Here is a 72089-nt window from a genome sequence, read left to right as displayed (position 1 = left end):
TTTTTCTTACAGTTTTGCGTTGCAAAAACTAATGAGTCATAACGTCAAACTCTGTAATAATCACAATACTATAACCGTGATTTATAGAAACTTCTCTTTTAATAACGTCCATGGAAAGAGGGCAATCAGATATGCAAATTGAAATTAAACAACGTGGAAATCTGTTGCTAGCAGCACAATCGCGGGTCTGTAGTTTAAACACATTTTTTATTCATTTGTTTGTCAAGTCTATTTATGTCTTGGAAATGTCTTTGGGATAACCTAACCCTACATGTGAATGATGTGGTAGGTCAGGTGGTCAGAACATATGTACTTCAAAAGGCACTAAAAATCTTTTGTGGAAAATGTACTAATAGGGCCAAAGAGGTCACATCATATATATCACTGTGAATAGCTTGCTGGTGGGCTAGTAACACCACACAAGTAGGACTTATGAATCTAGAATGAAATGGATGTGAAGTGACACTCACCGAAAGTCAAGAGGAGAAGAAGCAGGATGACGCGAATGTTGAACAATGCACCAGCTAGAGGGAGAGAGAAAAAGGCTAATGTCAACAAACAAACAAGTAATGCTAACAAATGATCTACAGGAGAGAGATAATGCGAATTGTTAAGTATACATTACTCGATTAAACACATGCACGCACGCACGCAAACACACACACACACACATGCACAGACACACATACACACACACGACCAACGTGCGCATACACACCGCAACGCAACACATCTGCATACACACCACAACATGCACATGCACACTGCAATAAACACGCATGCACGTACACACACACACATACACACACACACACGCACACACAAACAATGGGATCAACGTTTGCGGAAGTGTTTGTGAAATGGTTTGCGGAAGCAAGATTTTGTGCTAATTGTAAGATTGTTGGTAAAAACAGACATTGTACATTTGTTTAATTATTATAATTTTTAAAAATATATTTTGGGTGTATTCAGCAATGGCATGTTCAGGTCAGAAAGAGGCATACAAATTAAAAAAGATCCATCCATCCATCCATCCATCATTTACCATAAGAGCAGATCACATCCATTGTGCCCCTCTGTGTTGCTGCCTGGGATGAGGCCAAGCCTGGCCAAGGAAGTACAAAAAACTGAGGGCCAATGTCCTGTGTACGAATACTCATACTGCCTACCATTAAGTAGGCATTTTGTGTATGCAGGAATAAGAAAGTTCTGAAAGTATGCAAAATTCAGTCTAAACTAATTTAACTGAGGTCACTGTACTTACCACCGCTGTCACTGTACTTACCACAGCTGTACTTACCACAGCTGGCAGTGGTAGTCCTGACACCTCTGGGTACCATCACAGTGCTACTCTGGCTTTGGGCTCGGTGGCGTGACTGACTGGAGAGGCCCTCACTGGACGTGTGCAGGCTTGGGGGAGGAATACTCACCCTGGGGGGCACGGCTGGGGCCAGACTCACCCTGGGGGGCACGGCCGGGGCTGGGGCCAGAACAGTAGCAGGTGCTGGGGAAGCTGCCTTATGCGCACCTGTTCTCCTCTTATTGGATCTAAAGAGAGAGAGAGAGAGAGAGAGAGAGAGAGGGAGAGAGAGAGTGGATGGGGGGACAGAGAACATTAGTACACAAGGATTTGCATACCGTGCTAATGCTAATGCCTCTACATCAAGTGTAACACACACACACACACACACACACACACACACACCTCCAAGGGCTCTCTTTGTACGAGATCTTGCTGACGTTACCGTCCTCGTCGTTCAAGCGAGGACTACGGCGTAACATGACTGAGAGAGGGAGAGAGAGATTTGTGTTATCGCATGGCTTGCCCCTTCCATGTAGTCAAGCAGAATTTTGCACCAAGAGACGACCAAAATGGTTCACTCCCAACTCAATACTTCAAATAAGATAATTTCATTTGCAGTTATAGTACAGTTATAGTACATAGTACATGTATAGCAGTTATAGTACAGTTATAGTATGAAGTATCTAGTTATAGTATCCTACATATTGATAACAACATTATAAAGGATAATATGCATGATGTGGTTAATAGCTTTAATATTTTTTTTGGAAGTGTTGGACCAAACCTGGCAGAAAAAAGTCCTGATCCATTGTCATCTGAGGATAGGGATGACAACCTTATAGATAGGAATCCTAGCTCAATGTTCCTTACACCAGTAGAAGAAAAGGAAATAATAGATATTGTTAATAAATGTAAATACAAAACATCTAGTGATTGCAATGAAATTGATATGAAAATTGTGAAAACGGTAATTGAGGGGATTTCAGAACCACTGACATATATCTGTAACTTCCACGTTCTGGACCATAAATCACTCCACACTCTCTACTGCTCACTGCTTTTACCATATTTAAATTATTGTGCAGAGGTTTGGGGCAACACTTATAAATGTAGACTACAATCACTATTAATATTGCAAAAAAAGAGCCATAAGGTTAATTCATAATTCCGGTTATAGAGATCACACAAATTAATTATTCTTAAAATCAAAAACATTAAAATTCACGGATCTGGTCCACCTTCTAACAGCACAAATAATGTATAAAGCAAATACCAACCTACTCCCTAGGAATATTTAAAAAAAAAATTTTGATAGAGATGGGAGTTTGAGGGGGGAGTTAAATTTAAAACATATTTATGTACGTACAACGTTAAAACGTTTTTGTATTTCTATATGTGGAGTGAAGCTGTGGACCGGATTGAGTGTGGAGCTAAAGCGGTGTCCAAGCATGACCCAGTTCAAAAAGCGGTATAAAAACATGGTTTTCACCATGGTACGAGGAGGAAGAAGGGCTTTGATAGTCACCAGTTGTTTTCACAGATTATTTGTTTATTTACATTATCTGTTTTCTATTGTTGGTAAATATGTAAATATGATGATTCCAGGAACATCACTGAAGATGTGTCCAGAGGCATCAGTAGATGTATGTACACAGTAAATAGTGTTTTTTGTTTTGTTTTGTTTTTTCTTGTTTTTGTTTTGTTTTTTCTTGTTTTTGTTTTGTTTTTTCTTGTTTTTGTTTTGTTTTTTCTTGTTATAACTCTTTCTTTTTTCACATGTTCGAAATAAAGCTTTCATTCATTCATTCATTCATTCATACATTTATAGTACATAGTACATTTATAGTAGTTATAGTACATTTATAGTACAGTTATAGTACATGGACGTGTAGACAAACTGTTTCCAGGAAGTAGTGGTGGGCCTGGATGAGGGAACAGGCTCTATTTAACAGATGCCCTCCTGTATAATCTATAATCATGCTAATCTCCACCCCGTCTCCACCCCAACCTCACCCTCCCGAGACTGTCCAGTTGCTTAGCTACCCACACGACAAGCAAGCTTAGCTACCCACACGACCAACAAGACCCTCCGTTTCTCACATGTCATCAAGGCTCGAACACAATACACAGACTGCTTACTGTAGGCAGCGTTGACCTTCCTTATGGGAGCTCAGCTCCCATTGGCTCCCACATAACTCGAACCCTGAGTACAGTACAGTCAATATTGCTGCAGGTAAGATAAGAGAATCAAATTAAATCGGGTACAGTATTCAATGATTATGATTTTTTTCTTAAATCAAAAAGAAGTTGCAAAAATGTATGTAAAATAAATAAATAGACCCTTACCTATTTCTACGCTAAGCTTGCTATTGAACAGCTTGGCAAGGTTAATTGTCATGAGTCTGTTCTTCATCAGCAGTGAAGAACATGTGTCTTATGAACGCATGACCAACGCATTCTTGGTTTTTATAGAATAGAATTCTACTGTGACGTAATAGATGATTCATGACAATCACAATGGCTGGGTTCTAAAATTCGCTCTAAAATTCGAGTTTGCCTTTATGCTATGTATAAACAAACTATAACGTGTTGCATTTATGAAATCAATGAACGACTGCAGAGAAAACGAAATTACATTTCTGCATGCAACAAAAACATTTTGAACTCCGAAAAAAAGACGTTGGGTTGAAGGTTACTTTCAAGTAAAATACTCAATGTCTATTTGAGTCCTTCTTGTATTGATGAACTTAAATTATCCACCGGCAGCAAACCAAAAACTCCGTCCTCTCTCTGTGTGCCGTCATCCTTTTGCGTGCAGTCCGCTGTCAACCTGAATAATAAAAGGACGATTTCACTGAACAATGAAAAAATATGAATATATGCAAAATAGTAGGCAATTAAAATATTTATCTTACTTGGTTAATGTGATTTCTGCTCCTGAACCTCAGCGCACAGCGTCTGCACATCAGGGCTGTAGGCCGTCACCTTCATCTTGGATCGTAAGCTGTCATCTGTGTGTTACGATGAGTAGAACAGAGTAGACGGAAGCAGGAGTATAATTCAATAATAAAGGTACTCTTTATTTTGAGTAAACGGGAACAAATAATAACCGCACAGTAAACGAATAAACAAAAGAGGAGAAATCAAGTCTCCGACAAACGTTTAAATAATAATAGGAACAAAACAACAAAACAAAAGGGGAGGTGGCTTTAGTCTCCCACAAAAACGCCGTCAATGGAACAAGGCAGAGCAATGTACTTACAAAAGGCAACGATACTTATTTCCTAAACCGGCGAGGAACGATAAGGCTACGAAGACCCGTATACACATAACGAACACAACATATAGTGAACAACCGACAACCAGAGGGGAAACAGAGGGATATAAATAGCCACAGCCAAACAAAACACACCAGGTACAAATCAGTAATTAGGACAGACAAAAATGCAACATAAACACCAGAGGGCGCCAAAGGGTCGCTCCACAATAAGATTGCTTCCCCAAACCTTACACTGTGAGGCGTGCGCGATGTTTGCTTTTAATAAAGTTCATGTTGGAGAACACCTGCTCACATACATATGTGGATCCAAAGATCGACAGGACTCCAAGTGCTTACTTTTTCATGTTCACATAAACGGGGATAGCATTCCAAGTTTCGAACACAAGTTTGTCCGGTTTGGGGAGGTTTTCAATATCACGCCATTTGTGATTCTGAGCAAGAACGGCCTTCTGACGGGCAACATTTTCAAGGTCTGCTGTCAAGCGTTTAAACTTGGACACCCATATGTCTTTGTCGGCTATGTCGGCCAGTTCCATCTCAAGATCAGGTTGACTCACACCTGCAATTGCAGTCGTATTCAGCAGGGATGGATCGAGGCTTAGGGGAGTGACAGGGAAGGATAATGTGTTTTTTTCCTCTCTGAACTCACAGAATCAAGGCTCCATCTTGGGACCAACGTTGTTCTCAATCTACATCAATGATGTAGCAAAAGATGCTGGCAAATCCCAGATCCATCTTTATGCTGACGACACCATCTTGTATTGTGCAGGCCCTTCACTCCACTCTGCGGCTTCCACTCTACAACTCAGCCTCACCTCCATTGAGCAGTCTTTTCATCGCCTCCATCTTCTCCTCAACACCAAAAAAACAAAGTGCATTCTTTTCGACCGGAGACCTCGTGTCAGCAGCCCCCCTAAGATCTTCTGTGTTGACAGTTCCGAGCTGGAGTTTGTCTCTTGTTACAAATACCTTGGCCTTTGGCTGGACTCATCCCTTTCCTTCACCACCCACATAAAGCACCTGCAGACAAAAGTCAAAGCTCGCCTAAGCTTTGTATACCGGAACAAGGCCTCCTTCACCCGTGCAGCCAAACATACCCTTGTCAAGATGACCATCCTGCCCATATTTGACTATGGCGATACCATCTATAGGATGGCATCTCAGTCTGCCCTCAGGAAACTCGACACACTCCATCACTCCGCCATTCGTTTTGCCACTAGTGCGCCTTTCACAACTCACCACTGTGTTCTGTACACCCTTGTAGACTGGACATCTCTTCACAGCAGACGGCTCTGTCACTGGCTTCATATTATCTACAAATCCATACTTTGCAAAACACCTTTCTACCTCTCATCCCTTCTGCACCTCTCTCACCGCCCCGTCATCGTTCTAAGATCCAGTGATCTTGTCCGACTCACCATCCCCAAAGCCCGTACCGTAGTCGGGCGCAGCGCTTTCCGGTTCGCTGCAGCACACGACTGGAACACCTTACAAAACACCCTCAAACTCACCGCACTCACCTCACTCACTGCTTTCAAACAAATCCTGCAGCGAACCATAGTCGATCAATGCACCTGTTGATCACCGTCTCTCACCCATCCCATAACCCATCACTGCCTCATTTTAGGTACCCCTGCTCCACTACCCCCGCTATCCCTCACCTCCGCTCTTCCTCACCCCTACTCGTCTCTCTCCCCTCTCTCTGACTGTTAGTATTTTAATGCATCTGTATTTGCCAGTGTTTTATTGTTTTATAGTTTTATTGTTTGATTGTTTTATTGTTTATTGTATTACTTAACCTTGTTTTTTTTCTACCTAAGAATTTGTTCTTACATGTTTGCCTGGTTAAATAAAGGTTAAATAAAAAATAAAGAATCGTTTCCCAAACGATGTTTGCATTGCGATGATTGCAGAATGTAAATACTCCGAATTTATCATGTGAGCTTCTTTGAACTCTCTCAAATTGGGGAAGTGTGACAGTGTACCTCTCTGTAAATCTCTGGCAAGCACTGTCAACTTGCGCTCGAATGCCAAAACCTCCTCCAACATGTGCAGGGCTGTGCGTCCTTTCCCCTGAAGAGCTGTGTTCAGCGTGTTCAGGTGCGCTGTCATGTCTACCATGAAGTGTAGCTTTTCCAGCCACTCTGGCTGTTCCAGCTCAGGAAATGTGAGCCCTTTGCTGCCCAGGAAAGTTTTCACTTCTTCCAGACACGCGGAAAAGTATTTCAGCACCTCCCCTCTGGACAGCCACCGGACTTTGTTGTGCAGCTGGAGATCAGAATATGTGCTTGCCAGTTCGTCCAGTAACGAACGGAACTGACTGTGATTTAAACCTTTTGCCATTATTTTATTGACAATCTGAATGACAACATTCATTACTTCTGTGCATTCCGGAGGAAATGTTTGAGCACACAGTGCCTCTTGGTGCAGGATGCAGTGAAAGGTCAGCAGCTTTCTGTCCAGCGACTTCTGCAGTAAAGCCACAAAGCCCTTCTTTGCGCTCCTGTCATACTTGGTGCCCCATCAGTAGCCACTGACACCAGGTGGGTGGTGTTTATTCCCTTGGCTCTTAAACAATTCAAGACAGCCTCACAGATGTCCTCCCCCCGTGTTTGGCCTTTTAGTGGTATTAACTCAATAATTTCTTCCTGTGGCCCAGCAGAGTTTACATACCGGCAGAACAGCGCTATTTGTTCAATATCACCGTTGTCTTTAGATTCATCACAGGCAATTGAGTAGGCCACAGCTGAATTTATGTCTTTAATTTGCTGTCTGGTGATTTTTTGCATTTTTATGGTTCTGTCTTTGACAGTCTTTGCAGAGAGGGGCATATGCCGCATATCCCTGATTTTCTGCACAATTTCACTCTTGTTTTTAAAGTCCGTGAATAGATGTTCTGAAATCTTAATGAAAGATTATTTTAGATATTCTCCATCTGTGAACGGCTTCCCGTGCCTGACTATTTCCTGAGCGGCTACAAAACTAGCATAATGAATTTGCAGACTTCATCCACTTCTTGAAGTGATTTTTGCTCAGATCAACCTTCCGCATCAGTTCCGAAACGGCTTTTTTTCTCTCATCTCCATCCGGATATTTTTGAGCAAAGGCTGCGTGTTTATTCTGGAAATATCTTGCGACATTTGACTTTTTGTTGTTTCCTAGTTTCTCATTACATATTAAGCATACTGGTAAACCAGTCTCGTCAGCAGTGAAAGCAAATTAATCTGCCCACGTGAATGTAGCAGTATAGAAATATATATTTCTATGTGCTGGTAGCCAATCACTGAGGCGAGCTAGGGTATAAGAGGCACTCCTCTCCCTTGGCTCGGTCTCTGTGCTTTCACCTGATCCTTCCGCTTCCGGGGCGGTGGTGACGTCTTTGGCAGAGTGACTGCGGGTTCCTGGCGCCTCTCGTTCGGTGCGAGTGCTCCGAGTCGTATGTTGCTCCGGAGGAGGCATTCTTCTCGCGGAGGCAGCATGAGGGGGAAACTCTTCAGGAGTTCTCCCTGGCTTTGATGGGTCTCGTAACTGTAGCGGTGCCTCTTCCATCCTCCCTAGATGTGTCCGTTCGCTGCTAACTGGTTGTGTTGTTAGCCGGTCAAGCCTCCCCCGCTACAAGCAAGCAACTTCCTGCTCCACGACGCGGAGCCCTGCCGCTTTGTCTCACCGCATCTCGCATTTTAGCTCTGTACATTACTTGTTTGGAAACACACTGGTCACAGCACACACATTGTATATTAAAACATGGTCTGAAATTTGAGTTTTATGTCTGGAATCTTATACCTTATACCTTATATCATTTTCATTCATTCGGTAGTATTGTGAACTCCCGATCAATCTACTCTCCACTTACATTACGTCTGCATCCAAGATGTGGCATGTATATGTTATTCATCTGTGTAAATGTAGGTTGTATAAAAATAATAAACATTATGATAATTGTTGAAATGCCTCTTGCCTCTTGATGTTTCTAAGATGATAAATAATATCACAGCACTGTTAATTGTGTGTGTGTGTAGTTGTATTCTGTTTGTTGTCTCTCATCATTTGGTGATGTCAGGAATAGAGAGGACATTAGAAAAAATGTTATTATGGAAATTACAGCAGGACTTGTGTAACATGAACTTTTCATCATATCAGTTAGTAGGAAAAACGGTTTAAAGATCATGAGCTGGAATGTCAGAGGCCTTCATAATGCAGTCAAGAAAAATAAAGTATTAACTTTTATTAAAGCCAAGAAATGTGACATAGTATTTATGCAGGAGACCCACCTACTAGTACAAGAATCTCGGAGACTTTGTTGTGACTGGGTGGGCTATGTGGGGGCGGCTTGTGGCAGTAGTAACAGCAGAGGGGTGGCAATATTAATTAATAAGCAACTACAATTCAAATGTCTAAGAGAGAGTACGGATGAGGTAGGGAGAATTCTACTGATGCTATGTGAGATTCGGGGTAACTATATTATACTAGCAAATGTGTACGGCCCAAATATAGATGACCCTGCATTTTTTGGACTACTTGAAAATAAATTGAATGACATGGGAGACTATCCCATTATTATGGGTGGCGATTTTAATGAAGTAATGGACCCGGTGTTGGATCGTAGCTCTTCATTAACCCGCACTTCTAGAGCGCATATGGTGCTCAAAGATTTGTCCAGGGCGTCTGGTCTGGTGGACGTCTGGCGGCTACAAAACCCGTCTTCAAGGGATTATACATTCTTCTCTTCCCCCCACAGTTCTTTCTCTAGGATAGACTTCTTTCTGGTTTCTCAGTCATTGTTGTCCACTGTAGCATCGAGTGTGTTGACATGAGTGTGCTCTCCAGTCATCCCTATCCCAGTGTGAGTGGGGCATAATTGGTTGATTGACACCAGCTGTGTGACATGAATGATTGAGCCAGCTGATCCTATATATGTGACCATTCCCACAATAAACGTTGCTTCCTTGATAACATGAACCCTGTCTGACAGCGTATGATTCCTCCGTTCAGTGTGTAGTCCGATCGTTATGGTCTTAGCCAATACGCAATAACCAACGTTTAACAGGTTATGGGCCCAGAGTGCTACCATGGCGAGACAATCGGAAAGAAGTTCGCGTTGGTCTCGACTATCGTTTGACGGAGATGAGGAAAGGTACGAACTGTGGGAAACAAAGTTCATGGGCCATCTCCGGCTACAGAAACTGAAAGACACTCTCAGAACAGACCTTCCCTTAACAGCTTCGGCTCAGGAGTTGAGAGAAGATGAGGAGAAAAATGCAGAGATGTATGCAGAGCTCATTCAGTTTCTAGATGACAAAAGTTTGTCGCTCATAATGCGAGACGCACCAGATGACGGACGGAAAGCCCTAGAGATATTGCGCAATTATTATGCGGGTTCAGGGAAGCCAAGGGTTATAAGTCTCTATACAGAGTTAACCACACTGCAAAAGTCTAACAGTGAAACAGTGACCGACTATATCATTCGTGCAGAAAGGGCAATAACTGCACTGAGGAATGCAGATGAGACTTTGAGTGATAGCCTACTTGTGGCTATGGTATTGAAAGGACTGCCCGAGTCATTTAAACCCTTTGCGATACATGTCACACAGAGTGACGAGACCATGCCTTTTTCTGTGTTTAAAACTAAGCTCAGGAGTTTTGAGGACACTGAGAAAATGCGCGTAACGGCGTCGGAGGACAATGTTATGCGAGCCCAAGCCCTGTCTGACCGGGGTGCCCAGAACGCCCAAAGCGCACGTAGCCAGAGCGCACTGCGAACAGACATTGTGTGCTACAAATGTGGCCAAAAGGGACATATCAAAAGGACCTGTCGACGCAAGGTGTGGTGTAACCACTGTAGGAGCTCCACACATCAAGGAGCCGCCTGCAAAAGGAGACCGGACCAGGACGACGCGCGAGGGGTGTCCGAGCAAGTGAGTGGTCATGACAACACTTATGCGTTTCTGGCTAAGGACAAGCCAGGACGCAGTGTTACGAGGGGCCTGATGGTGGACACCGGTGCGACTGCGCATATTATCACCGACCTGGCCAGGTTCAAGGTGTTCGATGACGGTTTCCAGGCCGAGACGCACTGCGTGGAGCTGGCGGACGGCACGAGGAGCAAAGGGGTCGCAGAGCGCAGAGGAGATGCGGAGGTGTGCTTGATGGACAGCCGAGGGAGGCGACTGACTACAACGCTGCGAGGGGCGCTGTACATCCCCTCATTCCCCCAGGACATCTTCTCGGTGAGAGCAGCCACAGACACTGGGGCAACTGTGATCTTCAGAACAGGAGAAGACATCCTACAGCACAGAGACGGTACTGCATTTCACATCCATGAGCATAATAGACTATATTATTTGCCCACAGTGGATGACCAATGTGATCAAAGTAAGAGCTGTTTTGATCTAAAGACATGGCATGAAATTCTAGGACATTGTAATTTTGAGGATGTTCTGAAACTCCAGAATGTTGTTGATGGTATGTCAATTAAGGGAAAAATTGATAAGTCTAACCTGAACTGTGAAGTGTGCACTCGGGGAAAGTTTGTACAGAGCTTCAACAGGAAGCCTGATAGAAGGGCCAAAAATGCTCTAGAGTTGGTGCACACAGACCTAGCGGGTCCAATTGACCCAGTGTCCATAGATGGACATAGATTTGCACTTTCGTTCACAGATGACTATACTAGTACTGTGTTTTTCTACTTTCTTAAGCACAAGAGTGATACTGTACAGGCGACAGAGCAGTTCATAGCTGACAACGCCCCGTATGGTAGGATCAGACGTATCAGGTCAGATAATGGTACTGAATTTACAGGGAAAGAGTACCAAGGGCTACTGAGAAAAAATGGTATCAGACATGAGACATCATCTCCATATTCGCCACATCAGAATGGCACTGCAGAACGCCAGTTTAGGACTCTCTTTGACATGGCTCGATGCATGTTATTAGAGAGCAAGCTACCCAAGGTGTTATGGCCTTATGCAGTACAGACTGCATCTGTAGTGAGAAATAGGTGTTTTAACAATCGCACAAAACAGACACCTTACATGATGCTGACAGGGAGACGTCCCAATATGTCTAGGATGCAGAAGTTTGGAACGGTGTGTTATGCCTACAAACAGGATAAGAAAAAGCTAGACCCAAGGAGTGAGAAGGGCTTCTTTGTAGGGCATGACAAGAAAAGCCCAGCTTACCTGGTTTTGTATCCTGACAGTGGAAAGGTGAGAAAGCACAGACTGGTCAGATTTATGCCAAAGACGATGGGTGAGCAGCAGACACAGACTGAGATATCAATAGATGATGAGGACTGTGATGTGCCACAAAGGGCCAGCACGACTAAGCAAAGGGACGCGAGTCCAAAGACAGCTGAAGAGCATATTCCTGTGACCAGGCCTGAACAGGTGCAGACTAGGGAGAAACAGGAGTCTCCACGCTATCCTCCCAGGGAGAGGAAGAGACCTGATTATTTTGGGGACCGTGTCTATGAAGTAGGAAGTCAGGACCAGGCACAGGTAAACATTGATTACTGCTACAAAATGTTGTGTAACGTACCTTTGACCTACAGTGATGCAGTGAAGTCACCCAAGTCTAGAGAATGGGTCAGTGCTATGGACGACGAAATGCAATCATTGAGAGAGAATGGTACGTTTACTTTGACTAACTTACCCCAGGGCAAAGTTGCAGTGGGGGGTAGATGGGTGTATACAATCAAGAAAAATGCAGATGGTTCAGAAAAATACAAAGCACGCTATGTTGCAAAAGGCTACAGTCAGAGAAGGGGTGTTGACTATGAAGAGACCTTTTCTCCCACAGCCGATTTAACCAGTGTTCGAGTGTTGATGCAAAAAGCAGCACAGGAGAATTTGATTTTACATCAAATGGATGTCAAAACTGCCTATCTTCATGCACCGATAGATTGTGAGATATACATGGAACAGCCAGAGGGTTATGAGCAGACATCTGGCACAGAGACTGGTGTGTAAACTAGAGAAGTCACTGTATGGTCTAAAACAGTCTGGCCGAAATTGGAACCATTTATTACACGACTATCTAATGGTGAATGAGTTTGTGCAAAACCCTGCAGATCATTGTGTATATACTAAAGAAACGGAACATGAGAAAGTGATCATGATTATATGGGTCGATGATTTGGTTATTGCTGCCAGTAACGAGAATGCACTGAATGTTGTAAAAGAGATGCTCTCAAAGAAATTTCAGATGAAAGATATGGGCAAATTGACACATTTCCTGGGAATCGATTTTGAACAGTGTGATGGATGTGTAACAATGTCACAAAAGCAGTGTGTAAAGAACATGCTAGAGAGGTTTGACATGCAGAACTGTAAACCCCGATCGACGCCTTGTGAGCAGACACTCAATTACACTGAAGGGGCAGGATTAATGAGTGATGTCACTCGGTACAGAGAGGTCGTCGGTAGCCTCATCTACCTGACTATGTGTACTAGGCCAGATCTTTGTTTCATAGTGAGTAAACTGTCCCAGTATTTTACCAAACCAACCGAGGAGCATTGGGCCACTGCCAAACATGTATTGAGGTTCTTAAAGGGCACCAGTGATAAAGTGTTGTGTTACAAAAGGTGTAACTCTGATTTGAGATTACAGGCTTTCAGTGATGCTGACTGGGCAGCAGATGTCACAGACCGTCGTAGCACAACAGGTTACTGTGTTAGTCTACATGAGAATGGTCCATTGGTCTCGTGGAAGACCAAAAAGCAACCAACGGTGGCGTTGTCCACATGTGAGGCGGAGTACATGGCATTAGCTGCAACCACCCAAGAGTGTTTACACCTGACTCAACTGTTGACACATATGGATGCATGCAAGTATGCACCACCCATTGTCCATGAGGACAATCAGGGAACGATTGCATTAGCTAAGAACCCAGTCCGCAGACAAAGATGCAAACACATAGATATAAAGTACCATTTCATCAGGTCTACAGTACAGAATGGACAGATCTGTTTGCAATATTGTCCCACAGATCAAATGGTGGCTGATGTGTTTACCAAACCAGTAACTAAGGACAAATTGGTTAGGTTCACAAAGGTTATGTTTGGGAGAGAAACCACATCAGTGTGAGTAAGGACCAAGCGGTCAATTTTTGTTTTGGTTTTCTTGCTTTATTTTTTCAAAGTGTTATAAGAGAATACCAGTGAAAAACTGAAGACTGTTTGTAAATGATGATGATGATGTATATTCTTGTTTCACAGGAGAGGAACAATATCAGTGCCAGCTTTTGTTTGTTTGATTGATGGAATGACAGCCCCAAAGAGTGTTATGGAAATTGTAGGCTACTGATTGTTATTGATTTGTTTATTTTTCTCTCCATCTTGGTCAGGTGAGAGCAAGTGGGGGTGTTGACATGAGTGTGCTCTCCAGTCATCCCTATCCCAGTGTGAGTGGGGCATAATTGGTTGATTGACACCAGCTGTGTGACATGAATGATTGAGCCAGCTGATCCTATATATGTGACCATTCCCACAATAAACGTTGCTTCCTTGATAACATGAACCCTGTCTGACAGCGTATGATTCCTCCGTTCAGTGTGTAGTCCGATCGTTATGGTCTTAGCCAATACGCAATAACCAACGTTTAACAGAGTGACATCGGCAATATAATCTTGTCGGATCATAGTCCAATATTTCTCCATATACTGTCCGTTAATAGGCAGAATAGGTAGACTAGATGGAGACTAAATTCTAGTCTTTTACTGGATGAGACTTTTAAGGAATCACTTAGATCACAAATCGAGCTCTATATAGAAACACATTTACCAACAGCCCCATCTGCAGGGATAGCCTGGGAAGCCTTGAAAGCTGTTTCGAGAGGTCATATGTGACACAACGTCATCGAACTGCGATGTGGGCGCAAAGTGCAAAGGCTTCAAATTTGCGTTCAAAGTTTTTTAGACCAAAAAATCTGATTTCGTTTTTTTGTCTCCAGACACAAGTTAAGGTTTTGAACTACCCACTCGTTATTTTTTCGAGCAGTTTTACGATAGTTAAATACGTGTACTTAATCAACAAAATAAGCTTATTTTTCGCCTGAATGCTCCTGAGAACTTGGGGGCGGGAACGTGAGCCCAGCTAACAACAACAATCAGTGTGAATGGCTGTGAGCTCAATCGACGTAGCCAATAGCTGGGCGAGGGGGAGGGATAAAAAGCCAAATTTTGTGTGTTTACTGTATTGTGCTTACGTTGTTGCAACGTTACGTTGACTGAGAGATGGAATCGCAAATGCTCGCCGATGAGATCAACAGAATTTCTGCTGCCGGTACAAGGATCGACAATGGAGAATTGATGACCTCGTTCATTGCTGACTACATGCACGGAGGCAATTCAGATCCTCTGTCCTCCTCGGATTCCGATAGCGAAGAAGAAGACTCGCTTCAACCACGATCTGAGATAGCTGATCTTGCCGAAGATTGGTCTGACGAGAATGTTGAAAATGAGTTTGCCGAGCAAGACTCCGAATTGGACAAAATCAAACGATTTGAGTGCAAATGCCAGCGTAGATGCACAGACAATGCTCGACCGAGAATCTCTTGCAGCAAAAGACTGTCTTCTGAACTGATCTACGAGACGCGGTTGAATACAGCATCTTTAGATGCAGAGAACAAAGACTTGCTGGTTATGGGCGCTCTCTTGACGTCTATGAATCGTTCCGTTATGACTCAAGGTCTCAAAAAACTGCCTAAAAAACGCAAGTTATCCAGGGTATCATACTCCATTCAGGGGACGAACGTCTGCCGTGACACCTTCTGCTTCGTATTGGGGTAAGCTCTTTAAAATGTATACGTTCTGTTACTGTTAGTAGTTAAAATGACCTAGTATGTATCGTGGCGTTAGCCATGCTAGCTAGCAGACATCAGCTATTTCTACTGTGCTGTTATTTATACGTTCTGTTACTGTTAGTAGTTAAAATGACCTAGTATGTATCGTGGCGTTAGCCATGCTAGCTAGCAGACGTCAGCTATTTCTACTGTGCTGTTATTTATACGTTCTGTTACTGTTAGTAGTTAAAATGACCTAGTATGTATCGTGGCGTTAGCCATGCTAGCTAGCAGACATTATCTATAGCTATTAGTCTATTATTTATACGTTCTGTTGTTTTTTCTGCTCAGGATAAGCAGCCGAACTCTCCATACCATTTCCCAATGGTACCAGGAGCACGGTGCTCTGCCACGCGAGAGAAAGACATGTCGAAAAAACAAAAACTTTCACACAAAAGATGACATCGATGCACTCGTGAAATTCATCAACAACTACGCTGAAGATCACGCCATTATTCTACCTGGCAGACACCCTGGACACAGGGACTACAGTGCTAAACTGCTGCCGTCCAATGTCACCAAAACCTCCGTCTGGCGTCTCTACAATGATGCTCTGCAAACATCTGGTATGTAAAATGTGTGTGTGGGACTACAATCCAAGATTACAGAAATGTAACATAATGTAAAATATGTTACATTGTGTTAAATATGCTAAAACAACTTTTTAAAATGACTTGACTGATGGCTGTGTTAACATGTGATAGCCATGCTAATGTGCAATTAACAAATTCAGATTCATGAGCCTGAAGTTGCTATTGCCAATACAATGGGGGGGTTTGTTTAAAAAAAGGCACATTCATTGAGACTATAGAATAGATTATGTTAAGCACATGGGAATGGCATTCATGTGATAATAGCATGATTGTTACATCATCACATTTTGCCATTGCATTGAACATGAATCAACATGTAGCATTGACTGAGCAATCCAATCTCATACTCATAAAATCTTCTTTTGCAGAGCAACGTGTTGTTAGTACGCAAGGCTTCCGAAAGCTGTGGAAGGAATTGCTCCCTCAAATAACCAGCACCAAACCCCGGACAGATCTGTGCTGGGAGTGCCAGAGGAACAACTACCAAGTGTTCCGAAGTGCCAATCTGCCGGATGTGGTGAAATCAGCCAAGCTGAAGAAGCAGGAGCAGCATCTAGACCGTGTTGCAAAGGAGCGTTCTTTCTACCAGAAAATGAATGCTGCATGTGCGAAGGTCTGTGAGGAATTGCAGCTCTCTCTTGGCCCCTCCACACCAGCAAGCAAGGAAATCACAATGCACTACAGTTTTGATTTTGCACAACAGGTGAGAATAACTTCATCCTATGACACTGTTGATTTGGTTGATTGAATTTCATTTACCCACACACACACCTCTGTGATGTTACTTTTCACTGCATCTAATCTTTTTCTTCTCTTCCTCTTTTGCCTCTCTTTCTTAGGTCCACTACCCCTCTGACCCTCATCAACCAGGGCCCATGTACTTTCTGACTCCACGCAAGTGCGGCATCTTTGGTGTCTCCTGCGAAGGGATGCCTAAGCAGGTGAACTACCTCATCGATGAAGGGATGTCATCGAGTAAGGGCAGCAACGCAGTCATCAATTACCTGCATCACTTCTTCGAGAAGTATGGAGTTGGAGAAACATACGTGGACCTGAACTGTGACAACTGCAGTGGCCAAAACAAGAACAACTTCATGCTGTGGTACTGTGCATGGCAGACCATGCATGGCCTTCACAAGACACCTCCACTTCCTGATTGCAGGCCACACCAAGTTTGGCCCCGACTGGTGCTTTGGCCTTATCAAGCAGTGCTTCAGGAAGACCAGAGTGGACACTTTGGATGACATCTTAAGGAATATTATACCTGATGAGAAAACAGAGGCACTCAAACGACAGATGACTGGGGAGAGATAGAGGGAGAGAGGGAGGGATGAGGTAAAGAGAAGAGAGAGATAGAGAGGGCGGCGGGGGGGGGGGGGGATGAGCTTGTTTTGTCACAGTTATCAAGCGAGGAAGACATCTTAAGGAATATTATACTGTTGTTTATGTTTCAGGAGTTGTGCTTTTTACTAAACAAGTGTTACTGTGCGTGTGCGTGTGCGTGTGTGTGTGTGCGTGTCCGTGTGTGTGTGTGTGTGTGTTGCAGTGTTGAAGTGGTTGATGGCCATGTGTTTTCCACTGGAGAGTGGGATTGAGCTGGATGAACCAGAATTGACCGGAGCAGAATGGAGCAGATGTTCCAGGGCAGGGCTGAGTTGGGCTGGGTAGCTGTGTGGTCTGGCTCACTACACTCCTACTGGGCAGCCAGGACCAGGAGTACAGCAGGTCAGTAGTATAACAGGGAGGGTCAGTAGTAGTAAAGAGCCTGAGGGTGGTGTGTGTGTGACTACAGGGAGGGTGTCGCATCTGCCTCTAATCATTAAAGAGCCAGGAAGAGAGAAGCCCCCCATCACCACCACCATCCCTTGGAGCTCTTGCTCTTGGGCGCAAACAATATTAATTATGTTGTATTGTATTCTGTTTAGTTCTGTTCTATTCTAGATTGATGGGTATCTGGTGTGTGTGTGTGTGTGTGTGTGTGTGTGTGTGCGTGTGTGTGTGTGTGCGTGTGTGTGTGTGTGTGTGTGTGTAATACGTGTGTGTGTGCGTGTGTGTGTATTATTTGCTCGACGCTCATCGCGGTTCCACATCTCTCCAAGGAGCGGGTGAGACCGATCTATTTTGTTTTCTTTTGGATTTTTGTGCAATTGCATTTTGGGGGGGGTTTAATTGGGACTGATCAGTTTCCTTGCGCCGTACGTTTTTCCGTCCTGCGTTGGACTAGTAAATGACTTTGATTCAGCATGGAACCAAGTGGAACCACCTAATAGGCTAGGGTTGTTGGGACTCATTCTCTCTGATTAAGCTATAGTTCGCATGGCGGACAAACAGGATGGGTTGGGGATTGTTATTGTGTTGTGTGTATTTTGTTGTGAACCTTCATTTGATTTCGAAATACAGTTGATTGATGATACCAAAGCCATTTTTCTCATGTCATGTATCATTTCATTACTTTAGCAGAGGGAAGTTGACATTATCCATAAAAGAATCAGATTTTGCTATAGCCCAGATTTGCTCATTACAGGTCTGATTGTTATAGATGGTGGCCAGTACGGGTATGGAATATATCCATTCACTATATTTGTTATTTTCCTTGAAGTAATTTTGATGTTGACTGTGCACTAGAAGTTTATATCCTGTGATTGTTGTTGGGATAACAGTGCATAATAATACATGGTAAAAAAATAAAAAAATAAAAAATAAATACAAGATATATATTTAATTAGAGAGAGAGGTCAGAATGAGTGATCAGGAAATCGATGAGCCTGTGACAGAGGAGCCTCCAGATGAGCCTGTGAGAGGAGCCTCCAGATGAGCCTGTGAGAGAGGAGCCTCCAGATGAGCCTGTGAGAGGAGCCTCCAGATGAGCCTGTGAGAGAGGAGCCTCCAGATGAGCCTGTGAGAGGAGCCTCCAGATGAGCCTGTGACAGAGGAGCCTCCAGATGAGTCTGTGAGAGGAGCATCCAGATGAGCCTGTGAGAGGAGCCTCCAGATGAGTCTGTGAGAGAGGAGCATCCAGATGAGCCTGTGACAGAGGAGCCTCCAGATGAGCCTGTGAGAGGAGCCTCCAGATGAGCCTGTGACAGAGGAGCCTCCAGATGAGCCTGTGAGAGGAGCATCCAGATGAGCCTGTGACAGAGGAGCCTCCAGATGAGCCTGTGAGAGGAGCCTCCAGATGAGCCTGTGAGAGGAGCCTCCAGATGAGCCTGTGACAGAGGAGCCTCCAGATGAGTCTGTGAGAGGAGCCTCCAGATGAGCCTGTGACAGAGGAGCCTCCAGATGAGTCTGTGACAGAGGAGCCTCCAGATGAGTCTGTGAGAGGAGCCTCCAGATGAGCCTGTGACAGAGGAGCATCCAGATGAGCCTGAGAGAGGAGCCTCCAGATGAGCCTGTGAGAGGAGCCTCCAGATGAGTCTGTGACAGAGGAGCCTCCAGATGAGCCTGTGAGAGGAGCCTCCAGATGAGTCTGTGAGAGGAGCCTCCAGATGAGCCTGTGAGAGGAGCCTCCAGATGAGCCTGTGAGAGGAGCATCCAGATGAGCCTGTGAGAGGAGCCTCCAGATGAGCCTGTGAGAGGAGCCTCCAGATGAGTCTGTGAGAGGAGCATCCAGATGAGTCTGTGAGAGGAGCCTCCAGATGAGTCTGTGACAGAGGAGCCTCCAGATGAGCCTGTGACAGAGGAGCCTCCAGATGAGCCTGTGACAGAGGAGCCTCCAGATGAGTCTGTGAGAGGAGCCTCCAGATGAGCCTGTGAGAGGAGCCTCCAGATGAGCCTGTGAGAGGAGCATCCAGATGAGTCTGTGAGAGGAGCCTCCAGATGAGCCTGTGACAGAGGAGCCTCCAGATGAGCCTGTGGCAGAGGAGCCTCCAGATGAGTCTGTGAGAGGAGCCTCCAGATGAGCCTGTGAGAGGAGCCTCCAGATGAGCCTGTGACAGAGGAGCCTCCAGATGAGCCTGTGAGAGGAGCCTCCAGATGAGTCTGTGGGAGGAGCCTCCAGATGAGCCTGTGACAGAGGAGCCTCCAGATGAGCCTGTGAGAGGAGCCTCCAGATGAGCCTGTGACAGAGGAGCCTCCAGATGAGCCTGTGAGAGGAGCCTCCAGATGAGCCTGTGAGAGGAGCCTCCAGATGAGCCTGTGACAGAGGAGCCTCCAGATGAGTCTGTGAGAGAGGAGCCTCCAGATGAGTCTGTGAGAGGAGCCTCCAGATGAGTCTGTGACAGAGGAGCCTCCAGATGAGCCTGTGGCAGAGGAGCCTCCAGATGAGCCTGTGGCAGAGGAGCCTCCAGATGAGTCTGTGAGAGGAGCCTCCAGATGAGGCTGTGAGAGGAGCCTCCAGATGAGCCTGTGAGAGGAGCCTCCAGATGAGCCTGTGAGAGGAGCCTCCAGATGAGCCTGTGACAGAGGAGCCTCCAGATGAGCCTGTGACAGAGGAGCCTCCAGATGAGCCTGTGAGAGGAGCCTCCAGATGAGCCTGTGAGAGGAGCCTCCAGATGAGCCTGTGAGAGAGGAGCCTCCAGATGAGCCTGTGAGAGGAGCATCCAGATGAGCCTGTGAGAGGAGCATCCAGATGAGCCTGTGAGAGGAGCATCCAGATGAGTCTGTGACAGAGGAGCCTCCAGATGAGCCTGTGAGAGGAGCCTCCAGATGAGCCTGTGACAGAGGAGCCTCCAGATGAGTCTGTGAGAGGAGCCTCCAGATGAGCCTGTGAGAGGAGCCTCCAGATGAGCCTGTGAGAGGAGCCTCCAGATGAGCCTGTGACAGAGGAGCCTCCAGATGAGCCTGTGAGAGGAGCCTCCAGATGAGCCTGTGACAGAGGAGCCTCCAGATGAGCCTGTGAGAGGAGCCTCCAGATGAGTCTGTGAGAGGAGCATCCAGATGAGCCTGTGACAGAGGAGCCTCCAGATGAGCCTGTGAGAGGAGCCTCCAGATGAGCCTGTGACAGAGGAGCATCCAGATGAGTCTGTGAGAGGAGCCTCCAGATGAGTCTGTGAGAGGAGCCTCCAGATGAGTCTGTGACAGAGGAGCCTCCAGATGAGTCTGTGAGAGGAGCATCCAGATGAGCCTGTGAGAGGAGCCTCCAGATGAGCCTGTGACAGAGGAGCCTCCAGATGAGCCTGTGAGAGGAGCCTCCAGATGAGCCTGTGGTAGAGGAGCCTCCAGATGAGTCTGTGGCAGAGGAGCCTCCAGGCCACACAGATGACCGGTCAGCTACGTCTTCCCCCACAGGAAGTATTGTTCCTCCAGAGCTCAGGGACCATTGGGTAACAAGAGGAAACCCTGTAGGGGAAGTAACATCACTGCTGAGCTCACTATACATATCCCATGAGGATGAAGCAGACGGGGTAGAGGGGGAGGAGGACGATGCCAAGGAAGATGCATCCACCTCCATACTCATAGCCCTCAATGAAACTTTTGGTCTGTTTACCGACAAAGTGAATGACCTGGAGGAGAGATTCAACTCATCAGTGGACAGTGCTATAAACAGGGAAGTAGGTCTAAGGGAGTATGTGACCAGGGAAATGGAAGACATGGAATCATGGGTCGCGACCTCTTTTAAACATCTTGATGAGCAAATAGTTGCTTGTCTCAGGAGGCGGGATGAGACGTGGAAAGCAGAGACTCAACGGATGATTCGTGCCTACACCCCTGCTATTCAGAGGACATTCCCCTACACTAGTCATTCCCCTGGCCAAGTCGCTGTTAGCTCAATCCAAGCCCATCCATCCAGCTATGGCCTGCAGAGTAGCTCAGTCCAGGCCCAAGCTCATCTCCCTAGCAATGCCCCTGTGAGTCAAGGCCCAAGTAGCTCTATTAGACACACACCATTTTCCTCCAGCCTGACCTCTCAGGGCCAAACCTCTGCAGGGCGTGGCACTAGCCTCCCCTCCCCACTAGGGGTCAGCTTCGGCCAACCCTCTCTGGTGATTGACACTAGCCTCTCCCCACCACTAGGGGTTCCTCTCAGCCAAGCAGCTGGTGGGCCTGTACACTTTATTAAGCCTCCTATCAGGATGGACTTCCCAGTTTTTGGGGGTTCAAGGGAAGTATCAGATGTGATGAACTTTATTGAGAAGTGTGAAACATTTCTAGCGATCAGACCGCTCTCAGATCCAGAACTCATTGGAACGCTGTCCATTGTTCTCAAAGGACCAGCCCACAGCTGGTGGACCGTGGAAAAAAAGAAGGTCCGCAACGGGACAGAGTTTAAAGAAGCCTTCCATGGTGCATTTCTTACCTCTGATTACAAGACGGAGGTGGAGGAGAAACTGAGGGATATGGTCCAGACCCCCACCCAATGTCTGTGAGATTTTGCATATGACTATCGTGCACTCTGTTTGAGGTGGAAGTCTGATATTTCAGAGAAGAAGAAGAAGAAGATATCCGGTAGTGTCATATCCAGTTCGGAGTTTGGTAGAGCAAACCGCGAAAAAGTCACTGGGTGCGAAACGAGAGGCAGGTTAGGGTTAGGTCGTAGCTGGGACGATGCAGCAGGACTGTCAGGACATCGTGATCATTTTAAGCAGTGACGACGAAGACGGCTCGGTTGACAACAACGACTCGCTCTTCATCGTGGAAGAACAAAATAACCAAGCTAACACAGCGGTGTCAGATCTGAGTCTGTCGGATGAAGATGACCTGGTGGTCATATACTGTCAGAAAGCCGAGGTGCTGCCCCACGCACGATATGACTGCTGCACACACCCCTTCATTGCTACAGACAGTGAGACCGGAGGCCCAGTGGGCAGTAACCACATGTTCTGTTCCCAGGGCTTCTGCTACATCTGTGATAAAGTAGCTTTGGAGTGTTCTGTGTGGACGAAGGCGGGGCTGTGCCACTGTAACGCCCACAAGAGGAGTGTGTACTGGATAATAAATCATTTTATTGTTATTTTGCCTCTTGTGTCCGTCTGTTCTGGGGTTCTGCCACACTTGACTCTTTTCCTAGTGGTATCATAACAGAATAATCAAGCCATAATGAGTCAAGGCAGAACCTCGGGACAGGCGGGCGGCCAGACGCCCGCAGTTAAGCCCAAACCAGTTTCCCATTCTGTTGACGAGCTTGTTTCCGCCCACGCGGCCGAGCTCGCGTCCCTCCAGGCAGAGTTGAGCAAAGCTTTCCCCTCCGTTCAGGGAAACATCGCTGAGCTCCAGGAGTCGTCCACCTCCGCCTCAGCTGTTCTCGCCTCCCTTGCTGTCCAGATGGGCACTCTTGCCTCTGCGGTGGCTTCCATCCAGCTGAGGCTGAACACGCTCCCTGGAGGATCTGCAGTCCCTGCTCCCCCTGCTGATTCACCGGGGGTTCCAGCCTCCCCAGGGCGAGCTCCCGCCCAACCCGAGCCCAACCTGGTTACCCCTCGACCCTTTGGAGGGAACTTTGATCTGGGCAGAGGGTTCCTGACCCAGTGTGAACTTTTTTTTACTTTCCAACCATCCAAGTATGGGTCAGCCTCACCTCTGGATACCATCCGAAGTCCAACGGACAGGCCGAGCGGACCAACCAGGCCCTGGAGGCAGCCCTGCGTTGTGTCACCACCAGCAACCCCGCCTCCTGGGCCAAGTACCTACCATGGGTGGAGTATGCCATTAGCTCCGCTACGGGTATGTCCCCTTTTGAATGCTCTTTGGGCTATCAACCTCCTCTCTTTCCCCAACAGGAGCTGGAGGTGGCAGTCCCATCCACCAGGGTCCACCTCCGCCGGTGTCGGCGCATCTGAAGGACCACCCGGACCGCTCTGCTGCGGGCCACTGAGCGGTCCCGTCGCTGTGCCGACCGGCGGAGGGTGCCAGCCCCGGCCTATCGTCCCGACACTTCACTCATCTACATATCGACACCACACTAGCTTTTGCACGCTAGACACTCACACCCAGACACATAGAGTACAGTCCCACTCACACCTCATTTACATTTTCTAGTTCTCTGGCATCCACACATTCCCCCCACTTAGGCCCCGTTAGAGTAGGTATTATTTTGTCCATCATTTTAATAAATCCTTTTATTGTTATTTTGCCTCTTGTGTCCGTCTGTTCTGGGGTTCTGCCACACCTAGTGGTATCATAACAGTCACCCCACTACAGATACCCCACTCACTAAAACTACTCCCCACTCACCAACTACCCAACTATGGCCACCAGCTATAACTGCCCAACACTCTCCAACAACCCCTCTATAAGTAGCCCACTCATTATAACCAACCCACCCACCAACATCCCAAACCTGTCAATACCCTGTTCTTGCCAAGCTGTAATCTAAAGTGGTACCGAAAAGGTTCTCAGCTCTTCTTATTTCTTCCCAAGGCTGAAGCAGTGGAGGTCTACACGAAGAGGGCTAAGGACCTGTATATTTTAAAGGAGCTGGCCATCCTGAGGATCACAAACCCAACCCCGCCAATGGTCAGTGACCTTGACACCATCGATGAGGAGGCAGTGGTTGAGGCGGCCCGGAGGTCATCCGAGAGGTACCCTCGCCCCTCAACCTCACCCACCACATCATCCCCTGCCCCCACAGCACTCAACCCCCGGACCCTCAACCCCCGGACCCTCAACCCCCGGACCCTCAACCCCCAGACCCTCAACCCCCGGACCCTCAACCCCTGGCCCCATAAGAGGATGCCCACAGTGCAGGCCAATTTGGGTGGAGAATCAGGTACTGAAGAGGAGCCTGGTCGCTCTTCAGGAAGAAGTCTCCTCCCTGAGGCCAACACTGGCCAAACGGACCCGCCAGAAAAAAACAAGGGTCCCCAAAATGAACCCAGCCAGCGTTCCTGGTTACAGTAAGTGTAATTATAATGCCATTATTAGTGTGGTTGCTGAAGGTTGTGGTTGTTGTTTTTTTATTTATTTTTATTTATTTATAGACTTAAATTCTAGTTTAGGTTATTCTGCATTTTCATTACTCTGACTGATCTGAACTTTTCTGTCTTCTTCAGTAAAAATTCTAAATGAATATCAAAGTCACGTCACAGGGCTAAATCCTTCGAAGAAGCAGAAAGAAAATGCTACGCAAAAAAAGACCCACATAAGGACGTTTGTGGAGCATATGGCTAAAGGGGGGATCCCGCCCGTTTCAATGAGTCACCTCAGTGACACAAGACTGGCTCGGGAGTGAGTAAACATAAGAGAAAAACATGTTTGCCATTTGTATGGGCTGTTACCTGCATTTGTTTCCTCTCACAGTTCAAAGACATGCATGCTAGGTGGATTGGACTTACCAAATTGCCCATATGTGTGTGTCCCTGCTAACCTAAAAATAATAAATAAATAAATAAATAATATGTATTTGTCTTAGATGGGTTGGCGTGCTCCAGTCGAAGGGCTTTGCTGTCACTACGGTTCGACAGTACGTGATAGACGTCATGTCGTTCCTTAAGTATTTGAAGGAGATGCCCCCAGAGCCTGTAAGGGTCTCCCAAAAGTCCCTCAACCGGATCAGGGCTGAACTACAATGTAGGATGAAGGACCTCAGCAGGGATCTTATGGCGAGGCGCCAGCTGGTTCGCCAAGAAAAATCTAAAGGGCTCATCAGTGTCGCCGCTCACTGGAGACTAATAAAGGAGGCCCCAGGCCAGATTGCAGATGTTCTAAGTGAGTAGCTAGATGTTTTCCATTTATACAGCAATCAGAGTTAAGTGTCTTGCTCAAGGGTACCTTTTTCAAAATAAATATTTAGTATTATGCACAGGCATCTTGGATGGTCCTTCAGACCTTTAATGGGCCTTCATATGTTAAATTCATAAATTGCTTTACAGTCTGGTGCTGGACAAAGGGGTAGGGTGGAGACAAATTATTTATTGTTTTTGTGCTTTCTGCAGAGAAAATGCAACTGCTACCCACCACCATCCAACGCTTCTTCGGCCTGCTGAGTGGGTACCTCATCGCCTCCACTGGCCATAGGACAGGGGTACTGACAAACATGACAGTGGAGGAGGTGAGGAACCGGGAGGTGGACTCAGATGGCCGCGAGGTCATAAGAGTGAGTATACATTTTGTATTAATTTTATATTGCGTCCACCTTATGTAATATACAATAGACACACATCCACTTTTATGTTACTAGTCCCTGGCGTTTTATAGGCATTGAAATGACTCTTCTTACGTGCATATAGGTCTCAGTTGAAAAAGAGATTCCGATCTCAATGTGATCACCTATTTAAATAAAGGACACCACACAGAAAGGGCATGGCCAGGGTGAGAATCAAACCAGGGTGTGAATCGGGTCATTTTCGCTGTGAGGGCACAGTGCTTACCACTGAGCCAGTGCTCCACCTCTTCACAATGCTCTCCTTCTCTCTCTGACTACCAGCACTGATAGCTTGTAGTGTGCATATAGTGAGCCCACAATGTTTATTATTGAAAGGGACTAATACCTTAAAAGTGGACATTTCTCTATGTTATATTACACATGTTGGATGCTATATGAGTGAATGGGTATGGCTTAAAGCCTGTTGGTATGGCATACAACACATGATTCCATTCCATTCTATTGCCCCATATTGCATCCGAGTTATGTAATATACCATTGACACATGTACACCTTTACGGTAGAAAAAACTAATTCATTGTCGGTACCACTTTAAAGCACGGTAATAACTACATAAAAGCATCCGTAACTACTACTATTAACTACCGGTAAGTAATGGTAATTGCTAGGGATGTAACGGATCACCTAACTCCACTGTCCGCGAGAACGAGTTGGGATCGATCACAAACTCATAATATGAGATAGGTGATGTCGCTGTGAAGAGAGACACAACGGCTATCGATCTGATATACAATTATTAACTTAAATGTAAACATCAAGTCGATATATATAATACAATATAACTAACTATGACTAACTTATCCGTGATCCGTTACGGCCCTAGTAATTGCTGGTAATTTCCTAGTAGTAACTAATTGGTAGCTCGTGGTAGCTCTTTAGTCTAACCCAGGTATTCGAACACAAGACAAAGAGGCGGTTTGGTGGTGCCCCCTTGCCACTCAACAAGGAAGAAATAGGCTGGTTGGAGGAATACCTGATTCTCCGCCAGCTAGTGGATGGTGGGGATTCCCAGTATTTCTTTCACAACAGTGCCGGCGGCCAGTGCAAGAGGCTGCCGGAATACTTTCAGCAGGAGTGGGCCAGGATGGGCCTACCAGGCAAGCCCACCTTTGGCCATCTCAGGTCATCAATGGCAACAAATGTAAGCCAACATTTCTAGTTTTTATTTGAACTTGTTGGGTGGCAGTGACTCATGAGGTAGAGTCCTCGCCCAGCAACTAGAAATGCAGTAAATGCAGTCCATTTACCATTGTATCTTTGTCCCAGGCCCGGCGTTCTTTTGGGACAAAAAAAACTAATTTAATTAGTGAATTGATGTGCCATGATGCGGAGACTGGTGCTAAATACTACCAGGCCAATGCCACGCCAGCAGACCTCCATAACAGGAGGAACCTTTGCATGATGGCGGTAGACCACCAGAACCGGACGAAGGGGAAGTCGCTAAATGAAGAGGAGGAGGAAGAGGGGGAAAGAGAGGATGATCAAGATTCTGAAGAAGAGGAGGAGGTTTATGAGGAGGAACAGGAAGAGGATGATGAGGAGGAAGAGAGGGAGGAAACAGAGCAGGATGTGAGCATTATATTTTTGCAAGTATTGTAGCACTGTTTTGTTCAGTTAAATGCATACAATAGATAGACCTACAATGAGTTTCATTGCTACCCAATCATGGACAAATGTATTTAAGTTCAAGTAAGTGATTTCCTGAATGCTAAATAAACAAAACACCTTTTTGTAATCCACAGTCAGACTCTGAGTCTGCAGGTCCATCAAATCTTGCGCCAACTGTTCCTGCCGTAAGTATTATGTGGCTACAACCTGATGAAATCAGTGGTAATCACCATTAATATGATTATTAAACGGTTATGACAACTACACAGCTGAAAGCATCATTTTTGTCCATTGTCAATGGAATTATTCCAAAGACACTCATCAAATCTTTATGCCCTTAATTATTATTATTTTTTAAATTCAGAATGAGGACCACATCTACTCGTCCCCAACGCTAAATAAGAAGAGGCCGAGGCAGGAGGCCATGATTGTCATACAAAAGATGCCAGCCAAAGTCCTCCGGCGTCTTTTTGATGTTGATGTTGTGTTTGATGTTGAGGAGATGGACCTGGGCCATATTCCACTAACGGTGGCTTAATATAGCGGCGCTATAATTAAATGCGGCGCTCAGGGACCTCGAGATTGGTATTCAAGCCTCAGGTGATTCCTCGAATGAGGATCAGCCTTGTGTCATCAGTGTTCACAGAAGACAGGCTTACAAATCTTCGATATGGGCGCGTGCACGCAGACATACGCAGCCCAGAAGAGTCGATCTGTCGAAATGAAGATACTCCACTCTGCAGGGGTACTACATTTGCGCAGCATTCCGAATTATTGATTTTTATGAAGACGGAAAAATAAGATGTAAAATAGTGCAATACTGCCGCAATTAACAAGGCGAGGGAAATGGTTTGGCAAGAAATTGCTGACCGATTAAATGCGTAGGTCATACTAGCCCCAGTTATTGTTATATGTTCATATTTTAATAAATGAATATTTACTACTGTGGTGATATCAGCAGCAGGCTACAAACCGTCATATCGCCACAATGGCCTAGTGGTATCGACCGCTGCCATAGGATTTATTCGTCATTTTATATCGGTGGTTCAAATCCCTCTTCAGGCGCACTTTTTACTGCATTTCGTTGTCTGAATCTAATCTAAAATCTCATCTAAAAAAGTATGTAGGCTATAAAATTATGGTGCAGGCTAATTTACAAGAACTGACACGATTACAATGGTGTTTGAAACCTTTGCATGAAATCTTCGGTTAAATGTAAAAAAAAAAAAAATGAATGAAAGTCTCGAACCCACAACCTTTGGAACTCAGGTCCGCAGCCTTAACCACTACGCCAACCAAACCGCTGTGATGACAGGAATGCAAGTTGAGATAATTACTTCTTTTTTTTTTTACACTCTTTTCTTTATCGATCTATCTATCACACTTTCAAAATATCAAATTATCTATCTATCACACAGTCAAACTATCTAATCAAACTATCTAATCTATCTATCTCGTGTGAAGTGGGAACTAATATTTCCTAAAAGACACATGAGGAACTTTCGTTCAGGGTTTAGTTTCCGCCTGTGAGCCTTTTTTGACGCACGGATGACTATAGCCTGTGTTTTAGGAGTAGGGTCCATCTGCGCGCATCAAATCCATCACCCGGAAATGTGATATGCAAATATGCAGGCGTGGTATGATGACGTCTGGTACATCACATTTCCGGGTGATGGATTTGATGCGCGCAGATGGATACACTAGGAGTAGCGTCCATGACGCCCGTATGTTTGCTAATTCTACGCTCAACACACTTTTAAAAAATGGCACCATCCCCTCCTCAAAAAAGCGAATTTTAGAACATGAAGAGCCGATTCCAGTTTTCCTCCTTGGGGACCCATCATACCCTCTCCTTCCCTACCTAATGAAGGAGTATGCACGTGGGGGAAGCACTGTCCAAGAGCAGTATTTTGGACTGTCCTTATGTCGAGCAAGAATGGTAATCGAATGTGCATTTGGAAGACTGAAAGCACGATTTGGAGCTTTGAGGAGGGCTATGGACATTAACCTGAACGACCTTCCCTTTGTGATATATGCCTGTTTCGTGCTCCATAACTACTGTGAGGCTACCAAGGAGACAATGGAGGAGAGCAGAGTCGTCGAGGCTATTCAGCATGACAAAGACAACCAGCCAGCCACACAGAGTGATTTCAGAGCCCATTGCATTGCAACAGGAGGAAAGAGGGTTAGGAGAGTCCTTACTGAATTCCTTGATCCCTAAAATGGACTGTTCTTCTATATGCTTTTTTATTTTGTTTATACTGAAGTTGATGTAGGCTGTTTTCTTTTTTTCATATTGTTTATTGAACACAATTTACAGTCCACAGGACTGACAGCAGTCTTCTTTTAAAGTAACATAAACAAACTGTACAATAAAAATGTAAAAATGTAAAATAAAGTCTCTTGTTATTTACAAGGTAATATTAATTGAGCTGCCTTTTCAGTAAAAAACAAACAAACTTAAAGGTGTAGGGTTAGGGTTAGGGTAGGCCTACATACAACATTGGTTACATGGTTACACTACATACAACACAAGTGTTGCAAGCTCTCTTTACATGTAACACCTCAACAACAGGTGAACATTAACAATGTTCTTAAAACAACTTTCCAATTTTGGGAATTAAAGTACCAAAAAAAGGAAGATGACGCTCAAACAGCAGCCTCCCCATATGCCTACATTTTACCAGGGCTTTCAAATATCCTCAAAATTGGGTTGCACAGGTGAATTAGCATGAGATGTGTGGTGGGATGAAATGTGCCCTGTGGTGGGTTGTGAGTAAATGTGCGCTGGGGTGTGGTGGGATGAAATGTGCCCTGTGGTGGGTTGTGAGTAAATGTGCGCTGGGGTGTGGTGGGATGAAATGTGCCCTGGGTATGTGCATCATAGCTGTGTCCATAAGGACCCCTGGTTTGGTATGGTTGTGGTGGTGGATGCATCGCTTCTCTCAGCAGTGCAAATCCCTCTGCAATTGAGCTTGAAAGTGATACAAGACTAGTAGTTAATCTGGTTAAGTTTTCAGAAGACTGCCTCTCTGATGCCTCCATCATGTCCATCATTCTCCTCTTCATCTGGAGGTCTTCCTCGACTGCATGCAGCAACTGTGTCTCAGCTGGAAGTCTTCTTTAAAGTCTGTCCCGTTTGTGGGACTTGAGTTTAGCCTGGAAAGAAGTAGATCAAAATAAATATTAAGGAAAAAAACAACTCCATTGCTGTAAACTTCCTGAGATGGCATGAATTGAGAATGACAGTTTCGATACCGTTGTTTTCTTCCTCCGCTGCTGCTTCAAGAACATAAGCTTCAGCGATGGCTTCTGCCACTTCTTTCTCATGCAGCAAGTTCTTTAATTTTGCTTCCATTTGGGCTTTTTCGATCATAATCTCTGATTCCATTTTTGCATAGCTAGCACGTGTGCGTGCTACTTCCACTTTGACACGTGCATTGACAGCTGCCCTACTGGCTGTTGATTTAAAAGACCTAGATGTGCTAGAGGCCACTGACCTTGTCTCAGCATTGCTCAACTCTTCCATCATGAATATTGCTGTGTGCTTGGCGTGAGCAAGGATGATGGGGAGCAGTGCTTGCGCTGAAGATCTCTCTCCTTGAGTCTATCCGCCCGCTGAGTGGTTGCTTTTTTACTATTCTGTTCCCACTGCGCGTAACCAGGGCGCAACTTCAACAGATAGCGAACACACATCAATGAATCCTCAGACGCTGGAGTAAAGTTCAGTTCTTTACTAAATCCTCAGAAACATGAGTGGTCGTTTGGTTATTTTTGTAAAACTGCAAATAAACACAAGAGCACAATTACTGCAATGCTCAAAACTATACTGTTACACTTTCAACATCAACAGTATGTAGCCAACATACAATATCAACACAGCAACACAAATAGTTATACTCAAACAATATAAGCCATGTATTTATAAACATATACACCATACATTGTAGTTAAACAAGAAAAGAAAAGGCAACTTACAAGCAAAGCCTTTTCCAGGGCAAGAATGTAAACAAAGAGATTCTCCGGAGCTCTTTCTCTCAGCCAGCTGCTGCCACGAGCTATCACGTCTGAACAGTGTGCTAAACGTCATGTGACTAAACGTCATGTGACTAAACAAAAACCGATATAAACTGAATAAAGGCAGTAACGAATGTAATGTCATAAAATGTCCACTAGATGTCTCCAAAATGAAAACCTAAGAAACCATGACAAACTGTGTCCCCACTAACTGAAAGGGCCCCAGCAGCATCCTGACTACCCACAACATGAACATCACCCCCCTGAACAGGACTATCAAAACTCGACACTGGAATCCCCCTACCTCCACTGAGGAGCATCGCTCTACCCCTCCCAATGCTACTGCTTAGCGGCGTACTAATACATCCTGGTCTGTAGCTCATGTTGAATTACAATTCAATAAAACAGTACTATACAGACTAATCAGATAAAAGACCAGTAAAGAAAAATGTCACCAAAACAGCAATAAAACTAAAATAAATCACAGATCACATTCATTAATTCAACAAATCACTTGTGCATAACATCACTGAATGAACTGAGTGAAACCATACGCCGCCCACCAGACAGCACGCAGGAGCGGTCCAGCAGAGTGGTCCAGCAGAGTGGTCCAGCAGAGTGGTCCCGGGTCAAGGTGAAGAGTTGACTTCAGGTCCACAGGTCACGGCACCAATGTGACGGGGTGTATCTTTGCATGAATCACTCTCAGCTGGATGGCTCACGTTCATTTATTCTGAAGAAAACAGTGCATCAATTTCTGGACACGGGACTTGCAGGGTCATCAAGCTAAATTCGCATCAGTGGTTAAGGATGAACTGAGACATATAGTAGTCACTCATACTACACAAATTATAACAATAATATAAAACAAAAATATAAAATGTGTAGACTACATAAATCTTCACTTGTTTGATCGTATAGTGGTATTCATTTAACAATAACAACAAGAAATCATGAACATCCAAATGCATGGAAAAACAGCGCACTTGGGATACGCATGCACACCACGTGCAACACATGGCTGCAACCTGACTGCTAGGTAAGCATGGTGCAAACTAGCGAGGTGGAAGACCCAACCTCATACAATACGGTCTACTAACAGAACAACAGACATATAATAACACAACAATAATAATATTACCTGTAGAAAACAGTGCACTTCTGGACACGGGACTTGCAGGGTCATCAAGCTAAATTCGAAAATGATGTTACACGAACATTCACGTTAGCGCCATCAATGTTAACAACTTAAAACTCACATTACTAAACTTGTGATATGTTCCAAACTAAAATACTATAAATAGGGAAACTCAAAACAGCTATCTTGATCATTAAACATTCAAATAAAACATAGGTACATTAATAATCTCTTAAATTATATGCGATCTCAGACCCTGCAGAAAACATGACCTTACCGCATCAGTGGTTAAGGATGAACTGAGGGAGATCACGTTACGTCCCGTGCTATTGCACTGTCCAGCTGTATTTACATTAAACCCCTAGAGGGCGCAGTTTAGCTCTATTTTAGCTATAATTGAACTTTGAACTTTCTACTCCGTTACACGTGCATTATCGACTTTAGCAGAAATGCAAATAAACAACTTTTATTGAGTCCAAAATCGATTTTCCTTTGTTCAAAATCGATTTTCCTTTGCGCAATTATCATTATTTTTCTCAAAATAAATGTTCCTTTGCGCAAAACATTTGTTTTCTCTCGCAAAACATTTATTTTCTCGAAATAATTGTGGCACATAAATAACGCCATATTAGGTGAGAGAGTGAGAGGAGAGACAGGGGAAAAGGATTACGTGTGTTGATGTGAATGGACTGTTGCTGATGTTCTCTTGGCGTGAACTGTGAGTGAGTGGCTAGTATTAGTGCCATACTAATAACCAGTGTCACGACCCCATATGTGTTCTAGGGGATACGGGGTGTAACAATTAAACAAACTAAATAAAACCGGGGGGGCAAGAATCGGAGGAGAAGGGAAATATAAAATAAACAATATTTATTGCACAAAGGTAACATAAACAGGTTTCCGTGAAACTCAACTGAAAACTACTCTATAATAAAGAATAAAGTAAATTAACAGGCCTAGTGGCAATCTAATCTAAGTAACCAATCAAATACAACTAAGACTAAACGACTATGAACCTAAGATTAATAAACACAAAGTACAAAACTAGGATACTGAGTGTCTCTCCCAGGCTTTTATCCTCCCTCCACCCTTGATTGAGGATTGAGTAGTGATGGCGAGATGAAGCTTCATGAACTGTTGAAGCTTTCCATCCAATTGCGTCACACATGGGCCGAAGCTTCGTGTTGCTTTATTTGCTCTACTGCGCCATCAAGTGGACAATAAATGTATAGCAGGCAGAGTGATAATGACACGGTGGCTTTGGTGTGTGAAGCTTTGAATTGAATAAATGTGCTTGTGTTACTAGGAACAACAACATTTTATTCATTTTTATTGAAAAATAACAACTTCTCCACAGTGCTGGGCTTCAGGCGGTTTCTTTTTTTTTTATGATTTCACCTGCTTTTGAAAAGATCCTTTCACAGGGAACAGATGAAGCTGGGGTACATAGAAAAACAACGGCAAGTTCATACAAGTTAGGATATACATTGTTGTGTTCTTCCCAATACTCTAGGGGGTGGTGCATCGTTTCGTTGTTTGGTTCACCCAGGTAGGTTCGGACCTCCACTGTTGCTTCTGCAGTTACATTTTGGGTCCTCGTCTGCAGGACTGTGGTGTCTAAATGACGCCACAGTTTGCTACCTAATACAGACAAACAGGCTGTCAGTGAGTATATACAATAAGACAATTAGAATGTATCCAGTATACATTACCTTGAGTCACAGGCGAACTAAAATGCACACAGGTTGAAGAGGCATGGCTAGGTTTCAAAACCAAATTCCTAAATATAATTGACAGTATAGCCCCCATGAGAACCTTCAGGGTTAAAGCCCGATCGGAACCATACCTGTCGTAAAAAGTTTGGGATAGCAGCGTGAGCCTTTGGAATTTTGTTTTTGTGCATGAGAGTTTAGTGTTTGAATATTTGCGTAGTTTGTGTGAGTGAAAGGAGAGTCAGTGTGTGAGAGTGTATTCCCCCAGCAGCTTGCTGTTAGGGGGGATATTTTAGTTTTTTCGTTTTGTTTGTACACGGAAGGCTCAAAATGGTGAAGACACGCGGAATGACAGACGACACGGAGAATGACACGGACACAGGCAATACGAAAGAAGGAGAGAAAGAAGGAGAGAGCGAAAGAGAAGAGATGGAGAGACAGAAAGTAAGAGAGGAAATTGAAGGGTATATAAGAAAGGAGAAAGAGAGAATCGCGAGGGAGAAACAGGAGGCGGAAGCAAGAGCACAAGCGGAGCGAGAGGTGCCGGCATACAGCAAAGAACTGACGGTAGCGGTGGAACTGGTCGGAGAGGAGAGGATCACAATGATGGCACTGCTACGGGCGACGAAGGAGGTGTGCGGGCTCGTCGTGGGATGTCGATATATTGGATTGAACAGGTACGAGATCACGATGAGCCATCCGAAGGGGAAGGAGAGGCTGCTCGATGGATTTAAAATTAACGAGACGAGGGTCATGGCGAGGGAACTATGTGGGGATGAAATGGTGGTGTCATTTATTGGACTGCCGGTGTACACAAAGGACGGGGACATTTTGAGGAAATTGACAGACTGGGGGGTACACGCGGTCTCCCCGATAAAGAGGAGGATGTGGCCGGGGACCAGCATATGCGAAGGGACACGGTTTGTGAAAGTAAAATGTAATGATGTTGTGAAATCGCTGCCGTACTCGACCAAGTTCGAGACGGACAATGGGTCTGACTTTTTTCGGGTGATTCATGACAGACAGGTGAAGGTGTGTAGGATGTGTCTGCAGCCAGGGCACATCCTACGAGAATGTCCCGAGTTCAAGTGCAGAAGGTGTGGGCGCAGCGGGCATTATGCGAGGGAATGCGCGACGTTTGAAAACAAGTGCAGGGGGTGTGGGGACCTGGAATCCCAATGCAAGTGTAGGGAGGAAGAAGTAGTGATGAGTCCATCCACTGTTTTTAGACAGAGGGAGGAAGAAGGGAAGGGGGGAAAGGGGGGAGAGGAAGAGAAGGGAGAGGGAGAGAAGGGAGAGGGAGAAGAGGGAGAGAAGAGCGAGGGAGAGGAAGAAGAGAAGAGCGAGGGAGAAGAGGAAGAGAAGAGCGAGGGAGAGGAGGAAGAGGGGATGGAGGAGGGAGTATCGTTGACAGCTCAGACTGTGCCAGAGACTCAGAGAACGGAGTGGTCGAGACTGACAGGAGAGAGCGGGAAGGGGGGGGGCATGGGGTCGAGCCTCGACAGCTTTATGGGGGTAACCCAGGCATCGGAGTTGCAAGGGAGCACACAGACGACCGGGGGGAGAGGTTCCCAACAAGAGCCTTTGCCCCCGAGAGTCGTGCGCCCGAAAGAAGCAAAAGAGGCAGGCAACAAATCGAAGGAGGGAACCCCCATGAACAACGAGTCGGAAGGGCGAGAGGCCGTATCCGTAAGCCCCCCCCCCCCGAAAGCATCTGAAAAGATGTTAACAAACAGTGACGAGGGGTGCGGGGAGCAAGACGAGTCTGAGCTGTTGACGATAGTGGGAGGGAGGAAGAGGGCGCTTTTAGCGGGGAAACTAAAGCGCAAATCAAAGCTGCAGTACATGGAGGGAAAGAAGAAATGAAATAAAAAATGGCAGTAAACATATTTATCCTCCTACACTTGTTTTCAATGGTCACGATTTCCTCCATAAACATCAATGGGCTCAATAACATGGAGAAGCTGGAGGAGGTGCTGGTGACTTTCACATCTGATGTTCTGGTACTGCAGGAGACAAAGTGGACAGACACCAAAATGACAGAAATCAAGGGGAAATGGAGGGGTATGCTGTTTACAAATAATGGGACGAATAAATCATGTGGGGTAGCGATATTAATTAAAGAGAATAGGGTAGAGAATGTAAGAGAGGTTTTGAATGACGGGAAGGGCAGGGTAATAGGGATAGAATTTAATATAAATAATGTAATGTTTAGATTAATTAATGTGTATGCACCAAATAGAGAGGTTGAAAAGAGGGATTTTTTTGTAGAACTGAGCTTGCACTGCACAGGGAATTGTATTTTGGTGGGTGATTTTAATGTATTTTGCACTAAGATGGATGTTTATAGAGTAGATAGTTTTAAGACAGATTCAGCTAGGAGAGGGTTATTAGAAATGATAGAGCAGAGAAATTTAATAGATGTATGGAGAGTTAGGAACACAAGTAAGAGAGAGTTTTCAAGAAGACAGGTAGTTAGTGGGGTTTTGAAGCAGAGTAGAATAGATTTATGTTTAGTATCACAGGGGATAGAAAAGGAAATAGGAGATATACAACACAAATTCACGGGGTACAGCGATCACGCAGCAATCACGTTTCACTTAGGGGGTAGGCACACAGGGAAAGGGGGGGGTGTGTGGTGTTTGAACACGAGGGTATTAGGGGAGAATGAGTATAGGGATATGGTGAATGAGCATATTAGTGAGCGAATGAAGTGTGGAATGTATGAAGAGAATGTGTGTGAATGGTGGGAGTGTGTTAAGAGACAGGTAAAACAATTAAGTATTAGTTATTGCAGAAAACGAAGTCAGGATAGAAAGAGAAAAGAAAGTGTATTGAGAGGGAGGATGGATGAGGAACTAAAAGAAATAGACAGGGACCCAGATAGAAGCGTAGTGAAATACATGGAGATTAGGGGAGAATTAGAAGCGTATGAAAAGGAGAAGTGTAGAGGGGCTATAGTTAGGAGTAGGACACAGTATACAGTAGAAGGGGAGAAATGCACAGCGTTCTTTTTAGGGTTAGAGAAGCAGAAGCAGGGGAAAACATACATAGAAGAGATAGAGAATGAAAAAGGGGAGATAGTGAAGGACTATGTAGGGGTTTTAGAGACAGTGCAGGAGTATTATGAGAATTTATTCAAAAAAGGTAGTGTAGACAATGACAGTGTAGGAGAAGTTTTAGGGACAGTTGAGCATAGGTTAGCAGATAGTGACAGGGAAGGGTGTGATAGGGATTTATCAGAGGGGGAGGTCACCTTAGCCATTCAGAGCTCAAATAATGGCAAAAGCCCGGGCTCTGATGGCTTACCAGGTGAATTCTACAAGTGTTTTAGTGCAGTGCTTAGTAAGATTTTGTTGAAGGTTTATAAGGAAATGGAAAGGGTAGAGAAGGTTAGTGAGTCGATGGCAACAGGGTTAATTACTTTATTATACAAGAAGGGTAGTAAGTTACAGTTAGGGAATTACAGAGGGATTAGTTTATTGAATACAGACTACAAAGTGTTAGCGAAGATTTTAGCCAATAGGATTAAGTCAGTAGTAGGGTCCATAGTATCATCGACTCAAGCGTATAGCATACCAGGAAGAGATATAGCGGATACAATAGGATCAGTCAGAGATACAGTGAAACACATGAAGGAAGAGGGAGGGATAGTGTTGAGTGTAGATTTCAATAAGGCTTTTGATAGAGTAGAGCACGAGTTTATGTTTAGGACGTTAGAGAAGTTTGGTTTTGGGAAGAGGATAGTTCAGTGGATTAGGTTACTGTATAGTTGTGCAAAGAGTAGGGTAAAGTGTAGTGGAGTTTTGACAGATAGTTTTAGTTTAGAAAGATCAGTTAGGCAGGGTTGTCCGTTGTCCAGTCTGCTGTACAGCATTACAGCAGAGCCACTGGCGACGTTGTTAAAATCAGACAAACACATTCAGGGTATACATATTCCAGGGGGTGGGAGGAGTTTAATACATCAGTATGCAGACGACACAAACATAACAGTTAGGGATGTAGACAGTGTGAAGAGAGTAGTCAAGTTATTAGAAGTATATGGGAAAGCATCAGGGGCCAAAATGAATGTAGAGAAGTCAGAAATACTGTGTGTAGGGAGTGTAGACATGAGTGAATGTGATATACCTTTGAAAGTGGCAAAAGGAATGATAAAAGTGCTAGGAGTGAATGTGGGTGTGAATGAAAAAGAAGCAAGGGATGTAACATGGACAGGGATTTTGAACAAGGTGAAACAAACACTGAATTCATGGAGAAGGAGAAAACTGAAACTAAGGGGAAAGGTGACGGTAATAAACTGCCTGATCCTATCAAAGGTGAATCATGTGTTGAGTGCACTAGATTTACCTTTGTGGGTCACGAAAGAATTGAATGGGGTGATAAATAGTTTTTTGTGGGATAGCAAGCAGGCACTAATTAGGCACGGGGTGTTAATAAATAGTTATAAGAATGGGGGGTTAAAATTGATAGATATAGAAGTGAAGAAAAGGGCACTTAGGGTCAAAATTGTGAAAAAGTTTTTGTATGGTAGGGATGAATATTGTTGGATGGGTTTCTTTGAGGATTATTTGCACAGATATGGAGGGTGTGGTGTGAATGGTCTTTTAATGGTTTTTAATAAACCACGGTACGAGGGAATGTCACTGTTTTATAGAGTGGTGTTTGAGGCTTGGGGGTAATATTTAGAGCAGGTAAGGTACAAGTGTGTAGGGAAAGATGAGGTTTTAAATCAGCCCATCTTTTTCAACCCCAAGATAAAGTACAATAGCAAGATGATAGTTAGTAAGCATTTTGAACAGGCAGGGTTTAGACAGATAAAACATATAGTGTCAGAGAACAATTTCAAAACAGAGCAGGAGATAGTGCAGGGAATAAGGGCAGTGAATAGGGATATAAGAATAGGTGGGATTGCAGGAGTGTATAATAGAATTAGGGACAGTATAAGTAGGGAATGGAAAACGTTAATGTTAGGACAGGGAGAGGCAGGTGAGGAAAAAAAGATGGTAGAATTAAGGGTAGAAAGGAAAGGTTTAGAGGTCAAGTTTGAGGATGTGAAAACGAAAGGGATATACATGGATTTACTGGGTGATGGGTTGGTGAGGCCAGCGTCAGAGAAGGTGTGGGAAAGGGTTTTTGAAGGTATTGATGTGGGAAAGGTATGGGCAAATCTGGGTGTGAAATATAATAGCGTAGAATGTGAGCACAATGATTTTAAGATTAGGCACAATAGGGTTTACACAAATGTCGTTTTGCACCAAATGGATAGGAATATAGGTAGGGTATGTGATGTATGTAAAGGGAGGGATGAAAACTTTGACCACTTTTTTGTTGAATGTCCAAGTTTGTCTGTCTTATTTGTGAAAGTAAAGCGGTTGTTAAGTGTACACTGTGGGGTTACCGTCATGAATGAGATGGAATGGAAGGAATTGTTATTGTTTGGGGTGGTGGGAAAAAAGAAAGAAGTGAATGTAGATTTGGTTAATTTTTTGTTGAGTCACGTAAGGTATGCAATTGTATGTAGGAGGAATGTAGCACATTATGAGGGGAAAGTTACCAGGGTGTGGGAGTTGTTTGTGTCACTATTTAAAAAGGATGTTAGGTTAGTGCACACACTGGGGAAAGCAGATTTTTGTAAACACTTTGTCAATAATAGCACTTTGGTGACTATTACAGGATCAGGGATGTTAGGTTTTAATATAGAAGATTAGTATCTGTGTTTGGTTTTGAGTCAGTGTTTATGTTTGTTTTATGTTTTTTCTGAGTTGACCAAGGGCTGCCAGGCATAGATAAGACCTGGTATGCTACTTGGTCCTATGTTGGTTTGTCTATTCTGGTTTAGGTTTAGGGTTAGGGTTAGGGTTAGGGTTGTGTCTGTCCCACTTTTTGTCTGTCATGAATCACCCGTTTTTTATGTGTCATATGTCCTTTGCTTCATCATTTTTTACTGTTTTATCATTTCTATATTTGTTGTAGCATTTTTTTTGTCTCTTTGTTTGGATTATTTTGCGTATGGTTTATTTGTTATGTTTGACGTTATGATTTTTCTGATTTGACCAAGGGCTGCCAGGCATAGATAAGACCTGGTATGCTACTTGGTCTTTTTTTGTTGTCGTCCTTTGTCTATTCTATGTCTGTCCCACATTCTGTGTTGTGCTGTCTGTCATGTCTCACTGTGTTATTTACGTATCGTATATGTATGTGTTTTGTGAATAATGTAAATAACCAACTGAACAAATCATCTGTGAAATGTATTTTTGATAAAAAAAAGATAAAAAAAAAAAAAAATTGGACTGGTGATCGGAAGGTTGTGAGTTCAAATCCTGCCTGAAACACCACCACTAGTGTGCCCTTGAGTACTACAATTACTCCAGGGGGAATGTCCCTGTAAGTAGCTTTTGGATTAAAAGCGTTTGCTAAATGGCAAATTATATTCTATTCATATCAGAAATGGACACAACAGTTGCATTTATTTATTTATTCATATATGTATTTATTATAGTCTACTAGACACACCAACTTTTAAGACCACATATATGGCCACATACACATCGACACAGTTTGTCACAGCACCTTTATTGAACAAGACATCGCAGATGACGGTGGGCTTATTGTATTTTGCCTCAAATTCCTGACTTGTGAATCAGTCGATACGGCCGCCATACCACGACCTGACCAGCAGATGTCATTTTGGAGCTGCTGTACCACGACCTGACCAGCAGATGGCAGTATAGGCAGTACCACGACCTGACCAGCAGATGTCACTGTGGAGCTGCTGTATCGACTGCATCGATAGATCGACACTTTTTCCGACACAATTGTGTCGATCTGTCAGTAGTGTAACCTCCAGTAATTCCAGGTTCCCCTCAACAAAGAGGCACTGAGAGCGTCTTATAAAAAAGTTCAAGTTTATTCCACAGTTGTAAAAAAAAAAGTTGTTCTCAGTTAGCAGATCAGGTGCTGCGTGCTACGTGCTAGGTTCTTAGCTACAAGGAAACAGTGACATGGCTAATCCTATTAGATCACAACAAACAACATTAGACATACTATTACGGCAACATTCCACGATACAAGACACTGACATTTCCCCATACATACATCGGGAGACATTCAGCTGAATCCCGGACCAGTCTCAACCAGGCAGGCTACACGTTTGGCCAGAGAGCAGCTATGCCTTTCCCAGGCAAATGTTACTAACGACGCCATTGACGCCATTGTCGTCAAACCGGTCAAACCGGCACCAGCAGCGGACTTCCTGGATTCAGACGAGGCTATCAAAACAAAGGGTAGCTATGCTAACAACATTACCCCCCCACCTAACTTCCACCAGCTATCTAGTGAACACAGAGGCCTCCCCCACCCGGCGACGACCCCCCCCCCTCTTCTCTGAGACCAAGTTTGATGAATCAATCAAAGACCCAGAGATTGAAATAGTTAACTACACAGTCATCAGAAACGACAGGAACAGATATGGGGGTGGTGTCTGCATGTACATTCACAACGATATTATCTTTAACACCCGGTATGACCTGAATCGTGACAAATTAGAATCTGTTTGGGTTGAAATTATCTTTAACAAAGCAAAACCGGTGCTGGTTGGTACTATCTACAGACCTCCCGATCAGAATGATTTCTATGATATTCTTGAGGGGTGCTTGGATGACGTTGACTGTGTGGAAAATATTCTTATTGGGGATTGGAACACGGACATGCTCAGAAATGAAGCATCCGTTTTCAGATCCTTCACTAGGTTTTCTGAATTACACGGTCTCCGTCAACAAATTACCAAACCCACTAGGGTGTGTATTTCTACTCAAACCACCATAGATCTCATTCTAACATCAGATGAGTCCAAAATCTCCAAGAGTGGGGTTATTGTATGTGGGCTAAGTGATCATTACATGATCTTTTGCACTCGTAAAAAACATAAACCCAAGGCTGGCGGTCATAAAACTGTAACCACTAGATCCCTTAAATCCTATTCTAGTGAGGCCTTAAACCATAAACTGGAGAATCAAGACTGGTTAGATGAACTAAAATGCACACAGGTTGAAGAGGCATGGCTAGGTTTCAAAACCAAATTCCTAAATATAATTGACAGTATAGCCCCCATGAGAACCACCAGGGTTAAAGCCCGATCGGAACCATGGATGAATTCGGACATTCTAAATGCTATGAAAGTCAGAGACCTAAAATGCTCTGAAGTTCAAAAATGCAAATCAAAATTAGTGAAACACTTAAACGAAGATCTCAAAACCCACTTTGAGAAAATTAAAAAACAATGCAACAAACTATGCAATCAGGTAATTACCATGACCAAATCTGCTAAGAAAGAATACCTCGATAACAAAATCGAAGAAAACTTAAACAAACCACGTGACCTTTGGAAGCTACTTAATAGCCAACTAGGTTGCAGTCAAAAACTCAAAACCAGGTCTACAAACATCAGCATAAAATCTGGAGATTCTCTCCTTACAGACAAGCTGGATGTGGCTAAGTGCTTAAACACTTTCTTTACAACCATAGCCATTAAATTAGTTAACAATCTACCACCCCACTCAGGGCGTTATGGTGTAGAGCACATCCGTGAGTTCTACAATAAACTGGGTGTACGCAAAGATGATTTTAAACTCTCCATGGTGTCAAACGATGAGGTGTTTAAAAAGCTGGGCGCTCTACACTCAGAAAAGGCCACGGGCCATGACAATATTCCAGCCAGATTTCTAAAAGACTCAGCTGCCTCCATTACCCCAATCATCACCCACATAATAAACCTCTCCATCAAACAGGGACACGTCCCCCTTGACTTTAAAATAGCAAGGGTAACCCCACTGTATAAAAAAGGAAGCAAATTAGACCCAGGCAACTACCGACCTGTTTCTATTCTTAATTCCATCTCGAAACTTATGGAAAAAATAGTTTATGAACAGGTTGATAGGTACCTTACCGAAAAAAATCTGATGTATGAATTTCAATCAGGATTCAGAACATCCCATTCCACTGACACATGCCTTCTCTATTTGAACGACCACATCAACCATGAGGTGGACTCGGGCAAGTACTGCGGCATGGTCATGCTGGACCTCCAGAAGGCCTTCGACACAGTAGATCACCACATATTGTTAGATAAACTGAAAGCAATTGGGTTCGATAGAACATCGGTGAGCTGGATGCAGTCCTACTTAGAGGGGAGGGAACAGGTGGTTAGTGTGAACGGAACACTGTCCCCCCCCCTCCCAGTGACCTGCGGCGTTCCACAAGGAAGCATATTGGGACCTTTACTGTTCCTAATATATGTGAATGACATGTCATCAGCATGTGATTGCAATTTGTTCCTGTTCGCGGATGACTCGGCTCTGCTGGTCTCTGACAGGGACATATTGCAGGTGGAAAAAGCGCTAAGCACTGAACTGAGTAGAATCTGCATCTGGCTAGCTGACAATAAACTATCAATACACCTAGGTAAAACTGAAACCATCCTATACGGATCCCCATCTAAACTCAGAAAGGCTGAAAATTTTAAAATAAAAGTGGGTAACATTAATATCACAAGAAAAGAGGATATTACATACCTGGGCTCCATCTTAGAGGCAAATCTTTCCGGAGATAAAATGGCAGCAAAAGTAATCAAAAAAGTGAACCATAGAACTAGATTCTTGTACAGGATATCCTCACTTGTCAGTAACAACACACTGAGGACCCTATCAGGAGCTCTCATTCAATGTCACTTCGACTATGCCGTAACATCATGGTACTATAGAACCACAAAGGCCCATAAAACAAGACTCCAGACAGCCCAAAATAAACTGGTTAGGCTTCTGCTAGGCCTCAACCCTAGGACACATCTAACCGCTGCTCATTTTTTGAGCCTTGATTGGCTACGAGTAGTTGACAGAGTGCAGCAGCTTGCACTGGGCCTGGTCTTCAAGATACGCTACACCACAAAGACACCCAAGTACCTGTCAACATACTTCCAAAAAGTGAACAACGTCCACACATACAACACCAGAGGAAGCTCCACGAACCACGTTCAACCGCGTTGCACCACAAACAAGGGGTTAAACTCGTTTGCAAACTATGCAGTAAAAATGTGGAACGCCCTTCCTATAATCTTAAAGGAGTGCAAAACACTGCCCACCTTCAAAACCACTCTCAAAAAACATTTACAGGAGGCTGCAATCCGTAACTGGACCCTCTAAATCAAAAATCAGATTAAAAGACCCGAACTACCCACTGTACATACTTTGTGTTTTGTCCCCCGCCCCCACCTGTGGTGTATGTCCCCACCTGTCCTACCCGCTGTACATACCTTATGTTTTGTTGTATTGTTCTTCCCATGATGGATGTATGTTTATCTTGTAGATAGTAATAGTTATTTTTGTCTGTCTTACATGTAACGATGAATTGAGAATCAAGGACCCCAATTGAAATAAGCCAGTGGCTTTCTTGGGTTTTTATCCTGTTAGTTGACCTTGTATGTAATATGTACTTTCATGTACCTACTTCTGCAAATCTTCTAATAAAGTTTTCAATCAATCAATCAAATCACATCAGCACCTCATCACATCAGCACCTCTTATAACCCTCCAACCATACATAAACAATACATAAAAATACATCAACATGTTCTACTCACAGATAGCCCTGTCTGTCTGTCTGTCTCTCTCTCTGTCTCTCTGTCTGTCTGTCTGTCTCTCTCTCTGTCTCTCTGTCTCTCTGTCTGTCTGCCCCCGAACACACTGAACAAACAATGCGCCGTGCCATGGCTGCTACTCGGCGTCACACCGAATTTCGGACTTCTAAAACTGGCGCTGCACTTCTTCCTTTTAACCCCCGGCCTCCTGTTTACCGTAATCCCTTGACTCGGAGCGCACGGGTCACAGTAGCACATTCGGAAGCGAGCCTCCTTTTGGCCTCCACTGCTTTATTGGGGCTAAAGAAGCCTACCTTTTTAAATCGTGGATCGAGCAGTGTCGCCAGTGACGTTATGCTCATTGATTGCAATGTGTACAGCTTTTCCTTTAACTGTCTTCTTGTTCTTAGACTGCTCAGCCATTGCAGTGTTCTCTTGTGTTTTGGACAAGTCCCATTTCCTCCTCCTCCTCCTCCTCCAGTGTGTGGTGTCGCATTGATAAAAGAGGAATTACTAGAACCGGAAACACTCTCTTCTCCTCTGACAGCTCAACTGTGGCATCATTGAATGGGGATTAGCACTTTTAGACATTCTGCAGTTATGTCATATTGTTCTAATGTGAGTGGGGCAATGTCGGTACGTAGGCCTGCCAAAGCTGCTGCTGTAGGAGCCTTGAGGTCATACACACGTTGCAGCATACGGTACGTACTGTTCCAGCGTGTATCCACCTCTTGGATCAGCTTCGGTGCCGGCCGGCCCATTTGCAACCTGCACCTGTGTCAGCCTCTGCTATAAAATTAGCCAACAAAAAGTGATTAATTCAATAAATAAGCAGATGAGGCACAAACACTCAGACACAGAGGCACTATAAAAACACAGCATCACAAGCTGACAGTATCTGTTACCCGAGGTTGATGGTTGAGGGTCTCCCTACTGGGAGCCCCCTGCCCCCCCTCCACTGGTGTTGGGGGTCTCTCCAGTCTGCTTGGCCCTCCCTGCCCCCCTCCACTGGTGCTGGGGGTCTCTCCAGGCTGCCTCTGAGCAGGGAGGCCGTCCCAGAGGAAGGCCAGCTCCTCTTCAGTAGCTTCCTCCTCCAGGCATGGCTTAACAAGCTTTCTGAACCCTTTGTCCTCCACAATGGTGAAGGGCTGGCAATCCTCAATCACCATATTGACCAAGGCCTCATCCACATCATTCTTCAGTCCTGATGCGGGGAAAAAATGCAGTATTCAATTGCAGATGTCATTCATTAGTCATATTTAAAATATAAATTAATGTTGTCCAATAAAAACGTACCCTGTAATTTTATTTAAGGTGTGGGAACCCTGTTAGTTGAACATGATGGGGCCTCACTTCTAGTGGGCAGTACTGGGGCATCTGAACACTACTGAGATAGAAGATACAACCTTCTTTACTGAGCAGTTCAGTACAGTATCTGTTGTAAAAGCAGTCCCGAAGCTCCAGTGAGTTTTAGCAATCAATCTAGTGAGGTCTGTTCATGCTTTATGAACTAATTTGTTTACATCTTCACATATTTAACGATATTATCAAAGGTTAAATTAGAATACATAGGATCACAGAAAATGTACCCATTGTCTTACTCTTTGTTACTGGCAAAGTCTCACTGCTGGCTTGGCTGGGTGCTTGCATTCTCTTTGCCTTGCTGTGTGCAAACTTTAGGTTATTTACATAACCCCGGTTCTCTGAGTAGTATTCGTGAGTATCTCACTATAGGAACGCCCCCTGCGTGACCTCATCAGAAACTGAATTACACTGCGCCAGCCCATTGGCTGGCCCAGGCGACGCTTGTGTCACGAGGGACGGGACCCTCCGCCTATATAAAGCGTACACACAGCGTCTGTCGTCATTCAAAACAAGCAACCTCTTTCTCGCTTCTAAAGCAAGGAGGGTGGTCCGGTGAGATACTCACGAATACTACTCAGAGAACCGGGGTTATGTAAATAACCTAAAGTTCTCTTTCATAGTATTCGTTTCGTATCTCACTATGGGAATATACTTACTCCCGTATTGCCAGACCTGCCTGTAAAACGACAACTGTCCCAGAATGGAACCTCACACTCTAGGAACTACGTCCTAAGAGGAACCCAAACTGAGGACTGAGGGGATCGGGGAGCTGACGCATGGGCTTAGTGACACCCTTGGGCTTAGTGACAGGCCGAAGGGAAGGACCACATATTCGTATGCTATCCCTTGGGAAAAGCGAATCTCAGATATTTCCTGTGTGGAGGATATATCGGAATGTGGAAATAAGCGTCCTTCAGGTCGATTGATGTGAACCAATCCCCTGCTCGTATGAAATTTAGCAGGGAAGAGTGTGTCAACATCCTGAATTTGTATTTTCTGAGATGCTGATTCAAGACACGGAGGTCTAGAATAGCCCTCATGCCCCCCCCTTTCTTTGGGACGAGAAAATACTTCGAGTAGAAACCTCTGTGGGTCTCCTCGAGAGGTACAACTGTTATAGCTCCTTTCTCCCTTAGAATGGAGATTTCCTCCTGGAGAATATTGGCTCGTTCGCCCTGAGCTCGAGAGTACAGTATTTCTCTGAATGGGGGTGGAGCGACACAGAATTGGAGCCTGTAGCCCCTTCGTAGTGTCCTCAACACCCAGTCTGACTGTGTGCAGTCTGCCCATTCCCGTTGATGCGTGGAAAGCGGGCTGACTGGCCACACCGTCACATGCGAGTTGTTGGCGCCCCCTTGTGGCCGGGGCGCGCAACAGCCGCCTAGCGTGCCTTCCCGCGCTGTGCGCGGTCGGGCCGCTTTCTGCATCCCAGCCGCGGGACGGGCTAGCGTTATGGCAGAGAAAGATTTGTTTTTCAACATCTCTTTTATTTTTATGCTTTTCAACATTGTTAACAACGCCCTTGGCACTCTGCCTGGATGCGCTTGTCGGGACATTTTTAATACATTGTGCATTAACGTGCTTGAGTGACAAACAACTTTGTAGTATGAACAGTCTCTCAGCTTTCCCCCGGAAGGCGTGTGAACACTGACGCCGACCGTGGTCTTGCACTTTGTATGGAACATGTCGTACCGAACTTGCTCTGGAACGGAGCTGGGAGGGTACAGAGCGGTCAGCGAGGGGGGCCGACTGGACTCGCTCTCCTCCCGAGGAGAGGCTGTCAGATCACCCGCTTCTTCTTCCTCGCCGACGCGGCGGCCGGGGGAGGGGGCGGGGACGCCTGAGGTCTGTCCCGGGGAGCCTGTCTTCTGGCCCATGGTTTCCTGGGACCTCTGGGTGCCTGGGGCGCTGCCTGCTGTCTAGCCGCTCTGGGGATCTTGAAGGCAGGGGCCGGGCGAGAGATAGCCTGCGCATATGACTGCCGTGGCTGGGTCACGGGCGCTGCAGGCTGCGCTCTTCTCGGAAGGCACAGCTCCATAGCCTCATCCTCTCTCTTTTTCTCCTCACATCTCTTCTGCATTGAGGTGACTGCTGCACCGAAGAGACCCTGTGGTACGATAGGGGTGTCGAGAATTTCTTCTCTCTCCTTCGCCGACAGGTTGGTGAGACCGAGCCAACGCGCCCTCTCCTGCAGTACCATGAGAGCCATGGATTTACCCGTGGCTTGAATGGCCGTCTTGTGGAGACGGAGGATGTGATCCGTTATAACGCAGATTTCCTCCCATAGGGTAGGCATATTGTCTGGGTTAGCGGTCATATCCTCCTCCAGCTCAGCCTGGTAGGCTGATAGGAGTGCGGAGGCATTGAGAGCCCTCACTGTCAGTGCCGCTGCTTTGTAGCACTTGTCTGTAAGGCTAGCCTGGAAGCGGTCCGACTTGGAGGGTAGGGACGGGGCAGCCGAAGATACAGGGGTCTTCGGGTGCAGGTGGCGCGCCACCACCGGCTCGACCGGTGGGATGTGGCGGAGGCCGAGGGAGTCCATCCCCTCACAATCCAGTCGAGAACCCCCGATTATTGGGTGTTTCTCGCTGAATGGCCGTTCTTTCCACGTAACTGCTATCTCATCGAGTAGCTCGGGGAAGAACGGCATAACTTGTTTCCCTGTCTTAGCCGCCGTCTGCAGTCTTTTGCCGTCAAAGCGTGACATAGCAGTTTCGGTTTGGGCGACGGGCCAGGGGATATTCAGCCTCTCCGCTGCTCGCTTGCACATGTCCTGCATGTCGCAGTCCATGGGAGACGGGGCGGAGGGTTGGTTACCTCCGTCAGGCGTGGGGGGCTTTCCAGCTCCACGCCTACCGATTGATAATGAGGAGTCTTCCTCATCATCGGTGGACAAAATGAGGTCTGAGTCACGCGACCCTCCCTCATCATTGTCCGAGTCTCTCTCATAGCGAGCAGCGGTAAAGCTGTCCATCCCCTTGTCATCCAGTACCGGGAAACCGATGTCAGGGCTATGTGGCACTAAGTCCGCCCAGCATGGTGTCGGTAAACCTGGAGACCTGTCCGCATTAGACTGTGATGGCAGCGTTTCGGCTGCCTTACACAGAAGCGGATCTTCTCCCGACAGGCTAGCCATGCGACTTAGCCGTCGGCGGAGAGATTTCTTGGGGAACACTGCACAGTGGATACACTCATCGGTAGAGATAACAGCGGCCCGGGCGTGGGTTAATCCCAGACACACTGCACACTTAGAGTGAGTGTCCCAGCTAGCCATTGACGTGCCGCATGGGCAGGTCCTCCGGCTAGTCTCGGCTGTGCTAGGTCCGCTAGCCTCAACGTTAGCCATTTCTGGCTAAGGGTTGTAGGCTAGCTGCTAGCAGGCCTCGCTACTTCACCCGTTAGCTTGTCAGCTATCAAGGGAAAACAGAGGGGCCAGGGGAGGGATATTACTATCTACCCGCTAGCAGTGCGTTATAGAGATAAAGTTATTTCTACTTTTGTCTCTCACACTGGGTATTGCTAACCGTAACCGTTCGGAGTATTCCTACTCGCAGAACAGGGAGTATTGCTACTCGCGTCGCTCAGAACGAGGAGTATCGCTACTTTTTTCGTTCCGAGCAAGGCGAGTATTGCTACTCGAATCGTAACACGGGGTATCGCTACCCCGAGTCAGAGTATTCCTACTCTTCAACAGAAGTATTTCTACTCCTGTGAACGTCAACGAAGTGCAGTTTAGCAGCAGAGCGCCCGTCGGCACGAGTTTGTTCGCTCGTATCTGTGGACTGTTTAGCTCTAGCCACCCGCACAGTTGTTGTCAGCTCCAGTGAGAAGCGAGAAAAGGTTTTTGAATGACGACAGACGCTGTGTGTACGCTTTATATAGGCAGAGGGTCCCGTCCCTCGTGACACAAGCGTCGCCTGGGCCAGCCAATGGGCTGGCGCAGTGTAATTCAGTTTCTGATGAGGTCACGCAGGGGGCGTTCCCATAGTGAGATACGAAACGAATACTATGAACGAGAACATCTGCTGATGCCTCTGGACACATCTTCAGCAATGTACCTGGAATCATCATCACCTATCTATCAGTTAAAGTTAAATTTCTTTTATTAGGATAAAACCCCTTGAGATGTGCCATCTCGTTTTCGAGGGGGTCCTAACAACACTACATAATACATAATAATGTATATTGTTACACACCCGAAGGTAGTAACAAATAAGGGAGTCCACACGTGTTTAAATGATACAATTAAAGTTTTATTTAAGTAAAGAAACCAAAATAGACTAAATAACATGTATATGATTAACCAACCAACAATTCATTGCAACCATACATAAACAATACATCAAAATGTTCTACTCACAGATAGCCCCCGAACACACTGAACAAACAATGCGCCGTTCTGTGGCTGCTACTCGGCGTGCACACCGAATTTCCCAAGTATATCCAGCTGCAGCCTACACGCGCATCACCCGGACGCTTGGACACCATATTTGGTTCGAGCGCGTCATCATACCGCGCCTGCATATTTGCATATTTGGTTCGGACTACGTCATCGCCTTACTACGGTGGCTGAGGACGATTTCAAGTTCATATTTCAAGTATTTCTGGATGACAGATCATTTGCTTACTATGCATTTCGATATGAGATAGATGCATTTTTGTATTTCAAGTACTTATGGATATGACCGATCGTATTTATGGATATTTTGATATGAGAGATCATTTATGAGATAATTTTCGTATTTCAAGTATTTATGGATATGACAGATAATTTTCGTCCTATTCACTTAATGCTTAGTCTTTTTAAACAAACCAAATAAACAAATTTCCAGCAATGGATTCTACAGTTAGGCCCATATATATTTGGTCACAGACAGAATTTGTGTTATTTTAGCTGTTTACCAAAACATCTTAGTTACAGTCATACACAAGTTACAGTCATATAATGAATATGAATTAATGAATGAATCTTTATTTCGAACATGATTTAAAAATAAAAATAATAAATAACAAATAACTAATATGTAGAGTACAGTCCTATCAATTGTTCGAAAAGGAGTAGGAAGAAGCCTGTCCTACCCCTGTTTATACTTAACAATTATGCTTACATTATATAATCCAATTAATTAATACATATATTTCAGTATCATCCGTTCTAATACTTTTTCATTCTTAATATTGACACAAAATAAATAAATAAACATAATTTTTCCATTCTTAATACTGAAACAAAACAAAATAAATAAATAACAAGCATCAGTATCCACAATGTAATACAGAAGAAAAAGACACAGAAAACCACACCTTAGTTTCCAGAAGATTAACAACCTTCCCTTTCCTCATTTTGGTATTTAACAAAAAAAAAATCTTTAAACCTTTTTTTAAATAGAGCAATATTTCTGCTTTCCTTCATATTTTCCTCTAGCCCATTCCATATGGTAACTCCGTAGAATGATATGCACCTGCTCCTGAGATGGGTGCGGGCATAACCCTTGTTAAAGTTGTGGTTACCTCTCAAATGATATCCCTTATCCCTCTCTATAAACAATTTGTTAATGTTACCTGGGAGTTCACGAGTCTTTGCTTTATACATTAACTGTGCCAATTTACATGTGAATAAGTCCATGAGCTTTAAGGCATTTGACATTAGGAACAAGTTATTAGTGTGATCAAGATATCCGACCTTATGTACAATCCTCATAGCTTTTTTCTGTAGTGTAATCAATGGGTTTAAAGTGCTTTTATATGCATTTCCCCATATCTCCACACAGTAACTCAAATAGGGTAAGACAAGACAACAATATAGAGTATACAACATCCTCTGTTCCAGAATGTTTTGCCCTACACAATACACTCCTTGATACTTTGGATCTAACGTATCTTATGAGATTTCTAACAGAATTTACTGGGCTTAAAGTGCAGACTCTCAGCTTTAGGTTAAGGGTATACACATCCAAATTGAAGGAAGGGTTTATGAATTATAGCTCTTTTATATATAATAACCAAAAGTAATAGACAATTGACTCAAAAGCTGTTTCATGGGCCAGTGTGGGCTATTTATTCCTTCATTATTTCTTTATCAATTAAGCAGGTAAAAGGTCTGAGTTGATTCCAAGTGTGGCATTTGCATTTGGAAGCTGTTGCTGTATACGCACAACATGCAGTCAACAGAGCTCTCAATGCAAGTGAAACAGGCCATCCTTAGGCTGTAAAAACAAAACAAAAAATTCCATCAGAGAGATAGTGGGAACATTAATAGTGGCCAAATTAACTGTTTGGTACATTCTGAGAAAAAAAGAATGCACTGGTGAGCTCGGCACCACAAAAAGGTCTGGACGTCCATGGAAGACAAGAGTGGTGGATGATCACAGGATCCTTTACATGGTAAAGAAAAACCCCATCAAAACATCCAGCCAAGTGAAGAACAGTCTCCAGGAGGTAGGCATATCATTATCCATGTGTACCATAAAAGAAAGACTTCACACAAGCAAATACAGAGGATTCACCACAAGGTGCAAGCCATTCATAAGCCTCAAGAATTGATAGGTTTGAATGATGTTTTCATAATGGTAAATGTCTTTTGTCCTTTGTCCTGTTCTGAGAATTCAACTTTGTGCTTTTTAAGCACAACCATACAAGGCATCACTGTCCATTCCTTATCTACGTTAAGGTACATTCCCATGAGACTGTTTGTGTTGGGCTGAGCATTCCATGGAACTGTTTACATTAAGCTAAACATTTCCATGAAACTGCTTACATTCCCAGGTTAGTGTTTATGTTAAAAACACTGTTTTGTTCATCAAACTGCCTCCCACTTTTCCATGTGTGTTCTCAGCAATGTGGGCTTGCTCACGAAGCTGGCCCCCCTGTATGTGTGTCTTCCTGTATATGTGTGTCTTTCTGTTGGGAATAAAAGACTGGCCCGGAGGAGGAAAGATTAGTGTGAATCTAGGGTCTCTCGCAGGAGAGGCCTTTAGATTCATTCTCCTTGCAAGTAAATAAGAATCATGATTCAGTCCGGGTCTCTTTGTTGTTTAAAGTCTACTACGGTCTGTTTGAACTAGCGATGGGTTAGCATGGCCTGCTTTACAACCAGGCTGATCAGAATATAGCATTTAACCCTATTAGAACCGAACACGTGGTCCTTCGTAAGCCGGATCTCAATGTCGTCTTTGGAGGAGGGAGAGAGATTCAACACACCGAAGTCTGTCGCGACAGCCCGGGATCGAGCGACCCGGAGAAAGTCCTGGGACGTCAATTCGCTCCAGGCCGGTGCGTTAGATGTCGATCCCCCTTATCTCCTCGGAAGACGGCTGACGAGATCCAGACCAGACAGGCAACAAAGACACCGGTAAATATAAGAGAAAAAGAAAGATTGCAATCGAAATGAATAGTCTATCTATCCTAAATTGTACAAAATAGGAATTGTTTGACATACAAAAATAATCCATTTTGAAAAATAGATGTATATCTTTTGTGTTATGTAAACAGTAGACTAATGGAAATTAGACTGTGAGTTTGACATACAAAAAGAATCCATTTTGAAAAACAGATGTATATCTTTTGTGTTATGTAAACAGCAGACTAAGAATGGAAACTGAAACTATGACTGAAAGTGAATTGTGGGTAGTTTTGATATTAAGGGAAAAGATTAGAAAAAGTGTAGAATTAGGAAAGTGATGTGTTAGAATTAGTCTCAAGATTAGGGATACTGTATGTTCAGTGACAGAGAGAGAGCAGAGGAGCACAGCAGGAAACCCACGGGGTGGGGGCTGTGCCGTGTGTGCGTTTGAGACAGAGTGAGAAGCACACGGGTGGGGGCTATGTGAGAGAGTGTGACAGAGAACAGAGGACAGAGAGAGAAATGAGAGAATCCAACCAATCACAGACGTGTGTTGGGTTGTGATTTAACTAGAGAGGAAAAGGGCGAGAGAGAGAGGAATGTTAAAGTTGTTTAAGGAGGAGGGTGAGGAGAGATTGAGAAATATTAAGAAAATACGCCTAGAACTGATATTAAAAAACAAGAAAAGTAGAAAAGATGAAACAGAAACTAGAAAAAGAAGCATAAATATAAACCACAAGACTTGTGGAGTGACAGAATGCATGAACTATGCAGTTAAGGATCTCAGATGAGAGAGAAGTGAGAGCAGGGAGCGGAGAGAGAGAGAGCGAGAGGGGCAGAGAGAGAGAGAGAGAAAGAAGTAGGAAGTGACAGAGAGGAGACAGATTTGAGGGTGAGTTATGACACATAGGAAGAAGTCATGCAGAATAGGCATGCGGAGAGGCTGTGAATGAGAGAGAGAGAGAGAACAGGAAAGAAGAAGGGTGGGGGTTAGAGACAGAGGGTATAGTAGAGTAAATTAACTTGTAATGGGATTATAGAGGAGCCAAAGACAAGACAAGACAGACAGACAGACAGACAGACAGACAGACAGATAGGAGACAGACAGACAGACAGAGAAACAGAGAGAGAGAGAGAAACAGATAGACAGACACAGCGAGAGACAGAGACAGACAGAGAGAGACAGAGAGAGAGAGACAGAGACAGACAGAGAGAGAGAGACAGAGACAGACAGAGAGAGAGAGACAGAGACACAGAGAGAGATAGAGACAGACACAGAGAGAGACAGAGACAGAGACAGACAGAGAGAGAGACAGAGACAGACAGAGAGAGACAGAGAGAGCGAGACAGAGACAGACAGAGAGAGACAGAGACAGAGAGAGACAGAGACACAGAGAGAGATAGAGACAGACAGAGAGAGAGAGACGGACAGACAGACAGAGGGAGAGAGAGACAGACGGACAGACAGACAGAGAGACAGAGAGAGACAGACACAGAGAGAGAAACAGACAGACAGACAGAGGGAGAGAGAAACAGACGGACAGATAGACAGAGAGACAGAGAGAGAGACGGACAGAGAGAGAGAGACAGACAGACAGACAGAGAGAGAGAGAGAGACAGACACAGATGGACAGAGAGAGAGAGAGAGAGACAGAGAGATAGAGAGAATGTCGTGTATTTCTACTTCAACACACACACATGCATAGATAGTATGATAGGGGCCGGGGACGGCCCTCATGACCATCTAGATAAGGTGATAGGCTATGGCCTGTGACTGTATTTACATATTGTGATGAACCAGGGTGAGACCCAAAGATCTATGTAGTATGTATGATCTATGTATGAATATGTAGTATATTTTAAACACACACACACATACCAGGGCATGCAAGGGCATGATGCCCTCTAACAATGGCAACTTCTATGGCAACCAGATGACCAACAGAGACCTCTGGGGGTTGGGACCCTTGTAAGCAGACACACACACATACACTCTGGCCCCTCCCCTCTTACAAAGGGAACAAAACGAGCAGGGGAGGGGGAGAGCTCGCTCTCTTGACCAGCCCAGCCAGCGGAGAGCACACATGTATGTATGTATCTGTTTGTAACTTTGATTAAATCGTCTTAAACTCAATAACTGTTCTTTGATTCATAACCAACAATAATTAACATCATAAGTGGCGAGACTAGCCCAGGAGATAAATATAGCTTGATTTACAGTCTTTTGCAAACTCTTCTTGGTGTGTGCAAAAGTTGACTGAATCTCAGATAAGTTATAGTCAAAAGAATCTTGTGTAACGTTAATCTTGTTGAAATAGAAACAAATCTTTCATAATCTTTAAGCTTGGGTTGGTGATAGGGCCGAATTTGGTAATTCGCTTTTTTGTGTAAAATTCTGTTGAGATATTAGTTTGGTAACTAATAGTTGTGATTTGTTTGGATGGTATTACGGAATATCGTGAGTGTGTGTGTGTAAAATTGTGTTTTGATAAAGTGTAATTGGACTGTGTAGTCTATTTTGTAAGATATGTGAAAGAGCATTATTGTAGCAGAATCTTCAGAACTGTGGACTCCATTGCTCTTTGTCTGTGTGAAAGGACACGCGCGCAGACACGCAGAAACACACAGAGACCTCTCTTGGAAGAGGAACCGTGTGAAAAGCATATATATTGTATGAATAAGATTTGGTTTGGTAACTAATAGTTTAACTGCATTGAAAGATAATCTTGAAATTGTTGTGTCGTGGAGAATGTAATTTGTTTGTGAAAACAAAGTTGTGTTAAGTTATTGTGGAAAGCAAAGTATATGTTGTAAGTTTAATCCTACAGGAGCGGTTTCTCCCCCAGAAGAAAAGGACAAAGACTTGCCCCTCCCCCTTCCTTTCTCTCCTGTGGATAGACGCGCGCTCACACATGCACGAGCGTCAGGGCTGTACACACATTGATTCAAACATGCACACACGGAGTTGAAAATCCCCTTTACAAAGGGAACCTGTATTTCATTGATTACATCACTCATCCATTACCAATAAAGATAAATTCATACAAAGATTGTAGTAATTTAGAGATAGAAAGATAGTGAATTGATCATCGGGGTATTTAAAGTAGTTTAAAGATAATTGTCACGAGCCCCTAGTAGAAGTGCGCGCATGTGTAAGCAGTACACACACGGAGGCAGGCACAATGCGCAGGCACATTTCACACACACAGAGTGCGAAGCGAGTATTGTAGTGCAGACGGTACCCATACTTTTAATTTCAACCCCTCTCTCTCTGTAATAAAGTTGTGATCGTTGGATCACGAAAGTTAAGCATAGTTTGTTAAAAGTAAAAGAATAGATTGTGACTTTAGGTTAGATTCAAAGCATATGAGGCAACTTGTGCGTGAGCCTAGACAGGGCTGCTTTCCCTGAGCAGAATCACAGCAGGGTCACAGCACAGATATTTATGACCCCAATAAAACGGCCCTGCCTGCTTGCATAGAATGTTGATGAGAGATCTGTAGAGAACATTCATAGAATGATGTTTGTAAATGACTGTTGAATATTACATTACTTGTTTAATTACTAATTGGGTAAAATAATAATTCAGATCATTCATTGTCTGTTTCACAACACAATTGATTGATTCCACAGGTTTGGTCAAATGTCTGTGACTGTCTAATGAAAACCATTCTGAATAACCATTCCTTTTGTTTAATATTTTGATAACAGCTAATTGACGCCACAGGTATTAAATCAATGTATATGATTATATAATGAATAATTCTAACTAATCATTCATTCCTTTCACTTAACAGTTGATTTATTTACAGATTGTAATTAATATTTGTAGTTTACATCTCTTATTTTAGTTGGGTCATGTCCACAGCATTTGATTAGGAATAGCAGAATAGTTTGTATTGATAATTAAGCAGTAGAAGGTTTTTGTAGATCAGTGAATGCTTAGGGTGTTGACCAGCCTTTGTAGTTTAATAATTAAGTTGACCTGAACTATAATTAGTATTGAATGAGCAATTAAGTGACACATATTCATACACAATAAGGAAAAAACATTAAGTGAAAAAAACACACACATAAATTACATTTAGATTAAAACACACACGCATAGATTACATTTAAGTCAATAATACACAATACCACTGAAACAATCCGTTGTTCTGAATTGTAGTGTTCTGTGTGGACAGTTGACACAGTTAAAAGTTAGACTAGCATCTGTTTAGCAGATACGGCAAAATACGGTGGGTTGTAAGAAAAGTACACCTTATAGAATATTTTCAGCATATTGAGCAGTATAAATCAATCAGCTTAAGATGGGAGCAAATTCAACGAAGGTGTTAAAAGATATTAGTGAACATAGTGGAATATTGGCTACTTTATCCCCTATGGCTGTAGTGGAAAAAATGAATCCTCTTGTTAGGGAAATTAGCAAAATGTCTACGAAATGGAATAGCCGTTGGGCATACATTGAACAGCCGTGGCCGAAAGAGGGCAGCCTTAATTTACAAATAATTGCAACATTGGAAATACTTATCAATGTGCACAAAGCACATCAAAGAGGAAAGATTAGATCAGAGAAACGCAAGTTAGAGTTAGCTATTTTAGATCTATTTAAGGTAGAGGGACAGAAAATAGCTCAGATGGAACCGGAAAAGAAAAATGAATTGGCCAGAACACTGGAACAGAAATTGAACATTCCATCCACAGACATGTGTCCTGTCTCCAGTCCCCCTCCATATGCTAAGGCGCTGGAGGACCATTCCCAGAAGAAGAAGAAGAAGGAGCCAAGGGGAAAAGGGGACGACAGGAGTGACGAGGAAGATGACAGCAAAGATGGCAGTGAAGACTCAAGAGATGACGACAGTGCAGATGAAGGCTACAACGCTCAGGTCAGGAAGATTATAGCCACAGCAGAAAGACACCACAGACGGCTGAAGGAGCAACGAGAAAGGGAGAAAGAGGAAGATTGTCATCGAATGTCATCAAATACATTAAAGAACTGTCCAGTGCTAATTCGGGGTAACAAGATGGACTATCATCCTTGGAATCATACAGATCTGTCTGACGTGATAGAGAAACTCCCCGTTCTCCAAGATGGTGGATTCGCATGGACTACTGAGGTGGACGTGAGACTGACAGGAACGCAGGCCGCGATGGGAGACCTGAAAAGACTCTTAGCTTTTATTGCAGGATTGGATACAATGCAGGAAATATTGATGAAGGCAGGACTTCATAGATATATCAATACATCAGTTTATGATCCAGAGCTCTTCGCAGCAAACAGAGGCTGGCTGTGGAAGGCAATCAGAGAGACTTACCCTACTCACATTCACCCAGACAATATCATTGTGAAGCCACTGGGGGGAGATGAGATTCCCAGGGGTTTTGTTGCCCGTGTGCACTCTCAATGGAGAAGTGTGACAGGGAAGGACGCTGAAGATAACCCCTTAGAAAAATCCATAATCAGGGAAAAAATACAAGAAGGGCTTCCTACCCCAGTTAAGGATAAGCTAGCAGAAGTGGTAGGGCTACGGCACATGAACAAAGCTGTTTATATAGACCACGTAGCTCATCAAGTTGAGTTATATCGAAAGAATATTCAGATACAGAAGACACAAGACGAAGAGTCACTCAGAATATTGACTCAAGCGCAATTGACTGAAAGCGAGAGGAACATAGAGGGAGTGCAGGCTTTAGCCCCACAGCAACAGCCACCTGGAGTGCAGACTGCTACTTACCAGTCCTACACACAGGGGCCACAAGGGGGGTATCCTGCTACTTACCAATCCTACCCACAGGGGCCACAAGGGGGGTATCCATACCCACAAGGGCCACCAGGGGTGCAAGCGGTTCCATACCAGCCGTACAACCAGCCTGGCCAAGGACCACCACCAGGGGGATGGACAGCAGCAGGGAAGAAGATGCTAGAACCATGTTACCAATGCGACCAGAATGGACATCTAGCCTGTACCTGCTGCAACAGGCCCCAGGGGGGCGCAGGGGGGAGCCAAGGAGGAGGATATTGGCCCCCTACTACACCTGCTCCAGGGGTGATGAACCCTTACGGAGGCCCAGCAGCTGGCCTATAGGGGTGCCCGGAAGATCCGAGTGGGAGGTGCCAGCTGGTGGTGACAAAGAAGCCTGAAGGCGCCACGCACCTTCCTATGTCTGGAGAATATGTGAAGACAATCGGATTTGAGGGAATTAAACAGCTGATTCCTACAACTGAGCTTGTAGACTTAGAGTACAAGGGACAGAGAGCAACTCTGCCAACACTTGTGTCAGAACACACGCCAACAGGGCTGCTAGGGAGAGATGCTCAATGCCAATTGAACTGTACAGTAAAATGCACACCTGACGGCTGTCAGGTGACGATGCCATCCGGTGCTCAGATTCCATCGACAGCCAGAGTGATTAAGCATAGAACAGACCTACAAGCTTTGCCTTTAAAGGGAGCTGATATAGAATATTGGGTTGATGGGTCTTGTTACCGGGTAGGAGAAACTTTGTGCGCTGGGTATTCCTTAGTTAAAGCACAGAATTCAAAGTTTATTGTAGAACAGGCTGAGGCAGTTCCTCAGCCTTGCTCAGCTCAGTTGGCTGAGTTGATTGCCCTCACAGAAGCATGCAACTTGGGAACCGGACGGAGAGTGACAGTGTACACCGACTCTGCCTATGCACATAATGTTTGTCATTTTAATGGAGCTGTATGGAGGGGGCGGGGTTTTAAGAGAACTGATGGTACGCCTATACAGCATCACGCACAGATCATGAAGCTGTTACAAGCCATGATGAAGCCAAAGGAATTAGCCATAGTGAAGTGTGCCACACACAGGTCTGACTCATCACATGTCACACAAGGTAACAGGGCTGCAGAAGATGCAGCCAAAGCCATTACAGGAGCAGACAAGGCAGGTAAAGGTCTTCTGGTCGCACATGAAAAGCAATTACAGGGCATGGTCACACTTGAGGATTTATTGATGTTACAGAGTAGAGTAACTACGTTAGACAAGAACGTTTGGCTAGCAAGGGGGGCAAGTCAGGATGACACAGGTCTATGGAGGAATCATGAGGGGTTGGTTGTAGCACCCTCAGATTTAATAGGCATGTTAATACGGGAAGCTCATGGATTAGCACATGTGGCTAGGGGGGAGGAGGGACGCAAGATCACCAAGGAATATGGGTTTTGGAGTCCATATTTGATGGAACAGATTGACCATGCTTTAGGTCAATGTGGGGTCTGTTGGAGAAACAACATCAGAGTGGGTACACCAGTGGTGTCTGGGCATATCCCTACCCCAATAGGGCCACGGGTGGTGGACAGGGGGGTGGATGTACAGAGTAGGCAGGATGTTGTGCCAACAGGTGCCGAGGTCCCCAGAGAACCTGAGAAGGAGGAGCTATGACGAGATGCTGTGGTGTTGCCAGAGCCAGTGGCAATGCCAGCGTTACAGCCAGTGATATTACCGGCAATGCCTGAAGCCGAGGGGACAGTGGAAAGCTGTCCATATGCCAATGAACCAGAAACCAACGAAGCAGAGAGTGTTGACAGTCTGGAGGTCCAGCCTGGGAGTGTCCAAAGCCTGGACACCTGTGCTACTGGGGATGCTGACGAGTGTCTGCATCATGCTTCAGATGATGCTGAGGGCGACTCCCCAGACCTTGATCAGCGTGGGAGGGGACCAGACGACTGCCTGAACCTCAATGACACTGACGGACGACGACCAGTTAGGAAAAGATTAAAGACTATGAATAGGGTAGTGAAGCAGCAGATCAAAGGGAACGACGGGAATGGACAGCAGATGATAGCATGGCTGGAAACGTTCTTAGGGGCATGGGAAACTTATTTTGCTAAGATAGGAGCACCTATTATAGCAGACATGATTTTTGACTTTCTTAGGAGACAGGGCCTCATTGACTGTTTTTGGAAAATCAGTCACTCAGTCCTCGTTGATGAACTTTTCAGAAGACTAGTCCTCACCTGAGGTGAAGATCTATGCATTAATGCATTCCCTTTGTCCTATGCTTACTGTTGGGGTATTATGTGTTATGATAACTGAATGTCATTATTTGTGTATTGTTTGTTTGTTTCTATATCGTATGTGATTGAGGTCAGTTGAGAAGTGATGTGGTGGTTATACAAAGATAGGAAAGAAGTTCTGTTCCTAGCGCAACGAAGAATAAGCTCCTGACTAGGAAAGGTTATCAATCTGAGACAGCGGTAAAGGTTGTTCTGAAGATGCGAGTAACAAGAAGACGTTGGTCGTTGGAAGTTTTTGTGTTGAAATATGTATGATGTACTGTGTTTAGATTAATTTGTATTGTTATTTTTAGGATTTTGTTTCTTGTGTGGTGTGTTGGTATAGTTTTTCTGTCTTGTTGTTTATTTTTTTAAAAATTTTCTTTGGTGTCTTAGTTGCGGTTTGTGGGGTTTTGTGTTTTTGTTTTTGTTTTGTGGTCGTTTAGTTTCGGAACACCCTCTGGGTGGTCCGAGGGGGGATGTGTCGTGTATTTCTACTTCAACACACACACATGCATAGATAGTATGATAGGGGCCGGGGACGGCCCTCATGACCATCTAGATAAGGTGATAGGCTATGGCCTGTGACTGTATTTACATATTGTGATGAACCAGGGTGAGACCCAAAGATCTATGTAGTATGTATGATCTATGTATGAATATGTAGTATATTTTAAACACACACACATACCAGGGCATGCAAGGGCATGATGCCCTCTAACAATGGCAACTTCTATGGCAACCAGATGACCAACAGAGACCTCTGGGGGTTGGGACCCTTGTAAGCAGACACACACACATACACTCTGGCCCCTCCCCTCTTACAAAGGGAACAAAACGAGCAGGGGAGGGGGAGAGCTCGCTCTCTTGACCAGCCCAGCCAGCGGAGAGCACACATGTATGTATGTATCTGTTTGTAACTTTGATTAAATCGTCTTAAACTCAATAACTGTTCTTTGATTCATAACCAACAATAATTAACATCAAGAACATTCCAGAAGTCGTGGGAGGAATGTGCTCCACTATAGCAGAGCAGAGCACACACCACGCTCCACACACACACACACACACACACACACCACACACACACGCACACACACATACACACACCAAAGGAACAGACAGAACGAAAAAGCCTAGCATGGCTTATAACACACACACACACACACACACACACACACACACACACACACACACACACACACACACACACGAATTTGGACGAATGACAAAGTGTATAGAATAAATGGGAAAATGCCTCTACAAAACGGCAGCTCATTTGATACATGGTCTTTTTTCATACATGTATCAAACAGCAGGGAATGATGATTGACAGGAGTTAATGCACATTTTCACGTATATAATTACACACAATTAAAAAATATATATATAGTGATAATGGCGCACATTTCGTGAACGAATTGATCAAACACGGTGTCCAAACACCTGGACATTGAAGAGTGTGTTTCTCTAAAGGAAACACACATGAGAATAACACCGACACCTATGGGTTTGAATGAAATGAATGAATTAATGAAATTAATGAAATTAATGAAATTAATGAAATTAATGAATTTGAAATAGTAAATTCTATTTTTGAAATAGTAAATGGGAGAAGGGTTTAGGCCCAATCCCGATTCTCTTTTCTACCCCTATGGCTCGTTTTCGAGTGTCACTCGATTCGAAGGCAAGGCCTTCGAATACGTCACAAGCCCTACCCCTTGAAATCAAAGCCCTATGAATTGGGACAACCCTTCACGGCGCCTACGTCATCACGCGGTACGGTTGACGCGTTGTGTTGCCGGCGAATTCTCACATCTCGCAATGCCTTCTTCAGCTGTGTTTATTTCTGTTGCGTGTGCTATAAGCATCTATTTTCGTTTGTTATCAACACACTGTAGTGTTTAGACGTTCCTTTTTTAGTCTCTTCCGTCAGCGATGTCTTTTTTGTGGACATCGCAATAATGACAATGAATTTAATGACAATGAATGACTCCAACCAAAACAACCAGTCCATCAATAGTCATAAAGCGTTGTCCAAAAATCACGTTACCAAGCGCCTTTCTCAGAACAATTCGTCGTCTAGAATCCAAAAATCAATCCATCATAGTGGTGGTCAAAAACGTAGAAAGAGGATCTCTTGGGGACGCGGCCACATTTGCCTGTGAAGGAGAGATGACAAATAAGCGGAAACATTTCTCAGTAGAGTCGAACGGTGATATATCATCATCCTTTACGCGTATCCTTAACTGTAGTTACATTTCGCGTGTCATATGCCATTAGACATGGAAATATGTCAATGCGCGGCTGTCATGCACAAATCAGCTTGTAACGTTAGACACACAGCACACAGCACATCGGCATAATAACGTTTTGTTGTTGTTGTGCTTGTTATAAAGAAAAGGTCTATAATGCATTGAAATGACATTAGTACAACAGACATTAGACATCAGACATGGAAATATGTCAATGCGCGGCTGTCATGCACAAATCAGCTTGTAACGTTAGACTCATGTACAAGTCAGCCGAACGTTTGATAGATAACTTTACATATGTGTACCATCATCCGCTGTCAAACGCCACAGGTAATAATTGATTTATGACTGTACATCTCTGAAATGCTCGACTGTCATGCAGCGTTGCGTTACTGTAACGTTAGACACAGCACCGACATAAAAGCGATTTTTGGGTTATGCGTGTTATAAATAAAAGGTCTATAATGCATTGTAATGACATTAAACTAAGACAATAAGATGGTTATCATAATTTTTCAAATCTTTATTAATAAGTAATTACAGAGAATTAAAATGACATTTCCGCATTGAATAGAGCGACATAAGATTTCTGTAGATGATTCGCAATGCATCCTGGTATCAAGGGGTAGCGTACCGTTAGCCCTTCGAAGCTAGTCTGGTCCTGAAATCCCTCGAAACGAAGTAATAGTTAGCCCTCCCCCTTACCCCTAGCCCTCGACGAAATATGAATTGAGACAGCCCTCGCCCTAAACGTGAACGCGCAAATCGAGCCATAGGGGTGAAAACGAAGGGCTAGGGGTGAATTGGGATTGGGCCTTAGACTACCCATAGTAGACGACATTAGGGAAGTATTGATTAATTGATTGAAAACTTTATTAGAAGATTTGCAGAAGTAGGTACATGAAAGTACATATTTCAATTGGGGTCCTTGATACTCAATTCATCGTTACATGTAAGAAGTAGATTTGGCAGAAACGGAAAACACACTGGCCACTGGGATGGCCCAGCTATTTAGGAAACAGGAAATAGCCAGAACAAATTATCTGCCAGACCTTTCTGTCTCCATACAGGATTCGAGAATACAAACACTGGCACAGCCCGCGGTGGGTTGGGCCATTTGAGGTGCTGCTGAGCAACTCAACTGCTGTCAAGATCGCAGAACGAGATACGTGGATACACCAAAGCCATTGAAAGAAAGTGACATTGTTTCCCTCGAACGACGGGTAGTGGTGGAAGGCCGGCTACAAAGGGGTCTATTCATTTAGTGAATGGTACGTCTCAAACCGGTGTAGAATTCTCCAGAACCACTACCTCTTAGAATGAGAGGACCACATCCTCCCGACGACCCAAACGAGAAGTCCAGGCACACGACCCAGTCTGGGGCAGTAATGTCCCAGATGACAAGAAACCCTGAACTATCAATTAGAGACATTTGTAAATGCATCCCTTACGATAAACGAAGCCCAGAACCGCAAAATCGATCAGATCAGACTGATGACACTCCAGAACTGAATGACTCTTGACCTATTGACTGCAGTGGCAGGAGGAACATGTGTGATGCTTAACACCACATGCTGATTTTCTTTGTTGTAATGATTGTTTGTTGTGTCTTCCCCTGCTTCAAAGCTATGACTAACAAACTGATTTCAGGAATATTTGTACAAACAAATGTTGACTCGAGAAATTATGATGGAACCTAAGTACCTAACCCAAGTTGAGAACCTCTAATCCAAATTGAGAAAGATGAATATTCATGTCTGTGATCTGTACGCCGATGTTGAATGACAGTTAAACTAGAAAATGTGAAAGAAAGATAGCTCTACCTGAATAAAGAGACGAATGTTTGTATCGTGATAAATTATGAAAAACAGCAGGGAATGATAGGTTTGAATGATGTTTTCATAATGGTAAATGTATTTTGTCCTTTGTCCTGTTCTGAGAATTCAACTTTGTGCTTTTTAAGCACAACCATACAAGGCATCACTGTCCATTCCTTATCTACGTTAAGGTACATTCCCATGAGACTGTTTGTGTTGGGCTGAGCATTCCATGGAACTGTTTACATTAAGCTAAACATTTCCATGAAACTGCTTACATTCCCAGGTTAGTGTTTATGTTAAAAACACTGTTTTGTTCATCAAACTGCCTCCCACTTTTCCATGTGTGTTCTCAGCAATGTGGGCTTGCTCACGAAGCTGGCCCCCCTGTATGTGTGTCTTCCTGTATATGTGTGTCTTTCTGTTGGGAATAAAAGACTGGCCCGGAGGAGGAAAGATTAGTGTGAATCTAGGGTCTCTCGCAGGAGAGGCCTTTAGATTCATTCTCCTTGCAAGTAAATAAGAATCATGATTCAGTCCGGGTCTCTTTGTTGTTTAAAGTCTACTACGGTCTGTTTGAACTAGCGATGGGTTAGCATGGCCTGCTTTACAACCAGGCTGATCAGAATATAGCATTTAACCCTATTAGAACCGAACACGAGAAAGGCCAGATTAGACTTTGACAAAAAACATCTAAAAAAGCCAGCCCTGTTCTGGAACAGCATTCTTTGGACCGATGGAACTAAGATCAACCTGTACCAGAATGATGGGAAGAAAAAAGTATGGAGAAGGCTTGGAACGCATACCACATCATCTGTGAAAAAACGTGGAGGCAGTGTGATGACATGGACATGCATGGCTTCCAATGGCACTGGGTCACTAGTGTTTATTGATGATGTGACAGAAGACAGAAGCAGACAGATGAATTCTGAAGTGTTTAGGGATATTCTGTCTGCTCAGATTCAGACAAGTTCAGCAAAGTTGATTGGATGGTGCTTCACAATACAGATGGACAATGACCCAAAATATAGTGTGTAAGCAACCCAGGACTTTTTTAAGGGAAAGAAGTGGAATATTCTGCAATGGCCAGAGTCAATCACCTGATCTCAACCCAATCAAGCATGCAATTTCACTTTCTGAAGACAAATCTAAAGGCAGAAAGACCCACGAACAAACAACAACTGAAGACTGCTGCAGTAAAGGCCTGACAAAGCATCACAAAGGAGGAAACCCAGCATTTGGTGATGTCCATGTGTTCCAGACTTCAGGCAGTCATTGCCTGCAAAGGATTCTCGACAAAGTATTAAAAATGAACATTTTATTTATGATTGTTAATTTGTCCAATTACTTTTGAGCTCCTGAAAATAGGGGACTGTGTATAAAAATGGTTGCAATTCCTAAATGTTTCATACAATATTTTTGTTCAACCCCTTGAATTAAAGCTGAAAGTATGCATTTCAATTACATCTTGATTGTTTCATTTCAAATCCTTTGTAGTGGCATACAGAGCCCAAATTATGGAAATTGTGTCACTGTCCGAATACTTCCAGACCTAACTGTATATAAATAAATGAATGTCAATGACCCCAGGTGTGGGACTTTATTAGGTCAAACAGGTTTGAAGGGTCAGGCAAAGGACTTGGTGGAGTCAGGCAAGGGTCAGGCGATCATCGTTGTAATCCATGGAGCAGGGCAGGAACCGTGGTGCAAGGTGCTGGGCTGGAGGTGTCCATGGTGCTGAGTGCCCACTGATGAGCTAAAAAAAACATTCTATTTCTGATGAGTCAACAGCACTAGGGCTCCTTCACAAAACCCTTACTGGAATCTTCATACACTCTGTGAATTAGTCTTCACTTTCTGATGAGTCAACAGCACTAACCCCATCCAGTGCGACATGTAGATAGTTTTAGAACAGGAAGAATGGTTGAACTGACTCAGGCTGTAGAGCAAATATAATAATATCAGTTTTCACATGAATGTTTGGCAGAGACTTTTGGCTATGTTTTGTTGATAGCAAAACATGTCTAATATTGATAATCTGACTCCAATGTAATTATCACTATGTGCTTAGTTTTGTCTCCTCATACAGGGTTAGGGTTACACTGGTCAGATCGCTGTCATACAAAATCTCTGCTAGTCTGAGCAGAACAAGGATAGCGGGAGGATAGAAATTATTAATTTAGTGTTTCTGTGTGTCAAAGCGGGAAAAGCAAGGCTAGATGTATGAATGAATGAATGAATGAATGAATGGACTTTATTGTCATTGCTACAGTACAGGTACCAAACAACGAAATTTAGGAGGCGTGGCTCCCCTGGTGTTAGGAAAGGGGAAAAAAAACACTTTTAGAAAAAGAATAAAATCACAAGAAGGTAAGGAGCTGGTTTACATAAATAAAGGCTATGTACACAATCCACTGTACTATACTGCACAGATAGTCAACTAGGGTTGTCATATTGCACAAAAGTATTTTTTCACGTTATTTAAAGTGTCACAGTTTGCAGGCTTGAAATGTACATGTTTGTGCCTCAGCACTAGCTGCCATACAATCCGTCCAGACTGTCCTGGGCCCAGAACTTAGGCCTTTGCTGTGTTCAGGGCCTTGACGGCCCTGTGGTAGAAGCAGTTCTTCAGTCTGTTTGTCTTAGCGGCCGGGGTCCTGTACCTCCTTTTCGAGGGCAGTCTGATAAAGTGTACGTGCCCAGGGTGGGTCGGGTCCCTGGAGATCTTGGAGGCCTTCCTGAGACAGCGTGTGTTGTACAGCTCTTCCAGAGAGGGGAGGGGGGCGCCGGTGATCTTCTGTGCTGTTCTCCGCTGTTGTGCAGCTGTAGAACCAGTTGCAGATGCCGTAGGTGAGGATGCTCTCCACTGCGCCGCGGTAGAAGGCCACCAGTATCTCCTGCTTATTGTGTTCTTTCCTGAGGCATCTCAGGGTGTATAGCCGCTGTTGTGCCCTCTTGATGGTGCCTTTTGTGTTGTCCTTCCAGGCCAGGTCATCCCGCATGTGATGTCCCAGGAATCGGAGGGTTGAGACTCTCTCCACACTCTCACCGTCGATGAGCAGGGGCTGGATCTCGGACTTTTTCCTCCTGAAGTCTACGATGAATTCCTGGGTCTTTGACTTGTTTAGCAGCAGGTTGTTAACCTTGCACAGCTTGCTCAGTTGCTCTACCTCATCCCTGTACGCCGCCTCGTCCCCCCCCGAGATACATCCCACCACGGTGGTGTCGTCTGCAAACTTTACGATGTAGTTGCTGGGGTGGACGGGGGTGAAGTCGTGGGTGTAGAGGTTGTAGAGGATGGGGCTTAGCACGCAGCCCTGGGGGGACCCAGTGCTGAGGCTGAGGGCTGTGGAGGTGTGGGGGCCCACCCGCACCCTCTGGGGGCGGTTGGTCAGGAAGTCCTTGATCCACGCACATATAGAGTGTGATAGACCCAGGTCTAGTAGTTTGGTCACTAGCCTCTCTGGAAGGATGGTGTTGAAGGCGGAGCTGAAGTCCACGAAGAGCAGTCTCGCGTAGCTGTTTCCCCTCTCCAGGTGGGATAGAGTGGCGTGGAGAGTCGTCGCTATGGCGTCCTCTGTGGACCTGTGGGCTCTGTAGGCGAACTGGTATGGATCCAGGTTGGGCGGGAGGCGTGTGAGTATGTGGGCCCGGACTAGTTTCTCGAAGCACTTCATGATGATTGGTGTGAGTGCCACCGGGTGGTAGTCCGTGATATATCATTGTTGCGGTCCATCTTCATGTCGTGAGTGCTTTGGTGGTATAGTGGTGAGCATAGCTGCCTTCCAAGCAGTTGACCTGGGTTCGATTCCCGGCCAATGCAAGTAAGCGAACCTTTTCCCAAGGGGCCCATGCCTGCATTTCCAAAAGTGCTGGCCTGACACTGCAGGCTCGTTGATAGCGTGGCTTCCAACAACGCCTGTGCCTTCCATATTGAAGCAGTTTCCGCACTCAAAGAAGCTATTCGATGACGTCCCATTTGAATGTGCTCTACGAAAGACGTTCCGGATGCTTTGCATTGTTTCTCCACCACCTCCTCTGTTGACAAGGTGTTCCAACGGGGCTGTCAAGCGGAAAAAGCAGTAAGGCTGTGCGACGAGGATGGGATTCGAACCCACGCGTGCAGAGCACAATGGATTAGCAGTCCATCGCCTTAACCACTCGGCCACCTCGTCATGCGCTCACTTTGAACCAGTAGCGCTTCCCACCGGATCTTTAAAGCCAGGACGTGTCAATGCAGTTTTTGAACATGGAATATTGCAGTGACCCGAGGCAAGATCTGTTGAAGCATTGAGCCAAAGTATTTCCATTTGGTGGTCCCAGCTGGTGAAAGGTTCAGTCAATGGGCTCTTCCGGGATTTGAACCCAGGACCTCTCTTACCCAAAGCGAGAATCATACCCCCCAGGGGTCAGCAACCCAAAATGTTGAAAGAGCCATATTGGACCAAAAAAACTAAAAACAAATCTGTCTGGAGCCGCAAAAAAATAAAAGCCTTATATAAGCCTTATAATGAAGGCAACACATGCTGTAAGTGTCTATATTAGCTATATTAGCCTACTAAATGACTAGGTAGGCTACAAATACATAATGAGCATTCATGATTAAATGTTTATTTTCGCTGCAGCGCATCCTGGAGAGAATGACGCACCACGTGACTACTCTGCTGTACGATGGTGCTTTAAGTTTAACTTCCATTACAATATGAATGTATTATGTTTCGTTGCATTGATGAAATTATAGAAATACAATAAATAAATCACATTTTTGATGTCATTTTTATTTTGAGGATTCGAAAAAACAACAACAAAATGGAACGTGCATAATAGGCCTCCTGTAATTTCAGACCTCCCCATGGAATAAAATGCAGTCCTCTTCAACCCTCAATAATACAATACGAATACTGTTACAAGGGGGGTCAGCGAAGAGGACTCCCCATCGCCCCTACTGGTCGAAGAGCGACAGTGCTCCAGCCCTGGACTAATTATCGAATGATTGTTGTCACCTGTGAGTGTTTGTCAGTGTATTTAGGTGTGTCCCATTTCCTTGTTCCCTTGTCAGTCGATCACTTGTGTCACACCGTATGGAATGCTTCAGAACCCTGTGTATGTATTACCACTTCACGTATCCGTTACCCGGAACGTAATTTGAACTTTGACTTTGTTTGCTGGTTTGCAACCTTGTACCGCCTTTGGAGCCCTTTGCTCAATCTTTAGTTTTCGTGCACTTTATTATTGACCGCAGTGCCTGAGTTATTATTACCTACGTGCTGAGCCCTACTGCTCCCCTTTTTGTTGTCCGGCTAAGAGTTTATGTTTGTACCTATGAATCATACGTCTCAGTAAAGAGAATCTTTATTTTATTACATCTCCGTCTCATTCTTTACTTACACCGCACCTGGATCCGACATTATTGTGTACACCCAGAACCTATTGAGAAACATAACAGAACCTATTGAGAAACATAACAGATCGACTGACCACTATGGATCCAGCGGATGTAATACACCTTCGCACCGTACTGGCCACCCAAGGTGCCATGCTGACCCAGCATGAACGTCTCCTCCGGGAGATGAGTGAACATCTCAGCCAGCTGTCCCTCACCGTCTCGAGCCTGGTGGACCGCCAGGACAACGCGGAACGGGTCGCCGCCGCAGCCAACGCCGCAGCAGTCTCACCTCCACTACTGGTCCCTACACCTCCGCCTACACCTCGTGAGCCTCGCCTTCCACCTCCAGAGAGGTACGACGGACGTCCAGAGGGCTGCCGAGAGTTCACCACACAGTGCACCTTAGTCTTCAACCTACAGCCGACCTCCTTTCCCACCGAGCAGTCCCAGGTGGCCTATATCACCACTCTGCTAACGGGACGTGCCCTGTCCTGGGCGACGGCAGAGTGGGAGAGGGGGACGGCGATATGTGCCAGTTCCCAGCTCTTCATTGCAGAGCTGCGGAAGGTCTTTGATCACACCCGGGTACTCTCTACCTACGAGGCAGGCAGGAGACTCACCGCCTGTCGACAGGGTCATCGCACGGTGGCGGACTATTCCGTGGAGTTCCGCACCCTGGCCAGAGAGACCGGGTGGGAGGAGCGCGCTGTGGTCGTCCTGTATGCGCAGGGGCTCTCGGAGGTCATGA

The sequence above is a fragment of the Nansenia antarctica genome, assembly GCF_963989245.1.
Source record: "Nansenia antarctica genome assembly, contig: SCAFFOLD_67, whole genome shotgun sequence".
Classification (NCBI taxonomy): domain Eukaryota; kingdom Metazoa; phylum Chordata; class Actinopteri; order Argentiniformes; family Microstomatidae; genus Nansenia; species Nansenia antarctica.
This window is presented reverse-complemented; position numbering follows the sequence as displayed.